The sequence below is a fragment of the Glycine soja genome, chromosome 9 (genome assembly GCF_004193775.1).
Source record: "Glycine soja cultivar W05 chromosome 9, ASM419377v2, whole genome shotgun sequence".
Taxonomy (NCBI): Eukaryota; Viridiplantae; Streptophyta; class Magnoliopsida; order Fabales; family Fabaceae; genus Glycine; species Glycine soja.
Genome location: NC_041010.1, coordinates 17,121,791 through 17,193,879, shown reverse-complemented (window position 1 = coordinate 17,193,879; position 72,089 = coordinate 17,121,791). Strand labels below are relative to the sequence as shown.

Below are 72,089 nucleotides of genomic sequence, written 5' to 3'. Positions count from 1 at the left end.
GCAGTTGCTCCTCCTGATTCACCAGCTGCAGAAACAGCCGACCCCCCTATTTTCCCAATTGGAGGAATTGCTGATCTTTCTGATTCATCATCTGAAGAAGTTGTTTCTCTCACCGATTCCCCAGTTTAAACACTTTTGACATTGTTGATTCTTAATGTCACTTTTTGCTTTTTTTTGAGTTATTATTGTAATTATGGTTTTCGTACAATATTCCCCATATATTTATATACACTGCTAGTTTTATTTATAAATAGTTGGTTTTTTGCTCATCCTGAAGCATTTTGAATAGTTTGACTTGTTTTTTTGATGACATGGCAGTGAAACACTTTTATCTTTTCTGAAAAATGGATGTATGTTTTTATTTTAAATTGAGTGCATGATTTTGATGGAATTTTTGTTTCTTATCATGAGTTTGAACAAGTGTGTATGTTAGACAAAGAAAGAACAAGAATGTGAACTTGCAATTAGAATTGTTAGTCAATAGATAGATTGATTGAGAAAGAAAAGCTTGAACCAAAATCGGTGAGAGTGTGACCTTACTCTGTGAGTGAACGACTAGCTGTGAGTGATAATGTTTGCATAAATCTCTGAATTTTAGAATGAAATGTATAAATGAGGAAATGATGAAGGCCATGATTGTACTTACACTAGCTCTTTTGACCAAACAACTTAACTTGAATGATAATTGCATCCTTTGCTCCCTTTTTGAGCTGAATGATATTGTCAAAAATTTGAACCCTGAACTTAAATAATTATCTCTTGATACCTTGTTTAGATTTTAGGAGAGCATATGGTTCAAGGAAAATTTACTCTAAATTTGGGGGAGGGAAGTCAATTAGAATGAAAAGAAAAAGGTTAAGCATCAGCACACACAACAAATAAGTTGTATGTTAAAAAAAAAAGAGAAAGAAAAGAATAAATTGTGCTGTTACAATAAGGTCAAAAGCAACTTAAGAGGAAAAAATACCGAGAAAGCTACTTGTATAATACAAGACCATTGGGATAAGTCAAGGATTTGTGCTCTCTTAGAATCTAAGCCTTTGAATCCTAGAAAAACCAATGAATTTTTGTAGCCAAGCCTCACTACAAACCTGAGAAAGTCCTTCAGATTCTATTTATACATTTCTGACTTTATGGCATGAGATGAAATTCAAAGATTGGACCTCTTGCTAGTTGTTATTAATGAATAGCTTAAACACTTGTGCTTGAGTGAAACAGTAGCCATGAGACTGTGGTTTAAGCTACTTTCCTTGATATTTGTCTTATGCCTAACTTCATCTATCTGTTCAGGTTACATTTTATTCTTCTCTTTGGATAACTGCATACCTTATGAAAGACAAGTGATGAGGGTATTTTACTCCATTCTCTTATCATGCAATTAGTCACTTTGTAGCATACACCTTTGTACATAGTCACTGCATGTCATTGTCACTTGAGGACAAGTGAGTAGTTCTCTTTTTGCTTGAGGACAAGCAAAACTATAAATTTGGGGGAGTTGTTAGTCGGTGAAAACGACTAACTTTTGTGTATAAAACTTGTATAAATTGTATCAAACTCTCCCAATTTATGGTTATTTTGTAATGTTATAAGTATTTTCTGTTAAGTATAGGTAATAAATACTTAGTATTTTCACTTTGTGTGTTTAATAATCATTTTCTATCAATTTCAGGTTAATTAGGCAAGCTTTGGAAAAGGCTATTTTCACCTTCTCGCTAAGCCAATTTGTTGGCTTAGCGAGCATCCGCTAAGCACAACACTCCTGGGCTAAGCACGAGGAAGAATCCAGAAGAAGATGAGTTGTACATGTTCGCTAAGTGCACTGCTTTATCTCTCTAAGCGCACCGCTTCAGTTCATCCGCTAAGTGAGAAAGGCGCGCTAAGCCAAAAATCACTAACGTGCGTTAAGCGGTCCATACGTGCGCTAAGCGCACGAGCACGAACAAGGCCACCTATTTAAGCCTGAAATCAAATTTTGTGAAGGGAGTTTGGACTGGGATTCAGAGCTTTGCATGTCTAGGGTTTCTAGAGAGAGAAAGGTCCAAGTTCCAAGGAGTTTTGAGAGATTTTGCTGTGTGAAGATTTGCAGAGACCAGAGCTTGAAGCAAGAGCCGATTTGAGAGCTTGAGATGAGTTTGTGAGTGATTATGAGATCCTAGAGGTGAAGGAGACATCCTCACCACTTGTATTTTTGCAATCTTTCATCTTGTTCTTCTCTTTGTTGTTAAGAAGGCTTCCTGGTATGGAAAGCTAAATCCTCTGTTGGATCTTCCTTGTAGGTACCTGATGTAAATATATTTCTATCTATTTAATGATGTTTTCTGTGTTCTCTGTGCTATATGCTTTTCATTCCACTATGCCTTTACCTTGATCACATAGATGCATGCTTTGTTAGGGTCATTCAATAGTGGAAACTGGTCTGACTCTAAAGTCCTTGATAGTGCAGGGCTGAGTTGTCGTGCTTTCACAAGGAATCGAGGTGCGATAAGTTAGTTGAGTATGTGTGTCTTAATGCAGTCCTGGTTGAGTTTAGTCTTACAAGAGGAATCTGCGAATGATGCTTGATCAGGATTAGGCTAAACTATCATGAGGAATCGAAGTTTGGTATCTGAGGAGACACCATAAGAACACATGAGCATTGTTAGATAGAGAATATCTTTTTAGCATCAGGCACCTATTAGGAAGACCAATGTGTTCTCTACTTGTTTTTACACATCATTTCTCTCGCATGATTTTCTTTCTTTTTGCACAGATAGTTTATACATTTGTTCATATTCACACTTACTTTTACACACTAGACACCTATTTGCTAAAATAGCTTACCAAATAACACAAGTCCCCCGAGTGTTCGATATTCGGTTCTTACCGTTTTATACTACTTGTGCTATCCGGTTCACTTGTTGGAAGCCAAACAATCGACAACTGAGATCTAAATAGAGCCAACCCAAAAGATGATTTCCCATTACCTCATATTGACGTGCCAGTAAATAATACATCACACCATTCTTTCTTTTCCTTCATGGATGGATACTTGAGATACAACCAGATTAAAATGGCTGAAGAGTATAGGGAGAAAACCACATTCATCACACCTTGAGGCACCTTTTGTTATAAGGTCATGTTGTTTGGGTTGAAGAATGTTGGCAAAACATATCAAAGGGCTATGGTGACTTTATTCCATGACATGATGCATAAGGAGGTTGAAGTTTACGTGGATGACATGATCGCAAAGTCAAAAAAGGTGGAAGATCATGTAGTCCATATGTAGAAATTGTTTGAGCGGCTTAGGAAGTTCAAATTGAGGCTTAATCCAGCCAAATGTACTTTTGGCGTCAAATTTGGCAAATTGTTAGGTTTCATCGTCAGCCAAAGAGGAATTGAAGTGGATGTTGGCAAAGCTTATGCAATCTTGGAATTGTTGCCCTCTCACATGGAAAAGGAGATTCGTGGTTTCTTGGGAAGGTTGAATTATATTGCCTGATTTATATCCCAACTAATGGTGACATGCAAACCTATCTTCAAATTGCTGCACAAAAATCATCCTTCGGAGTGGAATAATGATTGTCAGGAAGCATTTTAGAAAATAAAAAAATACTTGCGAAGTCCCCCAATCTTAGTCCCTTGAGTTGTTGGAAGACCCCTCATAATGTATCTGGCAATGCTTGATGGATCTATGGGTTACATATTAAGGCAACAAGATGATTTTGGAAGGAAAGAGCACACTATATACTATTTGAGCAAGAAGTTCACTAGTTTTGAGATCAGATATTCATTTTTAGAGTGAACTTGTTGTGCTTTAGCATGGGCAAGTCATTGCTTAAGGCAGTATATGCTGAGTCACACAAATTGGTTGGTGTCTAAAATGGATCCAATCAAGTATATTTTTTAGAAGCCTGCTCTTACAGGAAGGATTGCTCATTGGCAAGTTCTTTTATCAGAATATGACATTGTATATGTGACACAAAAAGTAGTTAAAGATAGTGCTCTAGTAGATTATCTAGCACACCAACCTGTTGAAGATTATCAGTCAATGCAATGTGAATTCCTCAATGAAGGCATAATGGTGTTGTTTGACAATGAAGATTCGTCAAAAGAAAGAGGATGGATCATGTGGTTTGATGGTGCTTCCAACATCACGGGCCACGGGATAGGAGTTATATTACCCTCCCCAGAGAAAAAGTATATCCCAATCACAGCTAGGCTATGCTTTAATGGTACCAACAATATAGCCAAGTATGAGGCATGCACTTTGGGGTTACAAGTGGCTGTGGAATCAAAAATAAAAAAACTTGAGGTTTATGGTGACTCTGCACTGGTGATCCATTAGTTAAAAGGTAAATAGAAAACTCGAGATGAAAAGCTAATTCCTTACTAAACTGACATCAAGGAATTGGTGAAATAATTTAATGAAATCACGTTCGAGCACTTGCCACTTTATCATCCATGTTCGCATTGAACAAGGATGAGGACATGCCACTTATAAAGATCCAACGTCATGATCAGCTTGCATATTTTCACTTGGTAGAAGAAGAATTTGATGGGAAACCATGGTACTTCGACATCAAAGATTATATCAAGATTCGAGAGTATCATCCAAATGCCTCAAAGAATGACAAAAGAACATTGAGAAGACTAGAAATGAGATTTTTCCTAAACGTGGAAGTGTTGTATAAGAAAAATCATGATATGGTGTTGCTCAGATGCGTAGATGTCATTGAAGCGCAAAAGATCATCAGAGAAGTTTGTTGGACAAATGGCCTCAGTTATCTTAAGAAAGGGTGAATTAATTTTCACTAACAAACTTTTAACCCCCTTCTAAATGATAGGCTCAGAATGCAGAAGAAGAAACAATAATCAATTTAATAATGTTCTTTAAACATGCAAGACAAAATTGATTGCAATAATAAATGAGATAAGGGAAGAGAGAAATGCAAACTCGATTTATACTGGTTCAACCACTTCCCGTACCTACATCTAGTCCTCAAGCAACCCACTTGAGATTTTCCACTCTCTTTGTAAAAATCTTTTTACAAAGTCTGAACCACACAGGGACAACCCTTCCCTTGTGTTCAGAAATCCTTACAACTTAAGAAACCCTTAGTTCCTTAATCAATCTCTTTGAATAAGAAGAAGAAGAATTCTCTCTTTAAGAGAAGGATATTACAATTCAAGATCCTAGATGAACTCTTAATAGATTTGCAAGTGTTTGCCCCAGAGTTGTTGAGATAGCATTTGGCAATGAAGTTCTATTGGAATATCTCTCTCTTGCTTTTTGAAATCAGACACACATATATATATAGGCCCTTCGTGCCTTTCCAAAATGGTCTAAAGAGATGTATCTTTTCAAAAAGCTTTTTCTGAATTTTTTCATTGGTAATTGATTACAGGTTTCTGGTAATCGATTACATAGTTATATTTTGAAGGGTCATCACTTTTGAATTTTAATTTCAAGAGTTCCGTTGTTGGTAATCGATTACAAACATCTGGTAATCGATTACAGGATCAAAATTCAAATTTAAAACTGAAATTCTGATACTGGGGACAGATGTCGTACCGGATGTCACGACATCACGCTTCAGAACATGCAGATCGTATGTGTCCGTATGAACAGATTTAAACAAGTAAATAACACAAGAGAATTGTTAACCCAGTTCGGTGCAACCTCACCTACCTCTGGGGGCTACCAAGCCAGGGAGGAAATCCACTAAAATAGTGTTAGTTCAAGGTCTAACAGCCACTGTTTACAACCTTCTCACCTAACCACTACCCGTGCAATCTCTACCTAAGAGCCACTCTTAGATATGAGAACCCCGCTCACTCCCTCTCAATCACACTCCCGTGTTTACAAATAAATCAAAGACACACCAGAGATCAACTCTGAACAAAAGGGATCAACCCTACACACTAGAGATCAACTCTACACACAAGAGATCAACTCTACACACTCAGGTCCAACACTTGATGTTAGGGTACCATCAAGGTGGCTCACAAAACACTCAAGTCCCAAAACTCACAAAATAACTCTTCAATCCCGGACTTGGTACAGAACTCGTGCAGCCTCCATGATTATATAGCAATGTGCGTTTCTGGGCTGCAACTGCTTGTGCTGGATGAGATCTATCATTTTCCTGAAAATCTGCACTTAAAGATCTAAAAGATACAGTTTGATCTTTTAGTTTTTATCTTTAATCTTTAATCCCTGAACGAACTCTTCTACTTTGAAATTCGAACTTTAATTATCTTTTAATTCGTTCCTAAAGATAGATCATCTAATCTCTTGCTAACTGCACAATAATCTGTTAAAGATATAACAGATTTATGTGTCCAGTATTTTCGGGCAAGATGTCAGGACATCGTATCCGACATCGTGGATCCTGCAGCTTCAATGCTTCATTTGACATTTTATCTTGACTTATGCATTGTGCAGCAACTCCAGTATTTTCGGGCAGGATGTCAGGACATTGTATCCGACATCGTGGATCCTGCAACTTCAATTCTTCATTTGACATTTTATCTTGCCTTGTGCATTGTGCAGCCCGATCTTATTCCTTGACATAACGTTGGACATCATGTGCAGCAACTCCAGCTTTCCTTCATTGTCTAAGTGCTTATGTTTTAACAAAATCTTAGCCAATCTTTTAAAACTCCGTAGAGCTAAGCACTAACAATCTCCCCCTTTGGCAAATTTTGTCTAAAACATACTTAGACACTTCCTGAGTAGGTACGAGCAGTTATGCAAGTGGGATCAGCAACTTTCATTATCAGAGTAATCAAGCACAGCGGAAATTCTTCAAGTTGCAAATCTACAAGTCTTCTCCAGGATGTCAAGACATCTCACGTGACATCAGCTTTCTGCTTCTGCTCCCCCTGTCTCCATGCTTACTGCAGCATCTTCTATCAGCTACTAGTCTTTCCAGGATGTCAAGACATCTCTTGTGACATCAGCTTTCTGCTCCCCCTGTCTTCATGCTCTTACTGCAGCATTCATGCTCTTACTGCAGCATCTTCTATCAGCTTCTAGTAGCTTACATCAGTCATCCTAAGCAGCAGCAGTCTCCCCCTCAAGATCATATTCATACAACTCCCCCTCAAAATCATGAATCATGCATACATCGTTTCCTACTGCCATACATCGTATCAATCATGCATAATACGACTATTGCATACATAGTATCCTACTGCTCAAAATCATGCATAATACGACTATTGCATACATAGTATCCTACTGCTCAAAATCATGCATAATAGCAAGCATAATACTATTACTCCCCCTTTTTAGACAGAATTTGTCAAAAGTAGAATGCATGAACTTAAGGTGCAAATATTACAGACCAATAGTAATCAATTGTTCAAAGGGACATGCCCCTATAGCTAGTAAAAAGCAAAAAATATAAAGGTCTGATGATCATGGGGTGGCTTCAGAATCATCATCATCGGATTCTGTATCCTCTGCTGCATCTTCGTCATCGGTTTCTTCTTCTTCTTCCTCAGCTTCTTCTTCTTCTTGCTCAGCTGCTTCTTCTTCCTCGGCTGCTTCACCATCATCAATGCCACTTTCTGAGAGCCTTTTGATCAGCCGTTCTAGCTCCATCTTCTTCTCTGTGGTGGCTTTGATGGTTGCTTCCAGCACCTTGCATGTGTCCTTGAGTTCAGCTATCAAGGCATCCTTGGACACAGCACCTGAAGCAGCAGCTTTCCCTGATGTCGAGACAATGTCTGGGACATGTGTCCCCTCAAACAGTTTGTAGTGCAGGGATAGAGGAGATTCTCTCTTCATCACAGAGTCAATGTAGTTTAAAATATTGGGGTGTTGACTCAACATAATGCCACACAATACAGTAGGGAAGGCAATGGGTAATTTGACAGCAAAAGATTCTGAATGCTTAATAGTTTGATCAAAAATATAGTTTCCAAAATTAAATTTGGACTTGGTTCCAACAGCATACAGAAATTTACCCAAACCTGTGGCAACAGTGGAAGTATGATTGGTGGGTACCCAGTTTGCAGCGCCAATCCTATGCAGAATTGCATACTTCACACTCAGCTTCCCTGCAGAAAGCTTCCCTTTCTTTGGCCAATGCTGGACTCGTTTGGCAGTGATTTCCTTGGCAATCTGATGCTCAGAAACATCAATATCCACCACTCCTTCAGTAGGTCTGCCCAGGTATTTGTTGATCACCGCAGGGGAGAATCTAACACACTTTCCTCTGACAAACACTCTTTGATAATCATCACTTTTTCTGTTTGTTATGTCAGAGGGAATGTTGACAATAAATTCCCTGACTAGGCTTTCATAACAGTCTCCCAACTTGGTGACTGTTTTCAGTAGTCCAGCAGCCTTGATGAGTTCCATGGTCTCCTTGCAATCCAAGGCATTTCTTCCCAGTTCTCTTTCCAAGGCAAGTCTGCGTTGATACACGTATTTCCACCTTTCAGCATTGCCAATGGAGTGGAATGAGATGTTGTCCAATGGTGCATCAGGGACATTTTCAGGCACCTTTTTCCCAGATTTCTTGGTCCTCTTTGATGTTGAGACATCTAGTTCGACATCATCATCAGAATCAGATGAGGAAATTTCTTTCCTCTTCTTGGAAGGGATTGCAACTTTGCTCCGTCTGGATGTGGTAGGAGTGATCGGAGTGCCCTTCTTCTGTGCCATAGTTTTGATTCGTCCAGACCTCTTAATGGGGGTTTTTCCTTTTCTGCTTTGTAACCTTTCTGCAATGCCAGGTGCCAACCTGTTGGCAATGGGTTCCTCATCAGATTCAACTTCTTCTAGGTCAATGAGGTCACCTGGAGCAGGTTCTTGTGCCCTTGGTGCAGGGGTCTCCTCTGTGGCTTGATCATCTTCCTCTGTTGATCTCTCTTTGCTGGGGAAAGAGAGTACTTCAGCATTTGGGCCGGAAGATGTTGGAACATCTTTCTCAGCATCAGGCACAGAAACATTCGGGGTGGAAGATGTTGGGACATCTTCATCAGCTTCAGGGACAGCAACATCTGGGGTGGAGGATGTTGGAACATCTTTCTCAGCATCAGGAACAGAGGCGTCTTTCAAAATGCTACTCACAATACTGCGGATTTTCTTGTCCATCTCCGTGTCTACTTCCCTAGGACTTGTTGCAAGGCTAGGGTTTTCAGCAATCTTCACTCCCTGTTGTCTTCTGGGAACCAGTTTCTCAGGGACAGAAGCTTGACCAGGAATTATTTGTATGGGTTGGATGTTGAATTCTGGTTGTTCCTGGTGCGGAGATGATGGTACAGAGGGTGAACCAGGAGCTGAAGTTTCTTTTGGTGAGTTAGCCATGAAAAAGCAGAGCGTTTGGAATGATTTCGTAAATTTCTGAGAGCTGTTGGGGAATGCAGAAAACGAGATTAACACGAAAATATAAGTTTGAGTGAGGAATGTAGAGGGACGTGTGAAGCAACGGTCGAATTTGCTTTGGTTCAGTAGTGAACGTGCTATTAATGTTAAGTGATTCGTTTGGGCACGTTCAGATTGCAGTAGCTGCTATAATTCCTCTAGCAGACAAATGCCCAGCTTGCCCCTCAGTTTTTCAAACTGATTTGCATCCAATGCCTTTGTGAAAATATCTGCTATTTGTTCCTCAGTGTCAACATGCTCCAGTGTGATAACTTTATCATCAACAAGCTCTCTGATATAGTGGTGTCTAATGTCAATGTGCTTGGTTCTGCTGTGTTGCACAGGATTTTTAGAAATATTAATAGCACTCAAGTTGTCACAGTATAATGTCATGACATCTTGTTCGACATTGTACTCCTTGAGCATCTGCTTCATCCAAACTAGTTGTGAACAGCTGCTTCCTGCTGCAATATACTCGGCTTCTGCAGTAGATAGGGACACACAGTTCTGCTTCTTGCTGAACCATGAAATAAGATTGTTGCCCAGATAGAAGCATCCACCAGAAGTGCTTTTTCTGTCATCTGCACTTCCAGCCCAATCAGCATCACAATACCCAACCAGCATTGAATCTGAACAATGACAGTACATAATCCCATAGTCACTGGTGCCATTTACATATTTCAGAATTCTCTTTACTTGAGTCAAGTGACTTATCTTAGGATTGGCTTGATATCTTGCACAAACACCTACTGCATAGGTGATGTCGGGTCTGCTAGCTGTTAAATATAGTAAGCTCCCAATCATGCTTCGGTACAGACTTTGATCAACACTGGTGCCAGCTTCATCTTTTGACAGCTTCAAGTGAGTAGGTGCAGGTGTTCTTTTATGGCTGGCATTCTCCATCCCAAACTTCTTGACAATGTTCTTTGTATACTTGCTTTGTGAGAGGAATATGGAGTCTTCCATCTGCTTCACTTGAAGTCCCAGAAAATAAGTCAGCTCTCCAACAAGACTCATCTCAAATTCAGATTGCATCTGTTGAACAAAATGTCGAAGCATCTCATTCGACATCCCTCCAAACACAATGTCATCAACATATATCTGTGCTATCATCAAGTTTTCAGCATCTTGCTTGACAAAGAGAGTCTTGTCAATTCCTCCCTTCCTATACCCTTGTTGAGTTAGGAACTCTGTTAGCCTTTCATACCAAGCTCTTGGAGCTTGCTTCAATCCATAGAGAGCCTTCTTGAGCCTGTATACATGATCTGGATGAGCTGGATCTACAAATCCCTTTGGCTGCTCCACATAGGCTTCTTCATTCAGGTATCCATTCAGAAACGCGCTCTTCACATCCATCTGGTACAGCTTGAATTTGAGGATGCAAGCTACACCAAGTAACAATCTGATGGACTCAAGCCTAGCAACTGGGGCAAAAGTTTCATCAAAGTCTACACCTTCAATCTGAGTGTAGCCTTGAGCAACAAGTCTGGCCTTGTTTCTGGTTATAACACCTTCTTCATTGGTTTTGTTCTTGAAGATCCACTTGGTGCCAATCACATTAGTTCCCTCGGGTCTCGGAACTAGCTCCCAGACTTCATTCCTTTTGAATTGCTCCAATTCTTCTTGCATAGCATTGATCCAGAACTCATCAGTCAGTGCCTCTTTCACATTCTTGGGCTCAATTTTGGAGACAAAACATGAGTTGGAGACAATCTCAATCTCCCTTGATCTTGTAGTGACTCCTCTGTTTGGATCTCCTATAATCAGCTCCTTGGGGTGCATCTTCTGGATTCTAATGGAGGGTCTCTTGTCAGGTTGGTTGATGTTTGATTCATCTGTAGCAGAATCAGAGTTTTCTGCATTTTCTCCACTTTTAGCTGCATCTGCTACATTGTCTCCCGATGTTCTGACATCTTCTTCGACATCCTTCTTTCTTGCTGGAGATAGATCATCAACAACCACATTGATGGATTCCATCACAGTTCTGGTTCTGGAATTGAATACTCTATATGCTCTGCTGTTTGTAGAGTATCCCAGGAATATTCCTGCATCACTCTTGGGATCCATCTTTCTCCTTTGCTCTCTATCTGCCAAAATGTAACATGGACTTCCAAAGATGTGGAAGTGCTTGACAGTTGGCTTCCTCCCTTTCCAGATTTCATACAGTGTGGTTGGAGTCCCTCTTCTAAGTGTGACTCTGTTGTGGATGTAGCATGCTGTGTTCATGGCTTCAGCCCAGAGATTATAGGGAAGTTCTTTGGCATGGAGCATGACCCTAGCAGCCTCTTGCAAAGTCCTGTTTTTCCTCTCAACTATGCCATTCTGTTGTGGTGTAATGGCTGCAGAGAACTCATGAGTGATGCCTTCAGATGTGCAGAATTCAGTAAACCTGCTGTTTTCAAACTCTCTGCCATGGTCACTCCTGATTCTCTTGATGACACAGTCTTTTTCTCTTTGAAGTCTTAGACTCAACTCCTTGAATACTTCAAAGGTGTCTGATTTTTCTCTGATAAAGTTGACCCAGGTAAATCTAGAGAAATCATCCACAACCACATAGGCATACCTTTTTCCTCCAAGGCTTTCAACTTGCATAGGCCCCATCAAGTCCATGTGAAGTAGTTCCAGCACCCTGGAAGTGGTCTGATGTTGAAGCTTCTGGTGGGACATCTTGACTTGCTTTCCAATCTGACATTCACCACAGATTCTGCCTTCTTCTATTTTCAGATTGGGAATGCCTCTAACAGCACCTTTGTCAATGATTTTCTTCATGCCTCTTAAGTGCAGATGTCCAAATCTTTGATGCCATATTCTGACTTCATCTTCTTTGGAGGATAGACATGTGGAGGAGTAACTGGTTTCTTGAGGTGTCCATAGGTAGCAGTTGTCCTTTGATCTGCTGCCCTTCATTAGAACTTCACTCTTCTCATTTGTCACCAAGCATTCTGACTTTGTGAAGTTTACATTGAATCCTTCATCACACAACTGACTAATGCTGATCAAGTTTGCAGTCAGTCCCTTCACCAGCAGTACTTTGTCCAGACTAGGAAGTCCATCATGGACTAGCTTTCCCATTCCAGTGATCTTTCCTTTAGAACCATCTCCAAATGTCACATAGCTAGTGGAGCAAGGTTCAATGTTCACCAGGAATTCTTTGACTCCTGTCATGTGTCTGGAACAGCCGCTATCTAGGTACCAATCTTCCTTAGCTGATGCTCTAAGTGAAGTATGAACAACAAGACTAACAGTCTTGTGTTTTGGAACCCACATCATCTTCCTTCCACTGCTGCTCCCTTGAGTTCCATGATGTGGATGGCCATGCAAATGATAGCAAAAGGGCTTTATGTGACCATACCTGCCACAGTAGTGACACCTCCACTTCTTTCTTTTGCTCCTTTTTTGCTGCGTTCCATGATGTCGAGACCGATGTTGTGACATCGTGGCTCCAGTGCTGTTTTTGGCAGGAATCCTGTCATGGTTGTTCTGCCAGCAGACTTATGATTAAATCCAGGTCCTCTCTGGTTTCCAACATTCTTCCCAAGCTGTAGCACCTCATCAAGCACATCTGAGCCTTTATTCAGCATCTTTATTGACTTTGTCATATTTTCCAGTTTAGAATTCAGAAAGCCAATTTCTCCTTTAAGTTCAGAGATTTCCTCTTCATGTGCCTCCTTCTCAGCCTCCAGATTTGCAATGACCTTCTTCAGTTGTGCTTCTTGCTGAAGAATCTTCTCACTTTTGATGCATAGTTTTCTATAGGATGTAGCAAGCTCATCAAAAGTGATTTCACTGTCTGTATCACTTGAATCTTCAGCAGATTCAAATCTCCCAGTGAGTGCATTCACATCTCTGTCAGAGTCACTTTCTTGTTCACTCTCTGTATCATCTGACCGACTTACAGAAAGACCTTTCCTCTGCTTCTTGAGATGAGTGGGACATTCAGCTTTGATGTGTCCAAAGCCTTCACACCCACGACATTGAATTCCTTTGCTGTGACTGGGCTTTTCATCTGAACTTTTCTGGTATTCACTACCTTTCCTGATGTCGAAAGGGATGTTCTGGACATGTGGTTTCTGCCTCCTGTCCATTCTGTTCATCACTTTGTTGAACTGTTTTCCAAGGAGCACAACTGCATTAGTCAGACCTTCATCAGTATCCAGGTCACACTCATCTTCTTCTTCTTCATCATTGGACACGAAAGCCAGATTCTTGCTCTTCTTTTCAGCCCTATCCGAGAGTCCTAGCTCAAAGGTTTGAAGGGAACCAATGAGTTCATCTACTCTCATGTTGCAAATGTCTTGGGCCTCCTCTATTGCAGTGACTTTCATGTCAAATCTCTTAGGCAAGGACCTGAGGATCTTTCTCACCAGCTTTTCATCTGTCATCCTCTCTCCCAAGGCAGTGCAAGCATTGGCAATTTCAAGAATGTTCATGTGGAAGTCATGAATACACTCTTCCTCCTTCATCTTCAGATTTTCGAATTTTGTAGCCAATAGTTGCAATCTGGACATCTTCACTTTGGAGGTTCCTTCATGAGAGGTTTTCAGGATCTCCCAAGCATCCTTGGCCACTGTACATGTGTTGATCAGTCTGAAGATATTCTTGTCAACTCCATTGAATAGAGCATTCAAAGCTTTGGAGTTTCCAAGTGCCAATTCGTCTTCTTCTTTAGTCCAGTCTTCTTCTGGCTTCAATTCATCAGTGGGCTTTCCTTCTGTGTCCAGCATCTTGGGATGTTCCCAGCCTTTGACGACAGCTTTCCAGGTTCTGCTATCCAGTGATTTGAGAAAGGCCACCATCCTTGCTTTCCAGTATTCATAGTTGGTCCCATCCAGAATTGGTGGTCTGTTCACTGGTCCGCCTTCTTTCTCCATGTTCATCAGAATTTATCTCCCTAGATCTCACTCAGTGATTTCGAGTGCCTGCTCTGATACCAATTGAAATTCTGATACTGGGGACAGATGTCGTACCGGATGTCACGACATCACGCTTCAGAACATGCAGATCGTATGTGTCCGTATGAACAGATTTAAACAAGTAAATAACACAAGAGAATTGTTAACCCAGTTCGGTGCAACCTCACCTACCTCTGGGGGCTACCAAGCCAGGGAGGAAATCCACTAAAATAGTGTTAGTTCAAGGTCTAACAGCCACTGTTTACAACCTTCTCACCTAACCACTACCCGTACAATCTCTACCTAAGAGCCACTCTTAGATATGAGAACCCCGCTCACTCCCTCTCAATCACACTCCCGTGTTTACAAATAAATCAAAGACACACCAGAGATCAACTCTGAACAAAAGGGATCAACCCTACACACTAGAGATCAACTCTACACACAAGAGATCAACTCTACACACTCAGGTCCAACACTTGATGTTAGGGTACCATCAAGGTGGCTCACAAAACACTCAAGTCCCAAAACTCACAAAATAACTCTTCAATCCCGGACTTGGTACAGAACTCGTGCAGCCTCCATGATTATATAGCAATGTGCGTTTCTGGGCTGCAACTGCTTGTGCTGGATGAGATCTATCATTTTCCTGAAAATCTGCACTTAAAGATCTAAAAGATACAGTTTGATCTTTTAGTTTTTATCTTTAATCTTTAATCCCTGAACGAACTCTTCTACTTTGAAATTCGAACTTTAATTATCTTTTAATTCGTTCCTAAAGATAGATCATCTAATCTCTTGCTAACTGCACAATAATCTGTTAAAGATATAACAGATTTATGTGTCCAGTATTTTCGGGCAAGATGTCAGGACATCGTATCCGACATCGTGGATCCTGCAGCTTCAATGCTTCATTTGACATTTTATCTTGACTTATGCATTGTGCAGCAACTCCAGTATTTTCGGGCAGGATGTCAGGACATTGTATCCGACATCGTGGATCCTGCAACTTCAATTCTTCATTTGACATTTTATCTTGCCTTGTGCATTGTGCAGCCCGATCTTATTCCTTGACATAACGTTGGACATCATGTGCAGCAACTCCAGCTTTCCTTCATTGTCTAAGTGCTTATGTTTTAACAAAATCTTAGCCAATCTTTTAAAACTCCGTAGAGCTAAGCACTAACAAAAACCCTTTTTAACAGCTATTTTTCAAACTTGTCTACTGGTAATCGATTACACTGCCTAGTAATCGATTACCATAGCCTTGCATGTCTTAGAAACACTTTGTTTTGAGGCAAGGCTTGATCTTAAAGTAATCTTGAAGCAAGGCTTTGTTTGTTGAAGCAATCTTGTATTCGTCTTGAAGCAATGCTTATCCTTTGTAGCAGCCTTGTTTGATTCTTCTTTGACATCATCAAAATTCATGTATGCATAAAGTTCATGAAGGGTCCTTTGGCACTCATACCAATGGGCACACCATGGCAAGAAAGATCTTGAGGGTTGGATATTACTAGTTAACCATGGAACAAACTGTTATAATTATGCGAGGAAATGTCACAAGTGCCAAACATATGCTGATAACATCAATGGTCCACCAATGTCGTTGAATGTACTATCATCTCCTTGGTTTTTTTCTATATGGGGAATGGATGTCATTGGGCCTATAGAACCCAAAGCGTCAAATGGACATCGCTTCATTCTAGTAGCAATTGATTATTTCCCTAAATGGGTTGAAGCCGCTTCATATGCCAGCGTAACTCAAAATGTGACAGTGAAATTCATCAAGAAAGAATTGATTTGTCACTATGGCATACTAAGCAAACTCATCACTGACAATGCAACTAATTTAAACAATAAGATGATAACAGAGTTGTGTGTTGACTTCAAGATTCAACATCATAATTCTACTCCATGTTGTCCAAAGATGAATGGGGCAGTTGAAGCGGCCAATAATAGCATAAAAAAGATCATTTAAAAGATGGTGGTGACATACAAAGATTGGCACAGCATGCTCCCATTTTCCTTACATGGATATTATACATCTGTCCGCGCCTCAACTGGTGCAACTCCATTTTCCTTGGTGTATGGGATGGAGGCAATTCTTCCAATTGAGGTTGAAATCCCTTCCTTAAGAGTATTAATGGAGGCTGAGTTACATGGATATCATCATTTTTGCTATCATTTGGTTCCATGTTCATTGTATATACCTTTCTCTTTGTTATGCAATGGCAATCTTTGTAAATACATTCTCTCTTTCTGGAATAAAATTGTCTTTTTTCTTTCTTTGTCTGTTCATCATGCTTTTACTAATGATATACTTGAAGGAAATAATATTTTAAATTCTAAAGCATTACATTTACTTTAATAAGTTTTTGAAAGCTACAATGAGTTTGATGAATCCAGACAATGCGACTACCAAAATAACCTCACTACCGGCTCACAAACTTTAGCAGTAGCTTAAGAACAGCACAAGGAAGTACTCCAATGTTGTTTGACCAAAGGCAAGACGAGTCACCATTCCTCAATCATCCATGAATCTTAGGGCATGTGACATTATAAGGATTAAGGATCCCTTACTTTCTAGCGAAAATCAAAGCAAAAAGGAAAAGTGCAGTCCAATAGTTGGTGTCTCATGATATCTTTGCATCTCATTTGAATTGCATTGCATTTCTTGTGCTTCATTCCCATTTGAACTTCTTAGTTCGTTAATCCTTTAATTTTTTCTTAGACCTTCAAGGGTATAGCATAGGTTCCTTTAGTTACAAAGTTACCTAGCCCCTTGCCCTTCTCTTCAATCCAATACTTACCTGGCACCATTTAAGCCGAATACTTACTTGGTAGAAGTTACAGTGTTTTTCTTGAAGCCTAGTACCACCTGGCACAACTTACGATCATTTCAGTTTCACTGACCAAGTAGTCTAACATCAATATTCCATCTTCAAAGCCCAGAATCGACCCAACACCAACAACCAAGCTCGAAATCGACCCGACACCAATAGTCAAAGCCCATAATTGACCCAGCACCAGCAGTCAAAGCCTAGAACATACCCAACACCAACATCAAAGCCCAGAATCGACCCGGCAGCAGCAGCCCAAGCCTAGAATCAATCTGGCGTCAATAGTCAAGCCCAAATCCGACCCTGCACCAATAATCGAGTCCAACACCATTAGGTGAGGGCGGAGTCGACTCGACACCAACATTCAATCCTGAAAATAGCCCAACACCAACATTCAATCCCAAAATCGACCTGACACTTGCTACAAGCCCAAAGTCTACCTGGAAAATGTATTCAACACCTGAACTCAAGCCTAACATCTGCTCGATGACTCTAAAGAGCCTCTACTTGCTCATCACCACATATTGGGTTCCCAGATAAAATTCATTCACTTCTTTACTTGTCTCTTACCATAATAATCTAAAAAACATCATTATTTAGATTATTTGATAGGACACTAGTAAAGAGGGGCAACTATGAATAACCAATTTTATCCGAAAGAATATTTTAATCTTTTTAAAATATTAAATAAATATAAAAATAAGAGGTGGTTACAAGAGAAGGTTAGATCATCAAAAAATATCTTTGGTTACAAAAAGAAGATTTTTTAGAAGATAATGGTTAATTAAATAAAAGAAGACTTAGTCAAAAGAGATAATTTGATTGCATAACTAGCAGATAGTGGATGGTGGAGAGAAATAGGTGGATGAGTGGAATTAAGTGGTTACAAAAAAAATCTAGAAGAGGTCTATAAAAACCACACTTATATAACAAAAAAAGAGAAAAGACTCTGACAAGCAGAGCAAAAATTTCTTTTTGTGCAGCTACACATTGGAAAAATTCCATACGCTCTAGACAAGTGAAAAGTCATCTTTGGAGGTTTTGCATCATTTCATTTATTATATCATTTTTATTTTGTAATACATAGAAATAGAAATGTGTATGACATTTTTTGATGAATGCAAGATGCACAACCACTCTCTCTCTCTTTGTGTTTTCCTTATTTTTATCAAGTCTGCATTTCCATAATCGAAGTTTTTTGTCCAACATTTTTTTTTTCTTTTCAATTCATTTTTTTTTCTTATATGTAACGTGATGTGGGTCAATGGGTATAATGTGGCACTACTTGTTTGTGTACCTAGGAGTAGCAAATAGGATATTAGGAAGGCTAGTTTTGGTTTTAAGTTTTTTTTCTCTTTTATTCTTTTTTTAATATTTGTTTCATTTTATGCTTTGATAAGTGCATGACGTGTTGCTTATCCAGGACCTCAATGTTTAGGAGTTCTGCTTTGGTTTGTAGCTTGTTTATTTATGAAATAATAAAAAAAGATCAAAATTATACATTGTTTTTATACCTTCTCTATGTGTAATAGACTCCCAAACTCATTTTTGGTTACAAAGAATTTTTTAAGGTTTTTCTAATGTTTTCCCTCAATTTAAAATGTTAGTGGCGACTCCATTTTAAATAAAAATTGTATGCTGTCCCCTCATGATCCCGGTTGCGACAATGAGTGGATTTAAAAAAAAAGGTATATTTAAAAGAAAATTACCAAAATTGGTAAATCGTGTTTTAAAACACAATTTTTCTTTTTGAAAATTTTTATTTATTTTTTAAACAATTTGTGGGGAATAAAAGTCGTTGCCAATAACTTCTTAGCTGCTGCAAATTGCTTTGCTAAGGAAAAAACAAACATCAAAATATTTTAATTTTTGATGAGATGTGATATGGTTATATTGATAAAACATCAAAATATTTTATTTTATCTCAACTAAGAAGAAAATTATTTAAAATAATAAAAAAAATTATGGAAGGCAAAATCATGTTTTAAAACAAAATTTATTTTTGATCTAAATTATTGGGGAAAATAAAAAAATAAAACATCAAAATATTTTAATTTTTTATGAGATGTGATATGGTTATATTTGTATTTAATTGAAAATAATAATAATGATAATAATAATAATAATAATTTAAGTACTTTATTTGTTACTTCAATTTATGAATTCATTACCTTATATGTATAAATTTTACATTTTTAGTGTTGGGTTAGTTGTGAATTTGGAAAGGGGGGGGGGAGGTGAATAGATTCTTTCGAAATCTTTATCAATTTGTTCTTTAATCCAATTAAAATGATCTTTTTTTATTAATCAAAGTTTTCTCATAAAAAAGATCAGCGCAATCAAGAAAACTTTTGATAACTAGATCATGTGAAAAACAAAGTTTTTATGGCCCTTTAAAATCAATTCCAATACCAAGATGAATTACAAGACTAAGGGTTTGAGAGAAAGAGAATCTCAAAAGAGTTTAATACTGGTTCAGTCCATACATGACCTACATCTAGTTGTTTAAAGACCTCTTAGAACTTTCACTATTAGAGAATCAAGTACAAATACTATGCACACACAATTCCAAATTTCTTTTATTTTAATTTCTTTCATTTTTCAATCAATTATCTAGAAAGCCAATCAAGAACCTCTTTCATTTTAATTCCTTGGATTCTATAACACAAATACTATGCACACAGGGTCAATCAATTATCTAGAAAGCCAATCAATTATCCTAAGTTGTAGATCCTTCCTTCTTCTAAAACTGACTTTGGCACTTGATTAGCAAGCTAGGCAATCGATTAATTCGATGGTTCTAGCGATATTTCAAGTAGAAGTAAATCCTATTGCTTTTACTTAGGAAACTTAGAGAAAAAGAATACTTCAATCACTTCACATTTGATCACTACTAAGCATGAAAGAAACTTAGACTATATCACACATATGCCTGGTCTAAAAACATTAATTACAAAAGCCACATCTATTAAACATGTTTGGCATTGCAAAATTATCAAACCAAACCAAAAACTAAGGGCTTCAAGCTTTGATCCAACGATCTCCCCCTTTTTGGTTTTGATAATGCCAAATCCATATGGTTTGTATTGACGTTTCTTCTCATAGTACCTGTTCTACAACATGCTTCACAAACATGTTAGTAACATGTCTTCAATACAAGTTATTTGGTACAATCTATTTAATTTCAATCAATAATCAAAAGCATCAATCTTTCTCCCCCTTTTGGCATCACAAAGCCAAAAAGAGTATGTATCACAAAGAAATAAACCAAATAATAACACATGATAGAGAATAGAAAGAAAAATATCAAATATCATTTATTAATAAAAATGAAATTACAACTGATTAAGAACATATCACCAAATGTTTAAAAGCAATATAAAGAAACAAAACATAGAATATAAGTCAAGCCTAGACTATATGTTTATGATATGTGAGGCTAACTATCATGGGTTCTAAAGGGATCCTAGAAGGATAACTAAGGATTAGATATCATCCACATATGGTGCTCCTATAACATCCAACCTTCCATAGATAGTTTCAAAGCACTCCTTAAGCTCAATATAGTCCTCCTTATGCATCCTCAAGAGCTTGTCCCTCTTGGCTAGCATCATCTGCTCCAAGGGGCTCATAGGCTTCTCCTCTAGATCTTGTTGTGTTGTTTGATCCTCTTTGTTTTTCTCAATTTATCCAACTCCAGATGCTTTAGATTGATTACCCCATCTGCTTCAAAACTTTGGACTTCACCTTAAATTCAACTTCAACAAAAGCAAAGACTTCTTCTTGGGTATCAACTCCGAAGTAATCAAGGATTCTTGAGATCAACATTGCATAGGGACACATAAAAGACCTAATCATCTTGGTCTTCATCATGTTATCAATAATAATGTTGACCCAATTAATCTTCAATTTCCCGTGCATGAGACAACTAAGGAGAAGATCCTCCTCTATCAATTGAGCATGATTGCTCCCCTTGAGAGTGATAATCCAAGCAACCACATAGCCCAAAAGCTTGTGCTCCAACATCAAATGTCCAATACCAAAGCACTCACTTCCCTTTGCTTTTGTAACAACAACAATATAGGTAGAAGAATTCTTCATCAAAGACTTGTACATGTCAACCTTGTTGAATGTGATTCCAACTTCCTTGAGACCTAACTGGTAAACCATTAACCTTTGAAAAGAAAGTTCAGTTATCCACACCTCTGAAGCCTTAACTCTTTAACCAAGTCGGATTGATGTGCTTTGGTTGAATCATCTCTTTCTTGGCATAAATGTACTTGTATGACGCCTCACATTGTTCCTTAGAAAATAAAGGATTTGCCTTAGGAGTAGAAGGTGGTGAGGGAGAATGTGAACTCATTTTCCTCTGTTGGAAGGACCATTCTTTGTTGGTTCCTTCTCCTTCTTCATCCTTGGGGCAATTGGTTTGTGCCAAATGCTTTTCATCCTCTTGTTCTTGTTCTTGTTCTCTGCCATTGATGAAGGTTGAGGGTTGTCGCAACCTACCTGTAGACAGAAGGGCGAGGCGAAAAGCAAAGGAGCATCCTCAAAAGAGAAAAATGCGTGGGAGTCGCCACCAACGTTTATTTCAGGAAAATGTTACAAAAACAAAAAAGAAGAAGGTCTACGTATTTTGAAAATAAGGGTTCGGGAGTTGTTTATGCATAGGGAAGGTATTAGCACCCCAAGCGCCTGTCACAATGGATGACAACCTTTAATCGAGCGTGCGCAACGTGACTTTAAAATCATTTATTTTCCCTTATTTTATTTTTGCTTTTTGGGGTCGACAAGGGGACAACCCTTGCTCCTACGTATCCTCAGGTGCGATGAGGAATTCAGATCTACGCAGTTCTTTTAAAGTGTTAAGGCGTTGGGCCTTGGAATGATCTCAAGTGACTTTTGATTGAGAGGAATTCAGTTATGAGTTGGTTTTACTTTGGTTTTGCTTATTAACTTTTAATCTCTCTAAAGATAACTTTATGACACTAGTGATCGGTTAGGATTAAACTTTACAAAAAAATGAGATTACCGATGATAGATGGAGCAAATGAATATGCACAAAACAACAAGGGGGGACTCCTAAGGGTGCATAGATCACATTCAAATCTTAAAAACAAAACTAACCGATGGTCGCATGAAGAATGTCGAACAAGGAACGATGTAGGGATTGATCACAGTCGCGATTCGGCAGTGCCTTGGCTTCGTTTCCTTTTCTTTCTTCTTATTCTCTCTTAATTCTCTCAATTTCCTCCACTACTGAATGCTGGAACCCCTTCTCAGCCCCCCTAGCATGCCTATTTATAGGAAAAAGGTCACTTTGGGGCACTTGCAGCTCGCCCAAGCGAGCTAAGCCTTAGTCCTAAAGTAATGAGCTCGCCCAGGCGAGCTGGTTGCTTAGCCAGGAGGGTAATTCCATGGCCCAGGCGAGCCAGATGCTAGCCTAGGCGATAATGCAATCCTATCACCCAAGGGCATTGGATAAAAGACTCCAAGAAGATTGGGCCAGAGATGCAAGTGAAGGCCCTAGGGTTCTCATGAGCCTTAGGGTATATTTTGGGCCCATGGGCTAAGTATGAGCCCACTTATCTTTGTACACATTAGATTAAGGTTTCATTATTCTTGGGCCTTGTATTCAGGAATCCATAATGAAGGTAAGGTACCCTAGAAATGTAGGATTTTTCAGCCCTTGTATTTTAGGGCACCTAGATTAGTTTTTGTATTAGGGGTAGTGTTGTAATTTCACATGAATTAAGTGAATATTTGATGTGTGTGTTGGGAAATAAATTTAATTGAATCGGGAAAAGCCCAATCCAATTAAATTTTAGAGGGGGAGGTAAGCATTTGCATGCCACACCCCATTGCCACATCATATAGTCACATTTTGTGCATGCCCTTCATGCTTTACATGCCTTATGACACCTAATCACACTTAGTGGAGAATCTTGGACTTTATCTTGGATTAGTAGGCTGAACCATAGCTAAAATTCACTAATCATAATTAGTGAAATTTTGGCTCCACAAATTCAAGTGAAATTTGAATAGAAATTCAAATTTCCCTCCAATTTTGTGTGACACTTAGGCTATAAATAGAGGTCATGTGTGTGTATTTTTTTCAACTTTGATCATTTGTGAATTACACTTCAAAGGTCAGACCTCATTTGAGGCACAAAATTTCATGCTTCTTCTCTCCCTCTACCTCCACTCATCTTCTCCTACCTTCAAGCTCTTATCCATGGCTTCCTATGGTGGTGAGCTTCTTCTTGACTCATCTTCTACTTAAAGGGGTGTCTCTAATCATCTTTATTCCTTCTCCATTCTGTTGACATTCCTCTTTAAGAAGCAAATGACTCCATTGATGAAGAAGATCCAAGGCCTACAACCTCCACATGGAGCTACATCGTGTGGTATCAAGAGCATCTTCGTCTAGATGATGTTCTTTTGCTTCCTCTATCTTTTTGCTCAGTCAATTCACTTTAATGCCTTGTTCTTTATCTTATTCTCCATGTACATGCTCCATTGTCTTGTGTTTTGGTGCTGCTTAGGGTAGATTAAAAAAAATAAACCGATTAAATCTTAGATCTACACTTGTTCTTGCATTTCTATGGTTCAAATTTTATAGATCTACTCTTGAATCATGTTTTTGTGTTGATTTTAGGTTCTATCATTTTTAAGTCATAATATTCTTGTGCTGAACCTTTAGATCTAAACTTTATTCCAAAATAATGATTAGAAAAAAAAATACAAAAATCTTAGTGTAAATCACTTATTCCTTGTTGCCTTAGAGTCCTGTTTAGTCATAATAATTGTCACATTATGTTCTAAGTTTATGTTGAATTTTTATTTTTTTTATTGAATTCTAGATACATTTTTTCATGTATTCTTGTCATTCTTAGCCTATCTTTTGAATTTTGAGTCTAATTCATGCATTTTATTTAGTTAATAACATGTTCTAAATCAATTCCTAGTAGTCTTGTTATTGAACTTTATTTTGTTTGCTAAGTTTCCTATATGATGCCTATGAAGAACTTGAGTTGTGGTGTTGAGTTATGGTTGGATTTGTGAATCAAAATAAGTCTTAAGCTCTTTTGAATTGTGTTATTCAAGACATTTGAGCTTAAGCAACCACAAATTGTAATTATTCAAGCCTTAAGCAACATAAACACTACTGTTGATTTCTAGGTTGAAATCGCTGGTGCTGGCAGCTTAAACAAACGTACTTGTAAAAATTACTGGGAATTGGTCACTGCGAATTTTGATCCTGAAATAGATAGAACCTTTCATAGATTAGTTAGGCATAGTGTGCATCCTGATCATTCCGTGCATTCTGAGCATTCTGTTGCTGGTGATTTTGAACATTTTGATTTTGAGCATTCGGTTGCTAATTTTCATATTGAGAACATGGCTCAATCTCCACCTTGTGAGAGGACTCTTTGGGAGATGGCTGCACCTGACTTCACTTATGAAAGCTTGTGGATTCAATATCCCGATGAGGATGTTCCATATGTTCTCAAGACTGGACTAATACATTTGTTGCCTAAGTTTCATGGTCTTGCAGGTGAAGATCCTCATAAGCATCTTAAGGAGTTCCATATTGTCTGTTCCGCCATGAAACCCCCTGATGTCCAGGAAGATCATATCTTTCTAAAAGATTTTCCTTATTCTCTGGAGGAAGTGGCGAAAGATTGGTTGTACTACCTTGCTCACAGGTCCATTACCAGCTAGGATGACCTTAAGAGGGTGTTATTGGAGAAATTCTTCCTTGCATCTAGGACCATTGCCATCAGAAAAGACATTTCAGGCATCAGGCAACTTAGTGGAGAGAGCTTGTATGAGTACTGGGAAAGATTCAAGAAATTGTGTGCTAGCTGTCCTCACCACCAGATTTCTGAGCCACTCCTTCTGCAATATTTCTATGAGGGACTTAGCAACATGGAGAGGAGTATGATTGATGCTTCCAGTGGTGGAGCTCTTGGTGATATGACTCCTGCAGAGGCTAGGAATCTGATTGAGAAGATGGCTTCCAAATCCCAACAATTCAGTGCAAGAAATGATTCTATTGTCCTTAGAGGAGTCCATGATGTGGCCATGGATTCATCTTCATCTGCTGAAAATAAGAAGCTTGAGGGAAAACTTGATGCCTTGGTCAACCTAGTAACTCAGCTTGCCATAAATCAGAAATCTGCATCTGCACCTGTTACTGTTGCAAGAGTTTGTGGTCTATATTCTTCTGCTGATCACCATACAGATCTCTATCCTTCTTTGTAGCAATCTGGAGTCAATGAGCAACCTGAAGCCTATGCTGCAAACATTTATAATGAACCCCCTCAACAGCAAAACCAACAACAGCAAAATAACTATGATCTTTCAAGCAACAGATGTAATCCAGGTTGGAGGAATCATCCAAATCTGAGATGGGCAAATCCTCCACAACAACAACAGCAGCAACAACAGCCTGTCCCTCCCTTCCAGAATGTTGTTGGTCCAAGCAGGCCATATGTTCCTCCTCCAATGCAGCAACAACAACAAAGACAACAAGCAACTGAGGCCCTTTTCTCAACCTTCCTTAGAGGAGTTAGTGAGGCAAATGACTATCCAGAATATGCAATTTCAGAAAGAGACAAGAGCCTCTATTTAGAGTCTGATAAATCAGATGGGGCAGATGGCTACTCAGTTGAACCAAGCTCAGTCCCAAAATTCTGACAAATTGCCTTCACAAATGGTGCAAAATCCGAAGAATGTGAGTGCCATCACCTTGAGGTCTGGCAAGCAAATTGAAGTCCCTCCACCAGTAGCAGCACCCGCACCTGAACCTGTCAAGCTTCATTCTACACCTGAAAAAGAGGATGAGCTAGTTGCACAAAGGAGAAAGCTTTCTGATCATGAAGGAGCTAACAAAAATTTTCATGCAGGTGGACCTTCTTCTAGTAGTTCTAACTTGCAGCAGCCTCCTATCCCTCTTCCATTTCCACCTAGAGCAATTCCAAACAAAAAGATGGAAGAATTGGATAAGGAGATCTTGGAGACCTTCAGGAAAGTAGAGGTGAGCATACCTATGCTAGATGCCATCAAGCAAATTCCAAGATATGCCAAGTTTCTAAAGGAGCCGTGCACCCAAAAAAGGAGGCTCAAAGGCAATGAAAGGATTAGCATGGGCAGAAATGTGTCTACCTTGATAGGTAAATTTGTTCCTCACATTCCTGAGAAATGTAAGGACCCAGGTACTTTCAGTATACCTTGCATTATTGGGAACAACAAATTTGAGAATGCCATGCTAGATCTAGGAGCTTCAGTTAGTGTCATGCCTCTGTCCATTTTCAATTCTTTATCTCTTGGACCTTTGTAACCTACGGGTGTGGTGATTCAATTGGCAAATAGAAGTGTTGCTCACCCCACAGGTCTCATAGAGGATGTGCTGGTTTGGGTTGGTGAACTTATTTTTCCTATTGATTTTTATATTCTTGATATGGAAGAGGGATTTTCCCGTGGTTCAGTTCCAAACCAAGATAGATGTTTATGTTGGCACATTGTCTATGGAATTTGGTGATATTGTTGTTCATTTTAACATTCTTGATGCCATGAAACATCCATCTGAGGATCATTATGTTTTTCGTGCTGAGATACTTGATCAGATTGTTGATGATTATATGTTTGATTTTGATTCTCTTCATGGTAGGAAACATCAATTTTCATCTAATATGCATACTTGTCATTCCTCATGCATTCAATCTGAATCTGAGTTTGAATTTGATCTTGTATCTGATTTTTATGCTGAAAGTAAATTTGAATTTTAGTCTGGTTCTGATTTTCTGGGTGTTGTACCTCTTGATGTTGATTTTTTAGAGTCAGAATGCATTAACCATGTTGCAGGAGGTACATATACTTCTGACTTACTTTATGAGGTACAAGCTGAGGAACCCTCCTCTTCTTCTCCTACCCAGGTTCCTCCTACTGTTCAGCCACCACCCACACCAGAGTTGAAGCCCTTACCAGCAAACCTCAAGTATGCTTACTTGGAGGACAAGGAAAATTTTCTAGTGATCATCTCTGCCTCCCTTGCTGCTGAGCAAGAGGAGAAGTTGTTGCTAGTGCTCAAGAAGCATAAGAAAGCCATTGGATGGACTTTAGCAGACATTCCTGTTATTAGCCCATCTATCTGCATGCATAGGATACTTTTAGAGGATGGAGCCAAGCCAGTGAGGCAACCACAACGGCGACTCAACCCCATCATTCTAGATGTGGTGAAAAAGGAGGTGACCAAGCTCTTGCAAGCTGGAATCATCTACCCCATTTCTGACAGCCAGTGGGTGAGTCCAGTCCAAGTGGTTCCTAAGAAGACAGGCCTCACAGTGATCAAGAATGAGAGGGATGAGCTTATCCCCACAAGAGTGCAGAACAGCTGGCGAGTCTGCATTGATTATAGGAGGCTGAACCAGGCAACCAGAAAAGATCTTTTTCCCCTGCCATTCATTGATCAAATGCTTGAGCGCTTGGCGGGTAAGTCTCATTACTGTTTTCTTGAAGGTTTTTCTGGTTATTTACAAATTCATATTGCTCCTGAGGATCAAGAAAAGACCACATTCATCTGTCCCTTTGGCACTTTTGCCTATAGGAGGATGCCCTTTGGCCTATGCAGCACCCTTGGTACCTTCCAGCGGTGTATGCTTAGCATTTTCAGTGACTTTTTAGAGAGTTGCATAGAGGTGTTTATGGATGATTTTACTGTTTATCGATCCTTTTTTTATGCATGTTTGGATAGTTTGGATAGAGTTCTTAATAGATGCATTGAAACTAACCTTGTGCTGAATTTTGAAAAATACCACTTCATGGTAGAACAAGGTGTAGTTTTAGGGCATATCATTTCCAGTAGGGGCACAGAGGTAGACCCTGCAAAGATAGCTGTTATTTCTCAATTGCCTTACCCCTCTTGTGTGCGAGAGGTTCGTTCTTTTCTTGGCCATGCAGGGTTTTATAGGCACTTTATCAAGGACTTTAGCAAAGTGGCCCTTCCACTATCCAATCTGCTACAAAAGGAGGTGGAGTTTGATTTTGATGACCGGTGCAAAGAGGCTTTTGATTGCCTCAAGCGTGCGTTGACTACCACCCCTATCATTCATGCACCTGATTGGACAGCCCCATTTGAGCTGATGTGCGCTGCATCCAATTATGCATTAGGGGTTGTCCTTGCTCAAAAGATTGACAAGCTACCTCGGGTGATCTACTACACTTCCAGAACTTTGGATGCTGCCCAAGCAAATTACACTACCACAGAGAAGGAGCTATTAGCGATAGTTTTTGCTTTTGAGAAATTTCGTTCATATTTGCTTGGTACTCATGTTATTGTTTATACTAACCATGCAGCTCTGAAGTACCTGTTGAAGAAGGCTGAATCAAAGCCTAGATTGATCAAGTGGATGTTTTGGCTCCAAGAGTTTGATTTGGAGATCCGTGATCGGAGCGGTGCACAGAACCTCGTGGCTGACCACTTGAGTAGGATTGAGCGTGCGTCTGAGGACTCACCCATTCGGGATGATTTTCTAGATGATCATTTGTACATTTTGTATAATATTTCTGATTCTTTCCCCACTCCTTGGTTTACTAATATTGTGAATTATTTGGTTGCTTCTATTTTTCCTCCCTTAGCATCTAAAGCTCAAACTGATAAAATTAAGAGTGATGCTAAGCATTATATTTGGGATGAACCCTATTTGTGGAAATTGTGCAATGACCAGGTTATTAGGAGATGTATTCTAGACCATGAGATTGACTCGGTCCTGTAATTCTGTCATTCTTCCGCACTAGGTGGCCATCTTGCCATATAGAGGACAACTCGCAAGGTGCTTGACTACGGTTTCTATTGACCCACCATCTTCAAGGATGTGTGGAGAATCTGTAGCACTTGTGATCCTTGTTAGAGAGCAGGCGGCTCACTTTCATGGAGACAACAAATGCCTCAACAACCCATGTTGTTCTGTGAGGTGTTGATGTCTGGGGTATAGACTTTATGGGGCCTTTCCCTGTCTCTTTTGGTTTTGTTTATATTCTCCTTGTTGTTGATTATGTTTCAAAATGGGTGGAAGCCAAAGCCACCAGAACTAACAATGCTAAGGTTGTTGTGGATTTTGTTAGATCTAATCTGTTTTGCAGGTTTGGAGTCCCTAGAGCCATCGTTAGTGATCAAGGCACCCATTTTTGTAACAGATCCATGTATGCCTTGCTTAAAAAGTATGGGGTCGTGCAAAAAATTTCCACACCTTACCACCCCCAAACTAATGGGCAGGCTAAGATTTCAAACAGTGAGATAAAAAGGATCTTGGAGAAGATTGTGGAACCAAACAGAAAGGATTGGAGCACCAGGCTGGATGATGCTCTTTGGGCGCATAGGACTGCCTACGAAGCACCCATAGGAATGTCTCCTTATCAGGTTGTCTTTGGCAAGGCATGTCATCTTCCTGTAGAGATAGAGCATAGAGCCTACTGGGCTGTAAAGACTTGCAACTTCTTTATTGATCAGGCTGGAGAGGAAAGGAAGTTGCAACTAAGTGAGCTAGATGAGATCCGTTTAGAAGCCTATGAGAATTCCAAATTCTACAAGGAGAAGACCAAGAAGTTCCATGACAGCTTGATAGCTAAGAAGGACTTCGTGGTTGGACAGAAAGTTTTATTGTATAACTCTAGGCTCGGACTCATGAGTGGTAAGTTGAGGTCAAAGTAGATTGGTCCTTTTGTGGTGACTAATGTTTTTCCTTATGGTACAGTAGAGATCAAAAGTGAATCCACAGATAAGAGCTTCAAGGTCAATGGACACCAGCTGAAACCATTCCTCACAAATCCTTCCTTGGTGGATGTAGTGGTGGAGGAGACCTCCTTACTTCACCCTACTTCTCTTCCGCCATGACTTAGGGAGTTTTCTTTTTCTGTCTCCTTCTTTACTTTTATTGCACTTGTCCAAATTTATTGATTGTTTTGATTGCTCTTGATCTTATGATTGTGCTCTTGATCTTATGTTTTGTGTACAACATTGCATGTTTCTCTTTGAATTCTAGGTTATGTACAGGTAATGGGTAATTTTTTTTTTGAAATAGGAGTTTCTTGGCATTTTGTGAATTGAAATCTTAGTTTTTCTCTACATGTCAAGTTAGTTTTGAAAGGTTGAATTGAAAGTGATAGATTTACCCTTGGTGAGATTTTGAGCCATCATCATCTATTTTATTATATGTGTTTTGCCCCATTGATTGCTTGCACAATAGCCTTGGCTTGACTCTTGTTGATACTTCTTGGTTCACATGCATGTTGGGAGATGATTTAGGCATTTTGTTCTTATAAGCCTTTAGCCAAATGAGCATACCTTGAATTAATTCCTTTGATAGCCCCTTTGAGCCTATGTTCCCCTTTCTTTGTTTTGAAGCTCATTACAAGCCTCAAGTGAAAAACCATGATCTTACCCTACCCTTATGGAATTTTGGAGCTTTGGTATTGTTTTGGGAATAAGTGTGTGTGTGTGTGGGGGGTATGTTTCATTGGATGATATGTTTTTTTGGCCATGCTTGATGATGTATTTTTTTCATGCTTGATGTATATACATATATTGCATAATTGTTGCTTTATTTTTCAAATATTCAAAATGCTTTCAAATGCTATTGTTCAATAAAAAAACAAAAAAATAAAATAAAATAAAATAAAAAGAGAAAAACAGAAAAATAATGAAGTTGAATAAATGAGGTTTTGTTTTGAGGACTTGGATTGGTTTGAGGACTTGGTTGATTTTGTTGATATTGGAGGTTTTGGGTTTACTTTTTATGCTTACTTTTTAATTTTGGTTTTGGGTTTACTACTTTTGCTTAATTTTCACTTATTCCCCATTGCTCCTTTATTCCTTTGGGTTTTAGCTACTTATCCCATACTTTCCTCTACCTTGTCCCTGGCCCCATTACAACCTTAAAATACCTTTTGATCCTCATGTGCATGTGTTTGTGGTGTTTGGTTGTCAATTTTAGAGTCTTGCCAAGTCTATGCGGTGTTTGTTTTCATGGGTGCTTTGAGAGTAAACATTAGCCTAGACACTTGAGAGATAGAGTGCATATCTTGTGAGGCTTTATCACTTTTCATTCAATTCTTGAGCTAATTGACTACCTTGCCATGTTTGAGGTGCTTGGATGATTTTCATGATTGTCTTGATTCTTTAACTCTTTACGTGTTGGATGTTGCCCAATCCTTTAATTCCTTGAGATTCATTGAGAAATATGTAAATGTTTTTGTGTTTGTTTATCTCTCTTTAATGTCTCTGGATTTGTACCTTGCTCTGCTTTTTGATTTTTCCCAGGAGTGCAAAAGGCTAAGTGTGGGGAAATTTGATGTGTCATTATTTTCTCCTATTTCTTACCCCTTTCTGTCACCATTTTAATTACTGATTAGCCTTAATTGTCAAATTAATTATGCAATTTTATCATTTGGGCCTACTTGACTAATTTTGTGTTTTCATTTAATTTCAGGAGAATTTTAAGCAATTGGGCTTGGATCCGGAATTGGGCTGAACCGGCTTGGACTTGAAGAGAGCAGACAATTTTATTTGTCGTCCAGTTTTATTTTATTTCATTTTTGGGCTGTATTTTTGTAATTGGGCCACCAGACCTTATTGGGCCCGATAATCAGATTTGTAAGCTTTGGGGCCTAGTGACCTTTAGTGAGCCCAGCTGCTAGAGTTTTAAGGGTGGTCTGGTTACTGTTCAAGGAGATTGTAGGGTTTCATTTTCAGTTTTTGGTTCATGTTATTGTTCACGCGCATGGTACTTGATCGAGGCCGTACCCGAATCAAATAAACATTAAAATGTAGTAACTAGGAAGTGATCCTAGGTCGTTTCCCAACGAGCAGTGACAAGCCAAATGTTCATAATATACTTGCAGTAACAGTAACAGTAACGATAGGGGGGGTTGTTTGCTTTTGTAAATTAAACAGCGAATATATGTGAATTAGAAAATATCAGAATTAAAACACGTTGCTTCCCCTTGATTCACAAGCAAGTCTCTTATCCTAGGTTACGAGAGTTTATCCTTTATCAGTTTAACCACTTAATCCAACCCTAAATTAAATTACTAAGCGAAATTCAACATAAGGCATTCATTATGTGATTAAGCATCACATACACCAATTACTCATAAACGATCATTAAGCATGAACGTAAATTAAGCGTAGAGACAATTAATCAAGCACTAAGCATGCATGAATTAAAAGCAACAAATTCAAAGTAATTAGTGAAGAGGAAAGACTAAACAGAATTTAACAGTAATGATAGAACCTCAAAGAGAACTGTGCTTGATCCTCAAGGGAAAACAACGCTGCGGACTTAGCCTTCCATTAATCAAATAGAGAATGAAATTTTATTGATAAAACTAAAAGTCTGAACTGGAATTGTAAAAAAAAAACGAAAATAAAAGAGAAAGAGAAGAGAGACTAAAACTAAAAACGAAAAATAGAAGAGAGAGAGGAGAGAGAGAGAGTCTCCCGTGAGGGAGAGAGGGAGCTCCCTAAACTAGAACCTTGGTGCTGTTATATAGTTTTTTTTCAGCCCCAAAGCTTACAAATATGTTTTAAATCCAAGCCCATAAGTAAAATCAAATCAAATCTAGATAAGATAAGATAAGATCTAGATGAAATAATATCTAGATGAGATCAAATCTAAATAATATCTAGATAAGATAAGATCTAATTTTATAGAATAAATTAGTCTGCCCTCTTCAAGTCCAAGCCCATTTCTAGATTCAAGCCCAATGCTTCATTAATTCCTGAAATTAGATTAAAAACATCAAATTAGCTGAATGGGCCCAAATAATAAAACTGCCTAATTAATTGACAATTAAGACCAATCAATAATTAAAATGGTGCAAAAAGGGTTTAGAAAATAGAAGAAAATGATGGCACATCAAAACTGTTCATGAAGCAATTTCCAATTTCGTTTTTTGCTTCAAATTTCAATTCGTTTTCTGCCTTTGATTTCCTTTTCGTTTCTGCTATTAATGGAAGGCCGAATCTCTAGTGTTGTTTTCTCTTGAGGATTAAGCATAGCTCTCTGAGGTTTTGTTATTAATATTAAATTCTGATAAGTTTTTCCCCTTCACCAATTATTCTGTATTTGTTGCTGATATTAATCCATGCATGCTTAATGCTTGATTAATTGTCTCTGTGCTTAATTAACGTTCATGCTTAATGGACATGTGAGAGGGATTAATTGGTGTATGGTTGCTTAATCACATAATGACAGCCTTGTGTTAATTTTCACTTAGAAAATTAATTTCGGGTTGGATTAAGTGGTTGAACTGATTAGGGATAAATTCTCTTAACCTAGAATAAGAGACTTGCTTTTGAATCAAGGGGAAACAACATATTTTAGTTCTATTATTTTTTTAATTCAAGTTTCCTTGCTCTTTAAATTAAAAAAACAAACAACCCCCCCCCCCCATTTCGTTACTGTTTTATTATTATATGTTATGAACATTTGTTTGATCATTGCTCACTGGGAGATGACCTAGGATCACTTCCTAGATATTGTATTTTAATGTTTATTTGATTCGGATACGGCTCTGATCACTAAGTGTGTCCATGTAACACTTTCACTCGAGAAAACTAGGTAGCAAGTGTCAAGGTTATCCTGTCGCGCATAGGCAACTTCCCTCCATGGTGATCAGCCTGAGTCTAAAGGAAGCTTCAAACCGAGTGACATGCCCCCAAGTACCAATATTTTTTCCTCATGAAAAACACCAGGTACTTACCAAAAAAGTTTATATCATTTCCATGCAATTATGAAGTATGAAACATAGGCACCATCAATGCAATGACCGTGGATAGTTAAAATTCTAAGCGATCCCCTTCCCTCTCCAGGGATATCCAATAGGTCACTGCACCCCCCATGTACATACACAACATACATCCACCATGATGACATAATCAACATCAACATCATCTCATCTCAATGTCATCATCAACATCAACATTATCTCATCTCAAATCAATATCATCTCATCTCAATATCATCAACATCACAAGCAATCGCATTCCACATACATACATATATATAAATTCATGCCTAGGATTGACATTCCCCAGGTCTTCAGACAACACAAATCTCATACAACAACAATCCATAATATCACGAGATTGATATTTTAGGGAAAATTCTAAATTAAAGAGGAGAACTATGGTATACAAAAAAAAACTCTTACACCTATTTAAAATTTAATAAAGAAGTAAATAGAAGAACAAATATAAAATTTTAGGCAGAAAATCCTCTATAATTAAGACTTTTTCCAAAATTTTCAATCATTACAACAACAACATCATTCATTAATAACAAATATATCACATCCCATTAGTTAAAACACAGTTTTTCTTGAAAACCAACATGCACACGGACAGACATACATTCCCATAATTGGATTCCCTGGCCCTAACTTTGGTATCAAAAGCTGTAAACAAACAATAAATTCCCCTCTTCTATCTATATCTCCCTGTTAGTTTCTCGCGGCATTGTTTTGAGATCTCTTATAGAGCTCTATATACCAAATCAAAGACGATTTAGTATAGATTTCAAAGACAAGGTTAATATCAACTTTTGGGGTCAAATACCCATTCAATTTAAAAAGGGACTAAATGAGTGTTTTGAAATCCACATCAAAGAGACGTCATTTTGAAATTCCGATCACGCCACTACGATCAGGGTTCAGCGCAAGTTACAAAAACAAAGTCTATTTTATAAAAAGGCAACTCTTACAACATCTCATATTTAAGGGTTTTCAAACAAAGTGTAAAAACATCCAATAACGGTACCCAAGTCACAAGAGATGAAAAGAATGATTCAAACTAACTAGGAAAAGGCATAGAAATCACAGTTACCTCGAAGAAACTGCGAAGGGAGGATTCGAGGCTCCATTCTCTATTGAATCCTTGAGTTGAGTTTTGAAGATTTTGCTCTGGCTAAAGTTTTCCTCTCCATGTGGTGGTCCAGCGACAAGCCGCGACGGCTCGTGGCGGTCACCGGTGGTCATGGGTTGTGGAGGAGGGGTTTCTAGGGTTTGGGTGAAGTTATAGAGAGAGAAAGGGGTGAAAATCATGTTTTTTATGTTGAAGAACATATTTATAAATTGCAAATCTCGCTTAGTGTGCTGATCTTGTTGAGCAAATTATCTCCTATGTGTGGAATTGTGCTTAGCACACTTGTCTCGCTAAGAGAGATGTCTAAAGGTGTCACAACGGCCAAAACATGCAAGTGTGGGTCACAAACCTATAGTACAAATTTGAACACGATCCAACGGTTAACAAGTCCGAGATCATGATTTTACCGAAACAAGTTTTGGGTCAGTCTCGAAATCACACAGTTCCAACGCAAATCAATCAAACTCTACCTAACCTAACATCCACACCAAGTAATCACACAAAGATAATTCACACAACATTTCAACTAATCCAAAATAATCAAATAACATAAGAAATACATCAAACATCTATTTTCAGTTATCGAAATTTCAGGTCGTCTAGTGTTTAATACTCTATGGTCGAAATAATCGATTACCACAACTTGTAAATGCATAACAAGGGGTATATAAATGAAATAATCAATTATGGAGGTTATAACTGTTTTTATTATAAATACTCATCTTGTTATTTCCTTAGTGTGACTCTTTGGTGAGAGAAAAATTACACATCAGATAGAAAGAGTCTCATAGAGGATTTACAAGGCATTTCTTCAAAGAAGATCATCTACCCAAGATTTGGCATTCAACGTCATAAGATGAATACCATGGTCCATGGATTGAGCTTGAAGATTTTCAATCTACACAACAAGGCGTATTCATTCCATCTTACTTTTATCATCATATATTTTGATCTTGGTTAGGGTTACCAAGAAGGTTGTTGAACTATAGGGTTCAACTCAAAGGTTTTCTCTTGTAAGGTTCAAGGGAATGTTAGAGATAGGGGGAGCAACATGAAGACTAAGCCTTGGAACTAGAAGAAGCTTGAAGAAGTTTTGTCTTTTACATGCCCAACCCTTTGAGTGTCATTTGAATTGATTGTTGTATTGATTGTTGCATATTAGTGTCTATATTTTCATGTGTGCATCATGCATCATCATGTAGAAGTAAGAATTTTGTTTCTAAAAGTTAAAAACTTCTTTAGTGCATAAAACTCTACATTTTAATTGATTACAAGGCTGATCATAATCGATTAAACAAGTGTTTGTAGCTTGCAGAGAGATTCTCGTATCAGTTTAATCAATTACAAGCTAACCATAATCGATCACACAATTCAGTTGAGACAATCATTGGTTTTTCATGAGTCTCTGCTTTAATCGATTACTAGATAATCATAATCGATTACTTCTCTGTTAAAAGTGTTCCCATAAGTGATAAAGAACACTTTAATCGATTACATCAAAAATTTAATTGATTACATTGTTTTTGGAAGTTTTCCAGATATAGGAAGAACACTTTAATTTATTGAAATGATAATATAATCGATTACATTCAATATTTAATCAATTACAAGTAGTTATAATTGTTTTCTTTATAAATAACTAGCTTGTTTTCTCACTTCTGAGTACGAGTGTTTGCAAAATGAAATAAGTGAAAGGATGAGAGAAGATTAAGTGCTTAGAAAAAGTGTGCGACTCACAACTTCTAAACTTCCTTTTTAAAGATCTCATGGTAAAAAGTAAGTTGTGAATTTCTCTTGGGTTCAAGAAGACACTTATTCACTCAAGCAAGGTTCTTGAGTATGATTGATCAGGCTGAATCTCTTCTTGATTTAGTTTTTTGTCTGTTTTACATATTGTTAGCATATGCATGAATTTCTAAAGGCATGCTAGAATAGGTTTTCTAATTTGGGCTAAGGGTAGGTTTCTCTTAGGCTCTTATTCACAATGAACCCTAGGATTGGATACCTTAGTCTCTTTTTCTGGGGTAGGAACTGAGATTGATTATGATTTTTTGTAATAATTCTATATGTATAGTGAAAATATAATTCGGGTTGGATTAGATAAATGGATTAGCTTCTCTAGAGATAGAGAGTGAACCAGTATAAAAATTGGAGTTCATCATCTCTTGATCTTATCTTTCTTTCTCATTCTTGTCTTGATCAATTTACGGAAGGTTAAAGAAAATATCTTTTTGAGAAAGAATTGTAAGAAAGATTTTGTGTTAAGGGTGACTGATAAAATATTTGTTTATTAAAAGTTTCTGATATGATCCTTAAAAAGGAATTTTTTTTTAAACTAGTTTTTTAAGTTGGATTTGATTTAGAAACCAATTCACCCCCCCCCCCCCTCTTGGTTTGTGAGTTCCATCATTTTTTTCAATTGGTATCAGAGCTACATCTTGAAAGTTTCTCAAGATCACAGTTTTTCTAAAATGGGCTCTAAACAAATCACTTTCAATCAATCTCCACTATTTGAGGGAGAACATTTTCATTTTGGCAAACAAGAATGGAAATCTTTATTCAGTCAATTGATCTCAGTGCATGGAATGATATTGTTAAAGGTCCATTTATACCAACTAAGTAAATGTGAATTGGTACCTAAAGAATGGGATGAGATGAAAGATGATGAGAAAAGAAAAGTGCAAGATGATCAAAAAGCTAAAAACATTTTAACTTCTGGTTTATCTTTAGATGAATTCTTTCATACTGCAAGGTGCAAAAGTGCAAAGGAAATATAGAAAATGCTTGAAGGAATTGCGGATGTAAGAAGAGCAAGAAAGCACACTCTTGTATCCGAATATGAAGCTTTCCGAATGAAGAATGGAGAAACCATTTCAGAACTTCAAACAAGATTCACCCATATTGTGAATCACATTCTTGGTCTTGGAAAAACATTTGAAGATAATGAGCTAAACATCAAAATCCTCAAATGTCTTACAAGAACTTGTGAACCAAAGATCACAGCAGTTAAGGAATCCAAGGACTTAGCATCAATGTCGATGGAAGCTCTCTTCGGAAAATTTATTGCATATGAACATGAGTTGATTCAACAATCTCATGCAGAAGAAATAGAAAAGGAATTGCACTCAAGGTTAATTCTTTAAAGGAATACTACAAAGAAAGCTCTAGTGATGACAAAGATGCAGAGAATTTAAGCTTGATTGTGAAGAAGTTTGGAAAAATTCTCAAAAGATCCAAAGACTGAAAATTCTCTAAACCTCCAAAGAAGATAGAGAGCAACAACAACACCTTCACATGCTTCAAATGTGGAAAGTAAGGTCACATCAAATCTGAATGTCCTATCTACCTTAAAAAAAATTTGCTGAAAAGAAAGGACAGAAGGACAAAAAACAAAAAAAGGCCTACATAGCTTGGGAACATCCTCTTCCTCCAACTTGATGGTAGATTCAATGAATGACTCCTTAGCCATTGAAGAAACTAAGGTAAATTCTGAATTTGAAGAATTTTTGGAAGCATTTAATGAAATGCATGATGAGGTGTAAAGTTCCAAAATGATCACTATGTAGAATGTATGAAGTTGCAAACTGAACTTTCCTATCTTAAAGATCTGTTTAGAAATATGAACAAAGGAAGGAATGATCTTAGTCACTTGGTCATTGTGCAAAAGCATGTTACCGATAAGACCGATTTGGGGTATAACAAGCAAACTACCTTTTCTAAGAATACCAAGTTTGCATCCTCCAAAAAGGTGAACCTAAACAAAGTCTCCAAAAAGAAAAGCATAGTGCATTCTAAGCCTAAAGCAAAAAGTTGTCATTATTGCATGAAAAGAGGACACACATCTTATAAATTCTATGTTAGGAGATTTGACATTCCTAGATGTAAATGTTTCTGGATTCCTAAAGATTTAATTGTGAAAATTAACCCCATTAGACCTAACCTCAATTGGGTACCACCTCTCTCTAATTGATTTTGTCTTATAGGTGTGCCTAAAAGCAAGGGACTCATTATGGTACTTGGATAATGGCTGCTCTAGGCACATGACGAGTGAGAAGTCCTAATTTATTGACTTTGTGTCAAAGGAAGGAGGATATGTCACTTTTGGAGACAACAATAAGGGGAAAATTATAGGAGAAGGAAACATTGGAAATCTGCACAAGACACAAATAAAAAATGTCCTATATGTTAATGGACTTAAGCATAATCTTTTAAGCATTAGTCAACTATGTTGCAAAGGCTACAAAATTGAATTCAACAAGAATTGATGTCTCATTTGCTAAGCTATATCTGGTGAGGTTGCTCACATAGGTAAAAGAATAGGTAATATCTACATGTTGAATATTGAACATGCATCATTTCATGAACTTACTTGCTTGGTAAGTAAGATTGATGATTTTGGTTATGGCATCATAGGGCTGCACATATAAACATGCATCATCTTAATCATCTAGTTAAAAAGGACTTAGTAATTGGTATTCCGAAACTCAAGTTCAAGAAAAATAAATTGTGTGAAGCATGTAAAAAAGGAAAACAAGTTAAAAACTCTTTTCAAAGTAAAAACGTTGTTTCCACTTCAAAACCCCTTGAACTACTTCACATAGACTTATTTGGTCCTTCAAGAACTATGAGTTTAGGTGACAACTACTATGGCTTAGTAATTGTAGATATTCAAGGTTCATTGGGACTTTCTTTTTGAAAACCAAAAATGAAGCTTTTGATGTTTTTCGTAAACTTTCCAAGGTTATTCAAAATGGAAAAGGTCTTGACATTGTTTCAATTAGAAGTGATAATGAAGGTGAATTTCAAAATGAGTATTTTGAAAAGTTTTGTGAAGAAAATAGAATTCACCATAACTTTTGTGCCCCAAGAACACCTTAACAAAATGGTGTTGTGGAGAGGAAAAAATAGATCCCTTGGAGAAGGAGCTAAAACTCTTCTAAATGAAACAAAGCTACCAGAGTACTTTTGGGCTAATGCTGTGAGTACTATTTGATATACTTTAAACAGGGTACTTATAAGACCTATTCTAAAGAAAACCCCTTATGAACTTTATAGAGGAAGAAAACCAAATATATCTCATATAAGGGTCTTTGGTTGTAAATGTTTTGTCTTAAATAATGGCAAAGAATCTCTAGGAAAATTTGATGCAAAAGTTGATGAGGCTATTTTTCTTGGTTACTCATTGGAAAGTAAAGCATATAGAGTGTTCAATAGGAGAACTTTATGTGTGAAAGAATCTATTCATGTTGTGTGTGATGAAACTAATTATATTGTTCAAGAAAAATCTTTGGAAGATGAAATGCAGGTTTTTAGGATAAAGATTATGCTCTTGAAAATGAAACCAGAGTTGAAGTGCTTGAACAAAGCAAAGAAATCACTGCCATGCCTCCTAAAGACCTCCCTAGAGAATGGAGAACTCAAAAAGACCTCTCCTTGGACAACATTATTGGAGAAATATCAAAGGGAGTTTCTACTCACTCTAGACTCAGGATTTTATGCAATAACATGGTTTTTGTTTCTTAGATTGAACCAAGAAACACAGATGAAGCCTTGTATGATGAACATTGGTTGATGGCTATGAATGAAGAGCAAAATTAGTTTAAGAGAAATGAAGTGTGGGACTTAGTTCCTAAACCTACCTCTCACAAGTCAATCGAAACCAAATTGGTTTTTTGAATCAAACATGATGAATTGGGCATCATAGTAAGAAATAAGGCCAGATTGGTTGCAAAAGGATACAACTAAGAGGAAGGCATTGACTATGATGAAACTTATGCACCCGTTGCAAGGTTAGAAGCCAATAGGTTGTTGCTTGCTTTTGCATGTATTATGGATTTCAAATTATTCCAAATGGATGTGAAGAGTGTTTTTTTCAATGGATTCATTGAAGAAGAGATTTATGTAGATCAGCCTCTAGGTTTCGTGGACTTCAAACATCCTAATCATGTTTATAAGCTGAAAAAGGTTTATATGGTTTGAAACAAGCACCTAGATCTTGGTATGAGAGATTGAGAAATTTCTTAATTGAGCAATCTTTTGTAAGAGGTCTAGTTGTCAAAACATTAACAATGAGTTATTAGTTATGCAAATCTATGTTGATGATATAATTTTTGGTGCTACTAATGAAACTTTGTGTAAGGAATTTTCCAGTTCTATGCAGAAAGAATTTGAGATGTCTATGATGGGAGAGTTGAACTTCTTCCTTGGACTTCAAGTCAAGCAGATGAAACATGGATTTGAGATGCATATGATTAGTGCACTGCATACATACATTCATATATAACTCCAACTAATGATGATGATGATGATGATATGAATTGACACATTTCTCTTAGTGTTAAGAAACTTTTAGGTTTTCCAAGAAAAGTCTCTACTCTCAAGACTCTCCAAATGCACTCAAATGGAAATTCAAGTTTGGCATCATCAAAGCCAAAAAGGGAGAGATTGTTAGAGATAGGGGGAGCAACATGAAGACTATGCCTTGGAACTTGAAGAAGCTTGAAGAAGTTTTGTCTTTTACATGCCCAACTCTTTGAGTGATATTTGTATTGATTGTTGCATTTTAGTGTCTATATTTTCATATGTGCATCATTCATCATCATGTAGAAGTAAGAAGTTTGTTTCTAAATATGGGAAGAATCTAATCGATTACATTTGTAGAAGCAAGCTTAATGATGATGAATCAAGTATGAATCAAGTAGTTTTGATGATGACAAAAAGCCCAAAAGAATGATTTCAAGATTGAGTCAACAAGTTTAAGATCAAGATTAATTTCAAGATTCAAGAGAAGAAATCAAGAAGCCATAAGTCAAGACTTCACAAGGGAAGTATTGAAAAGGATTTTTCAAAAACCAAACATAGCACAGTTTTGTTTTACAAAAGAGTTTTCTCAAACTTTTCTAAGTTACTACAGTATTTACTCTCTGGTAATCGATTACCTGTTTCCTGTAATCGATTACTAGTGATAAAATTTGATTTCAAAAAGGTTTTAACTGAATTTGCAACATTCCAAATGATTTTTAAATGGTGTAATCGATTACAATATATTGGTAATCGATTACTAGTGTATCTAAACATTGAAATTCAAATTTAATTGTGAAGAGTCACATCTTTTTATAAAATGCATTGTGTAATCGATTACGTGATTATGGTAATAGATTACAAGTGACAAGTTTTGAATAAAAGGTCAAGAGATGTAACTCTTGACATGATTTTCTCAAGGTTATAACTCTTCCAATGGTTTTCTTGACCAAACATGAAGAGTCTATAAAAGCAAGACCTTGACTTGCATTCATAACAACTTCTTGAACAACTTTTGAGAAACCTTTAAACCTTTACAACCTTTATGATTCTTTAAGAATTCTTTCCTACTCATCTTTCTTCTTCTTCCTTTGCCAAAAAGTTTTCTAAGTTTTCTGTTTTCCAAACCTTGTTCTTCTGCAAGTGAAAATTCTGAAAAAAAAACAAAAGTGTGCTATATCTTTTCATTCTCTTCTCCCTTTGCCAAAAAGAATTCAACAAGGACTAATCGCCTGAATTCTTTTTGTGTCTCTCTTCTTCCTTTTCCAAAAGAATAGAGGGACTAATCGCCTAAATTCTTTAGTGTATCCATTCTCCCTTTCCAAGAGAATTCAAAGGACTAACCACCTGAGAATTCTTTTGATTCTTCCCTTTCCCTTAAACAAAAGATTTCAAAGGACTAACCGCCTAAGATATCTTTTGTTTCCCCTTACAAAGATTCAAAGGACTAACCGCCTGAGAATTCTTTGTCTTAACACATTGGAGGGTACATCCTTTGTTTTACAAGTAGAGGGTACATCTACTTGGGTTGTTGTAACTGAGAACAAGAGAGGGTACATCTCTTGTGGATCAGTTCAAGTGGAGGGTACATCCACTTGGTTGTTCAAAGAGAACAAGGGAGGGTACATCCCTTGTGGATCATTGCTTCTAAAGGATTTTACAAGGTTGAAAGAAATCTCAAGAACCGGTGGTTGCTTGGGGACTGGATGTAGGCACGGGTTGTTGCCGAACCCGTATAAAATTCTTGTGTTTGTCTTCTTCTTCCCTACACTTTTTAATTTTCGTTGTGTACTTTACTTTTACACTTTACTTTTGTTTAAGTTACATAATTTAGTAGTAAAGCCTAATTGAATCTAGTAACATTAGGAAGGATAGATTTTTAATTAGTCAAGGTACATTAATAATTAATTCAACCCCCCCTTTCTTAATTATTCCGAGGCCATTTGATCCAACAACATTATTCTTGGAAGTTTTCCAGATATGGGAAGAACACTTAAATCGATTGAAATGATAATATAATCGATTACTTCTTTGAAATAATCAATTACATTGAATATTTAATTGATTACAGGCGGTAATAATTGTTTTCTCTATAAATAACCAGCTTGTGTTCTCACTTCTGAGTATGAGTGTGTGCGAAATGAAATAAGTGAAAGGAAGAGAGAAGATTAAGTGCATAGAAAAAGTATGCAACTCACAACTTCTAAACTTCGTTTTTGAAGATCTCATGGTAAAAAATGAGTTGTGAAATTCTCTTGAGTTCAAGAAGATACTTATTCATTCAAGTAAGGTTCTTGCGTATGATTGATCAGGTTGTGTCTCTTCTTGATTCAGTTTTTTGTGTGTTTTACATATTGTTAGCATATGCATGAATTTCTAAAGGCATGCTAGAATAGGTTTTTCTAGTTTGGGCTAAGGGTAGGTTTCTCTTAGGCTCTTATTAACAAAGGACCCTAGGGTTAGGTATCTTAGTCTCTTTTTCTGGGGTAGGAACTGAGAATGATTGTGATTGCATGTATGAATTCTATATGCATAGTGAAAATCTAATTCGGGTTGGATTAGATAACTGGATTAGTTTCTCTACAGATAGAGAGCGAATCAGTATAAAACTTGGTGTACATCTTCTCTTGATCTTATCTTTTTTCTCATTGTAGTCTTGATCAATTTATTGAAGGTTAAAGAAAATATCTTTTTGAGAAATAATTGCAACAAAGATTTTGTGGTAAGGGTGATTAATTAAATATTTTTTTATTAAAGTTTGTGATGCGATCCTCGGAAAAGAAGCTTTTTTTTAACTCTAGTTTTTTTAAGTTGGATTTGATTTAGAAACCAATTCACCCTCCTCCTGGTTTATGAGCTCTATAATCTTTTTCAGGGAATAATGCTTGTGATAGAGATTTGCTTCTGCATAGTATTTGTAAAGTGATTTCTTTATAGTGATTGTTCTAAGGGTTCTTAGAGAAAATTGATGTAAGTTCTCTTGAGAATTGAACCAATATAAACCCTTGTCTTGATTTTCTTTATCCCTTATCTTTTTATTGAGTAGATCTTGATATTGGATTGTATTGGTATTTTTCTTATCTATAGCTTGCAGGTTTGAAAAAGTAGGATTAAAATAAAAATAAAAAAGATCCAGAAGATATCAATAAGGAAGATTTTTTGCATCAAGCCCAAATCCATTCCAGCGGCTATAAAAAAGGAGTCAAGCCAAAGAGGAAGGGGACGAACTCTCCGAACCCACACATTGGGTCTATCCCTTAGGGGAAACCTTCTTTCTTTATTCATCCATCATCTTCTTCCATCCACCTTAACCTCCTTTAAAAGTCTCTCATGACAATGAGAGGCTAAACCCCTCTTAGTTAAGGTCTGGCAGGCCTAAAAAGCCAACGTATGTATTGTAATGTTTCATATCTATCAATGCAATCAGGTATTTTCTTTCTTATTATCCTTTCTTATTTTAATTTCATGTATCATTCATTCTTGCATCATCTTTAGGGGTTAGACGCTTGAGAGACGATAATCCTTAATAGAAGTACAAGGAAGGTCTTACATGCATTAGTTGTAGGGGTTAGTCGCTTGGGAGATGGTAATCCTTAATAGAATTAGGAAAGGGTATCTCAACATTGTATTTCTAGGGATAGAGTGACTTTGTTGTGTCTCTGCATACATCTTTATACTTAATGTTGTTTATGATTCCATCTTTGCAAAGGGATTTGGGAGAGAGAATACATAAATTAGGCTCTTTATCGTGAGGGATCCGGGTTGAGCATATTAGTAGACGTGGGTAGGAAAAATTCACCAAATTGATAGACAAAAATTTAAAATAATGCATCTTAGGCAAATAAGGCAGGTTAGGTCCCAACATTATCACATTCTGAGAATTTATCTTATCTTTTATTCATCTTATTTTTTACTTTTTCTTATCTTATCTTTCTTTATCTTCTATCTTCTTCTATCTTTATCATCTTTTAATTCAAATATTTTATCTTTTCTATCTTTGATTTTTATCTTTAAATATTTATCTTTTCTTCTAAATCTTTATCTTATCTCCTATCTTTCTTTATCTATTATTTTATTTCTTCTTTTCATTGCTTAATAATTGGGTTTGCATCACTTAAGTACAACCAAAATCCTTGTGGATTCGACACTTGGACTTCCGAGTACTTTACTACTTATGATAAAATTGGTACACTTGCCAATCAATTAACATGGTTCAGTCCTCAAGAGGACCTACATCCAGTTCTTTTAAGACCCTTTAGAACTTCCACTGATAGAAAATTAACTGCAAACATTATACACATGCAATTCCCTAGGTTCTACTCTTCACTTGAACAATACAAGAGAAAGACACAGGAAATCAAAACCTATCAACTCACAAAACACTTGGTAACCCTAACCAAGATCAGAAACAAGAAAGAAATGAATACACCTTGATGTGTAGATCACAACATCTTCATGCTCTTCCAAGAATTATCAAATCATGATGAACATGAATAAATCTTGATCAGCTTGATTATCTAGAAGAAATGCAATGAAATTCCCTTAGTTGACTTTCTTGAAAAGTTTACTCAAGTATAAAATCGTATCAAGAGTCACTAATGAAAAGAACATAAAAGGGTATTTATAATTTTGTCAGACAAAAATGATTTAATCAATTATCAAATATGGTAATCGATTAATTTGTCAACAATCCTTTTTGTTATGCATTTCTAGAAACTTGATAATCGATTACAGAATGTGGTAATCGATTATCACATTTAAACAGAGAGTTTCTCATGCTTTCGTGCTTTCAGGAATAATTGATTATCAATTGTGGTAATCGAATATTTCAACACATAGAGAGCTCCTTAAGTTTCCAGATCTAATCAATTACAATACATGGTAATCGATTGTCCCAACAAAGCCTTCCTTCTTTTGAAACTGACTTCTGTAATCGATTACAGAAACTAGTAATCAATTAATTCAATGCTCCTTGCCAAATTTCAAGTAGAAGTGAGTTTTGTTGCTTATTCTAACACTTTGTAATTGCTTACAAAACCTTGTAATCAATTCCATTGTGTTGAACTTATTTCTAAGAAAATTAGAGATCAATAATCCATTTTTCTAAAATATTTGATTCACACTAAGCATAGATAAAAGAAAACTTAAACTATATCAATCACCATGCCTAGTCTAAAAACATTCATTACAAATATCACATCAGTAAAACTTGTTTGACATTGTAAAATTATCAAACCAAAACTAAAACCTAAAAACTAATATTCAAATCTTCAATCTTTGATCCAATAGGCATGATATGGAATCATATGTTTAAGCTAGAGTGAAAAAAAATGGTATGATTTTATACTTAGAAATGGTACTTCATAATACTTGTGTTCATATAGATTTCAATAATTATGCTCAACGTAATTTTAATGGAACTACGAAAATACAACATTAACATATGATCAAAGGGGATCTATTATGCCAAGGAATTGGGTGAAACTGATTGTAATGAAATCTGAACTTCTAATTCATATTTGGACTATTTTGAATTAAGTGATATACAAAGGATAAACACAAAAGGATTTGAAACCCCAATTACTTTTACCATCAATTAGAAACCCTAAAAAATTTATAAACATAACAGTAATTTATTTTCTTGAATTTTTTTTATTATTTTATGTTTATGAAAACATATTTTCCTTCCCATTATAACACGTGTGAGAATTGAGCCCATTTATCTCCATTCCTGAGAAGAACGATACGCTATTTATCGAGTTTATTACTTATTTGCATAGTGCATTTTTGTTTTTGCAAAAGTTTTAATTAATTCAAGTTTTATAGCTAAGTTGAGGTTCAATACGTGTTATATATATATATATATAGATTGTGAATAGTCAAAGTAAAGATTGCAACTATCTTTTCTATTTTATGCTTGTCATGATTGTGAAGCATTTTTTTCTATATGCAAGCTCAAAACTAAATTTGCCAATACATTTGTTTAAAAACAAAAATATATTCATATTTTAGCATAACCAACATTCCAAACTCCAAGTATCAAGTACATAATTTAATAAAAATTAGAAAGAAGATAATTTTTTATCTAGCATTTAAAAGTGAGATAGATACTTCATTGAATGAAGATGTCTGCCTATTAGAAGATTGTTCTCCTTCGTTTGAAACTCTTCTAATTAAAAAACCAGGTTCCTTAGGTTCGTGTAAAGCATTTTCACTGGTCAACATCACAACAACTGATGTCATGTTTGGCCTATCATCTGGATGATGTTGTAGACACAGAAGACTAATTTGAATGCACCGTATGACTTCAGATATATTACATGAGTTTGCCAAATGTGCATCAGTCAATCGCTCTGGAGTACCCTCTTTCCACAGTCTCCATGCCTACAATAATTTAATACATTTGTTATGTATACTATTTTATAATAGGAAAATCATTTTCTATTTTGTGTTACTCACATGATCAATAAGATTATGATCGTTGTCTTGGTAGGTAAATGCTCTGTTTTTCTTTCCACTAATAATTTCTAGCAATAAAACTCCAAAGCTGAACACATCTGATTTTGTAGAGAATAATCCATCAATGGCATATTCAGGTGCCATGTAACCGCTTAAAGGAACCATACAAAAATTAATTTCATATTTTAGTAATCATTGTAAACTTTAACATCAATCTTTTAAGATACTTACTGTGTCCCAACTATGATGCTTGTACTCCCTTCAACTTGATCACTTCCACACATTCTTGCAAGGCCAAAATCTGAAATTTTTGGATTCATATTATTGTCTAATAAAATATTACTTGCCTTTAGATCTCTGTGTATGATCCTTAATCTAGAATCCTGATGGAGATAAAGAAGTCCCCGAGCAATCGCATTCAAAATGTTAAAGCGCACTGGCCAATTTAAGAATTTACTTTGCTCCGAATCTGATAAGATTGTCCAATAAATTTATTAGTCTTTTCCTTCCATAACAACTTTTGAAACAAATAAATCTTTTATAATATTATATTATAAAAACTTTTAGAAAATACTTACCAAAAAGAAATAAATCGAGACTTTTGTTGGGCATGTATTCATAAAGTAACATTTTCTCCTCTCCTTGAATGCAATAGCCCAAAACCTTGACAAGATTTCGGTGTTGTAATTTGGCACACAATATAACTTCATTTCTAAATTCTTTCAATCCTTGTCCTGAACTTCGTGAAAGCCTTTTGATTGCAATTTCTTGTCCATTTACTAATGTACCCTAAGTATTATAGTTGAGGAAAAAAAAATCGACTGTGATAAGATTTATGAGTTTTCTTTTACCTTATTGATAGAAAGGTTGCAAATTTACCTTGTATACAGGACCAAAACCACCTTCACCTAGCTTATTTTCGATTGAAAAATTATTAGTGGCATTAACTATTGTAGCAAGATCAAAGAAAGGAAGCTCCAAATCTTCTTGTCTGCCTTCGTCTTTATCCTCTCTTGACATTCTTGTTTTTGTTTTCCCTTTAATTTATTAAATGAAATCAATATCCTTTCTTCAAACCAGAATACAAACTGTGACTAAAAGTTATAATAATACGAATCTCCACTCAAATCCTTGCACTTGATGATCTTAAATAAATAAAAAACTCGCAGAAAAAATTTTAGGCACATATTTTTGTGGGTTTATGTAGAACACTCACATGATGATATACAAAATATTAATTATGTATACAATTAGCTAGCTATAGACACAAAATAGAGATGAAGCTTCCAATTCAAAATGGGAAAAAATTACATATATTTTCCTTTTACTATATGGATTGGTGGGTAATGAATAACATTTTTAATATAAATATTTTTATATTATTATAATATGATAATAAATTTGTGACAGTTTATGATTGGATGATAATTTTAATTTTCTTACATGAAATGCATTCTAATTAAATTTAAAATTAATTAATATTGAAATTAAGAGTATCATTTCAATATAATTAATATAAATTTTAAATAGAAAATACGGCTAATGTAAAAAATATTTTGCTGTCAACAAAAACGAATTGCTACGTACACGTAATGATTACTTTGATAATTTCTAATTTATTAACAATATAATTAATTTTCTTATATAATATATCAAAATTTATTTCTTAATGATATTATGGATGTAATACATAATATATCTTACGGTTAGAGCAAAGGCACTTCTAAGGTGAAATTATTCATTTGATTGTTATAGTTTCATCATTTTTATTTTTTTAGTTTTTATAGTTTGAAAGTGGATTTTTTAATCTTATAATTTACATTTTAATTCTCTTTTAGTCGCTGTAATTTAAAAGTGATTTTTTTAGTCCATATATTTTATATTTTTATTTTCTTTTAGTCTTTACTATCAAAATATAAGTAATATTATCAATTATAATTAATTACAAAAATATTAATAAGTAATTCGTAATTAATTTATCGCAAGATAATTTGTAATAAAAAAATTAGTTGATAATTTATAACTAATTTGTAGTTAATTATTTTATATTTTTTTGTGTAAAGACTAAAAAGTAATTAAAATATAAATTATAGGGTATAAAAATATCATTTTCAAATTATGGGGATTAAAAGAGAATTAAAATACAAACTATAAGAACTAAAAATAACATTTTTAAACTATAGGAACTAAAAAGAATTAAAATATAAACTCTAAGGACTAAAAAATCACTTTCAAACTATAAGAACAAAAAAGATAAAAATGGTGAAACTATAACAAAATAAGTAATTTAACCTAATTCTAAAATAAGGAGAAAACACACCTAATGGATTTAAAAAAGCAAAAACAAAAAAGGAATTGATGAGGTTCACTGTGTCTGTAGATGTTTATAATCTTTGTGAAGTAAAAAGGTGTTTTGGCCAAGAAATTTACCTTTATATATTTTTTTGATCATGTAAATGCAGAATGCTACTAGCATCACAAGCACCAACGATGCTATAGTTGAAACCACCAAGACTACCTTTCTCCGATGCTCGTGTTTACCATCTACAAGAATTGACAGGTTGATAATGAAATAAAACATTATTGATTTCACTCCATAATAAAGTAAAGTTTCACAAATTAATATCATACTAACAATAGAAAGTTAATTAGAAGAATATGATATAGCTCTTACCCATGTCCGAAGTGGCCATTCGAACATACAAATCTTGCCCACTTTCTATAACTCTTAAATCAACTAGGTCACCAACCCAAATGGAACACCCATTACCTCCTCCCCTCGTGTCCAAGTTTGAATAGGCCTTGCACGAACAATTTTCCAAACATTTTGCCCTGCACTCCTCAAGTGTCATACTTTCATTAACCCAAGAAAACGTAGTGTTTGGCAATTTCATGCTAGCAAATCTCCGAAAACCATCTTTATTTTTTACCCCACAACTCCACTCTTCACTGCGCACACACCCTTGCCTCCAATCCATCACGTTCCATTGTTGGGGCGATTTCGGCTCGAACCCATCTAAGCACTGGCAAATTGGAGACCCAGCAATGATGCAATTTCCATTGGGACCACAAGTGTTGTAAACGTCGCAACTATCTCGTGGCAATGATTGGTAAACAGTCCAAGATTTGGCCTCGGGAATCCATGTAAGGCGGTGACGAAGATAAAGTGTTTGGTTCATAACAATCATAGTAATCACCGAACTATTCTTGAGGGTGTATTGGTAATACACTTCGTCTTTGTTATTGACGAACTTGTAATCATAAAGTGGGTTATTCCTGGGCCCATATACTCCACTGAACATGTTCCCAGTATAAGGCCCCGTCCTAAAGTACTCAACGTTACCCTTCCACATCACAATGTCAGGATTGCTTCCTATTTCCACCCCCCAAGTAAAGTCCCCTGAAGATGGATCATCCCAGCTTTTCCAAGAAGTAAGACGCCGGTTAAGCCCAGTTCTCAAGTCCCACCCAAACTTCATTCCTGGCAATAGTGTGTCACAAGGATAGTCAAAGCTTTGCCACAGAAAAACACTCTCTTTGTCATTACCATCTTTAATTACCAAGTTTCCAGTATCCAAGAGCTGCACAATTGGACTCGAACTCGAAACTTCTGATGATGATGCATTTGTTGTCCAAATAAGAGACTCGTTCTGGCTAAGAAGAACGAGGTTTCCGTCTTGGCTTATGACCAACTTGCTTGAGTTGTTTCTGATTGGGTTGTCACGGTTGGCGATCCAAACCACTGTTTTGACCACAATGTTTTTGTACCAAATTCCGACATAGCGGTTATTTGAACTCCCGGGGTTGAAGAAACCCAACTCAAAGGTTCCGTCCTTGGAAAGCAAGGTGTTGCCATCATCAGGGAGTGGCTGACCCTTGGTGATGGTGTCCGTCGTTGCGTAGCAGATTTGAGAGAAGAGTGATAATAGCTTGCAAATAAGTAGGATTACAAGAGGAATGGCCATTTCTCTGCACACGCTACAAAATTGTCCAGAACAAGAACAGAGTGAATATGTGACACTACAGCTGTGTTCATTGAGGGTTGACTTGGTTTCTTTTCTTTTGCGCCACCTGGCATGGCACGCCGCTGGTTATGACCTGTTGTTACTTGTGAGGAGAAAAATGCACGTTCTAATTACTAAACAATTTTATATTTTTCTTCAGTCTTCCGTTGAAAATAGCAATAGTGTGATGACAGCTGCGCAAGACATGACCCACATAGGCCATAGACTAGCAAATTTTGACCAATCTTATATTCTCAGTCTCACTTTGATAATTCTTTTGTCATTTTGTTTTACTTTTAAAAATACTAAAATAGAAAAATAATATCCTTACGTATCAGATACTCACATTTTTAAATACTAAAATAGAAAAATAATATCCTTACGTATCAAATACTCACTTTTTTTAAATACTAAAATAGAAAATAATATCCTCACGTAACCAAAAAGAGATACTCCTACCATTTTTTTCCATGATTTCTTGGTCAAGTTAAACATTTAATTAATCTTAAAAAAATTTTAGAGAAGATATTGAAAATTTAAAAATACGTTTTTTGTGTTTCCAATATATACGGAATAGCATTGGAAACACAACAAAGCAATTAAAAATTGCTTTGGCAAATGCCACATAATTATTTATTTATCGAGTAAAATATATTTGGATTATCTGTAATATTTAAAAATATTAATTTTATTTACATAAAAAATTTCATATTAATTTGATCTTTAAAAATAAAATATTTTTTTTGTCTTCCGTAAAAACTCTGTTAGGATTTCTTGACATGACTAATAGATCTAATTATTATTTTTATCTATCTTCTCATACACCAAAATCTAGTGTTATTTTATCTTCTCCCAATATCTAATGAAAGTGTGAGAAAATTAGAGAGGAAGTATCAAAAAACATGCAATATTTGGGGGTGTTTAGCTATCATAAATTTTAATTCATTTTGACAAGTTTTAACCACCACAAATTGTTTAACTTATTTGTAATCAAGGGTAAAATTAGTACTTTTCAAATTTTACATGGACCCCAACATATTTTACCCTTATTTCTTTTCACTTTTCAAATTTTACATAGCCCACCCTTTTCCTTGCTTTCTCTTTTGCTCTTTTGGGTTTTGATCTCGATACTCTTCTTTCTCTTGCTTTCTATTATGGTGTAGGGCACTGAGCGCGATTTGTTTCATGCATCGTAGAATGGAATGAGAGAGAGAGAGAGAGAGAGAGAGAGAGAGAGAGAGAGAGTGGTGTAGGGCACTGAGCGCGATTTGTTTCATGCATCGTAGAATGGAATGAGAGAGAGAGAGAGAGAGAGAGAGAGAGAGAGAATGAGAACACCAGAGAGAGATCTTTGGAATCCAATGTGTTTGAGTAAAATTGTGATCTTTTACCAAAGGTGATTACACAACACCTATTTATAGTGTTTGCCATCATGGCATTACTAGCCACGTGGCTTATTACTTACAATTGTTTGTGTTGGGAGCCACATTCTGAGGGTTGTCATGAATAAGTCAGTCATTACTAGGACATTTATCATTTTAAGCTATTTTTGAACTTATGATCGACTTATGATCTTTAATTTAGTTGTTTTGCATTTAAGTTGTGTGTCACATGTCCCTAACGTGTAGAATTGATATTTATCCTAAAACAATTGCCCTTGTGTCAATATTGTCTTAGAGAGGCAATGTCGGCTTATCAAGTGTAAAGTCTATATTTACCCCAGAACAGTTGCACCTGAGTTGATATTGTCTCAGAGACACAATGTTGGCTTATGAAGTGTAAAAATCGATATTTACCTCAGAACAGCTGCCCTCTTGTTGATATTGTTTTAGAGAGACAATGTCATCTTATCAAGTGTACATTTGACACCACATGACAATTTTGCACATTCACATCTATTGAGTGTCCCTTCATTAAGTGGGATTTGTCAAGTAATTGTGCCCTAAATGTTCATTTTGATTTTCAAAATCCCATAACTGGGATTTTTGTTTGAATGCCTCTTTATTTGCTTTGCTTTCTTTATTTCATCATAATTGCCACTTTGTTGTGCGTTTGCATAGGTCTTTTGTTCTTCACTGGAAATCGTTGCAAGTGCTATACACATTTTGCTTCTTCCAACCATTATTGCTTTCAAGTGTATATTCTTTGCTTTTATCTTTAACTTTCTAGTTTATCTATTTATGTCTCATCATGTCTCTTATTTTGAGGGTGTTTTGGGTTTGATTGCATTAATGAAGATGTCTTCCCAAAAGTCCAGTTCAAACGGATTATTCGGTCACGACGTCCATGGTAGTTCTGAAAACCGTAGGGATATCAATATTGGTCGTAGAAGTAGTAGTGGATGGACTATTCGGGTCAATGAAGATGCAACTAAGTTGCATCCTCAAAGGCGGTTGGTCCTCCATGAGATAGGGACTATTCCTCTTGTTAATACAAATTCTAGAGTTCGATCGCAGGTCGATGGTGCTGGGATGTATGTTGCATCCTTTGACAATAGAACCTAATGACAACGTCTAATGCATAAAAATTGAGACAAATTTTTCATGCCATGATAGAAAAGACTAGCCGAATTCTCAAGTCTATTGGTTTTGACGGGAGTATAGAAAATTGTATTAAAGTTGTTAGGGCAGAAAGAAAACTTATTGGCCTTGAGGGTGACAAGATTGATTCTATCGACGAATCTAATCCCTTTTTATTTGTGATAGAGATATGATCACCAATTTAGAACTCCACGAGGCACCCAACTCAATGTATTTTGTTACCTTTATGCTCCTTGGCATGGTAAGAAACTCTTCGACTATTCGTGCCTCTCCTTAAAGGGTCATTGAGATATGACAATCCTCAAGGCTTATGAAGAGTCATATAAAACTTTAAGGAAATGTAGTTCTAGCTAACACCTTCTAAGGATTGTTGGGATAATCTCTTTGCCATTGACAAGGGTGAGAGTGGTGAGCGATTTAAGTCTCACTTCGAGCTTTACTCGTCCCCTACTCATTATAATGAATCAGTCAATTATTATGGGAAACAAGAGGAGGAGTTATCCTTGGAAGAGCTCACCACTGTGAATTCTATTGTTAAGTTGGTCAACGAGATCAGGGATGATATTCCTTGTAAATTGATGTTATAAAGTACCAATGAATATTGGAAGTTGGTTTTAGGTGTGTTTTGGTTATTTGTTCTTGAAAAAGATGATGGAATTCACGAACCAAGAGAGGGGGTGAATTGGTTTCTAAATAAAAACACACTTTTAAAACCAGAGTAAAAAGAAAACTTCTTTTGCGTGGATCATATTACAAACTTTGAATAAACTAATATTTAATCAATCACCCTTTACACAAAATTCTTTGTTAAAGTTATTTCTTTCAAAAAAAAAGATTTTTCCTTTAACCTTTAGTAAATTGATCAAGACCAAAATGAGAAAGAAAGGTAAGATCAAGAGAAGAAGTACACCAATTTTTACACTGGTTCACTCTCAATCTCTAGAGAAACTAATCCAGTTATCTAATCCAAACCCGAATTAGATTTTCACTATGCATATAGAATTTTTGCAACCAATCACAATCAACCTCAGCATCTACCCCAGAAAAAAAGACTAAGGTACCCAACCCTAGGGTCTTTTGTGAGTAAGAGCCTAAGAGAAACCTAACCTTAGCCCAAACTAGAAAAACCTATTCTAGCATGCCTTCAGAAATTCATGCATAAACTAACAATATGTAAACTACACAAAAAGTAGAGTCAAAGATAGACAAAACCTGATCAATCCTATGCAAGAACCTTGCTCGAATGAATGAGTGCCTTCTTGAATTCAAGAAAAATTCATAACTCATTTTTCACAAAATGATCTTCATAATCAAAGATTAGAATTTGTTAGTCACACTATATTTCAAAACTTTTTTCTTCTCTTATTTGTTTTACTAATATCAGCTCGTAATTCTAGCTCTTTCAGAAGTTGTTAGAAGTGAGAACACAAGGTGGCTATTTATAGAGAAAACAATTATAACCGTCTATAATCGATTAAATATAAAATGTAATCGATTATTTCAAAGAAGTAATCGATTATATTATCATTTCAATCGATTAAAGTGTTCTTCCCAAAAACTGGAAAACTTTGAAGAACAATGTAATCGATTAGATTCTCAATGTAATCGATTAAAGTGTTCTTGATCACTTCTGAAACACTTTTAAAAGAGAAGTAATCAATAATATCTACCGGTAACCGATTAAAGCAAAGACTCTTGAAAAATCAATCATTGTTTCAAAAAGAACTGTTTAATCGATTACGAAAGGCTTGTAATCAATTAAACTGATATGATAGATTTCTCTGCAAGTTACAAACACTTGTGTAATCGATTACGATCAGCCTGTAATCAATTAAAACAGAGAGTTTTAACTTTAGAAGAATTTTTCTAACTTTAGAAGCTTTTCTTCTTACTTATACATGATGATGCATGATGCACATATGAAATGATAGAGACTAAGATGCAACACACAATATAACACTCAATACTAATGCCACTAAAGAGAGTTGGGCATGTAAAACACAAAACTTCTTCAAGCTTCAAGGTAAGTCTTCATGTTGCTCCCCCTATCTCTAATAGTTCTTTTCTCTTTCTTTTGAGTTTAAGTATGTTAATGACTTTTCCATTGTTGTAGAATCAGCCATAGGGAAATCAATGAAGAAGCCTATGTTGCTTGCCACTCTTTTTGCTGCTAGTGGTGGCGATAAGAAGAAATCTTCGAGAAGGAAGCCTCTCCCATCCAAAAAAGGGAAGAGTTCTACTACTGAGATCTGCTCTAGGGCTTTTCACGACATGCCTTATCCTCCTTTGAAGAGGAAAAAGGTTTTCAATATTGACAACAAGTGGAGTTATCCAATTCTAGCTTGGTTCCTACCAGGATGTTTGGCGGTCCCCTCATATTGATGTCTTTGAGTGAGGAGATTGATCGTCTTATTTTGTTTGAGAATTGGGATATTGTTCTAAAAAACAATCATACCAGCTTAGATTCTACCATATCAATCTTGGTAGGGGTGAAAGAGTATCTCACCCATGTTACCCTAGGATATAAAATGTTTTCTAGAATTGAGGCAGTCCCTAGGTAATATCAACCCATTAAAGCCAATAGAGGAGAAGGATGTTGCCTTGAAGAAGGCATAAGAGCAAGATCATGTGTTAATAGGAGAATGTAACAAGCTGAAAATCCAAGCTAGAGACTCAAAAGCTTTTGCGCAACAAGAGTGAGAAGAGAATGGACAACTTAAGGAGAAGGTGAGTCAATTGACTGAGAAGCTTGTTGAAGCTGAATTAGTTAGGGATGAGTGGCATGAGAATTTCAAAAAACTTGTCAAGGATTCTTTCAATAATTCTTTGAGACAAATCGAGTACATCCATCCTAAGGTTGATATTAAAACATCTCTTTGCAATCCTCGTTGTGAAGTCGTTGATGGGCAATTCTATGTTTGGGTCGATGGTAAACTTTGCTTGAGTCATCTTGGGGGCCTTGGTATTGTGAATGATGATTTTGTAGGACTACAAATTGTCGTTCTAGAGTCCCCTGATGAAGAAATGGCTGATAGGTTTATTAAGACCCTAAAGACCAATGCTGATGATAGAGGTGTGAGAGCTTCTAACATTGAAACTGACCTTGAAGGATCTTAAAGAGTTGGTATGCCTATTTTAAGTGTACTGAGGCATACTTTTCCGCTCTATTTGAACACATGTTGCAACTTTCAAATGTTAGTTTACTTTTGTTGCTTGTGAACAATCATTTCATTCTATATTATATTATTTTCTTCACCAAATCTTAACTTATCTTGCTAATGATGTTTGTTATTATTCTCTGCAAAACTGTCTCCTTGGTCGTAGCTATTATTTATTGATGGCTCTTTAATTTTTTGGTTGTGCGTCTTGGCCTATAAATGGCTATCTTTGTTTCATTATTTACTTGAACTTCCTCTCGATTTTTTTTTCTTCATCATCTATTCAAAATATCTTGAGCATCATTCTAAAGTTTTGTTTTTTTCTTCTTTATGGCTGAAGATGTTCTGTTAGTTGATGAGGCCTTTGAATTGATTTGGGAATATGTTTCTATTGCCCTTGTTTCTCCATTTGTCATCAAGATATTTTGCATAGCTGAAGAGCATAGGCTTTTTTCCTCATGGCTTTGATCCGTTATTGGAACATTGTCCTGAGGTAAGCCCTTTCAAGGCATGAGCCCATTGCATGTTAGGATGGGTTGCGACAATGTGTTGATTTTTGTAGCGTGTGTCCTTCCCTTGTAGTTCAACATGGCTCTTGTCTTTGTTTACATCAGGTTTCCATACCGAGTCACATTTATTTTATCGTCATCGAGACAAAAATCTTCATTCTATTTTATAACCATTGTAACACTCATTCTTTCCAATGTAACAAGTGTGAAGTAAAATGGAGGGATATCCATGTATTACTTGTTTGGTCGTATAATCTAAATTTCTTTTTAATAAGATTATTCGTATCCTTATTTCCAATCTAAACTCTTTACATTGTGTTCATACAAATGGTAACTCTAGTAGAACTTTTTTCATACCTTTACTTTTGACACATCTTTTACCTTTGACCTTTGGTCAGTCGTCGGCTTCTCAAGTCAGTTCTCATGTTGATACATTAATATGATGTATCTTTATTTTGAGCATGTTGGTTTCTTCTTTGCAATTTATTTTTACTTTTGATTGTTTTCTGGCCTAGTCATATTCCTCCGTTAAATGTTGCATAAGAATTTTGTTTTCAATATGCATACCTTTTTTATCTTTTTAAATTACACACCATTTATTGCACTAACGTGTCCTTTAGCTTTTTCCTGTGTTTTCTCTTTGTTTTTGTAACTAGCACAATTCTTTGTGTGAGATTTTTTATTATTTTGACTCTTTGTCTTCCTCATTCGCTTATAAATATGAACCTCTCTTCGTTTTTGCTCATCCCTTTCTTCCTTTGTTTTCTTTTTTTCAGAATTTTCTCTAATCATTATTCTTTCTATTTTATGCTCAGCCTCTTTTTCCTTTCATTAGTCAATCTAGTCATTTTGTCGAGGGTGGCTAATGCAAGGTTGGAGGTTGTTTGTTGCGCTGTTGGTTTTTCTCAAAATGACTCGAGCGACTAAAAGTTAAGACACCAATAGATCTCTTCACCTGGTTTTGGAGTCGGGAAATCATCCCAAGAGCTCTCCTCTAAGGTTAATTTTGTGTCCCTGGCATTGTGTTATGCATTCATTCCACCTAGAATGCAGAAAGGTCCAAGGCATGAAAATAATTTCTTCTTCTGACTCGTTTGAGTGATCTGGATGTTGCTGTAAATATTGTTTTCTTCCCTGAAGAACGACATCAGTGCTTCTATTTTGGCTTTCTCCCATCTAGAAAGCTCTTGTGGGTCATTGACTACTTTTGGGATACTTTTCCTCATTTTTATATTCTCCTTTCCCTTTGTAGTTTATTTTTTGGATTTTTTCTTTGTAGATTTTTCACTTAGGGAGGTGTTTTTCTCATCTTTTTCGTAGATGTATATGATAACGACCGTTGAATTGTTCCAAAACAAATAAAACTAGGAAATTTTGCAGTATAAGATTAACTTAGTTTGTTTTAAGGATTGAATGTGATTAATGTACCCTTAGGGGTCCCCCTTGTTATTTTGTGCACATTCATCTTCTCCATCTATCATCGACAATCTCATTTTTTTTTGTAAAGTTTAATCTTAACCGATCACTAGTGCCGTAAAATTGTCTTTAAAAAGACTAAAAGTTAATAAACAAAACCAAGATGAAACCAACTCATAACAAAACTTCATTTCATCAGATATCACTTGAGATCATTTCAAGGTCCAACGCCTTAATGATTCTCTTCGCTTCTCAAAATTTAAAACATCGTTTCAAGGTCCAACGCCTTAAACGACTCTTTGTTCTCAATTAAAATATATTTTTCAAAAAACGTAAAATCAATTTAACACACAAACATTCAAACTTAAAGAACTATGTAGGTCTGAATTCCTAATCGCACTTGAGGATACATAGGAGCAAGGGCATCCCCTTGTCGACCCCAAAAAAAATAAAAAATAAAAATATAAAAAGGGAAAAATAAATAATTTTAAAGTCACATTGCACACTTGAATAAAGGTTGTCGTCCTTTATGATAGGTGTATGGGGTGCTAATACCTCCCCTATGCGTAAACAACTCCCGAACCCTTATTTTCTAAATTCGCATACCTCTTTTGGTTTTTTTAACGTTTTCCTCAAATAAATGAGAAGTTTTCGATTTTTACTATTACCCAGTATCATTCTTCCCATTTTTTTGCGAGTTTTCCTACCAATGTCGGCTTGGGGGGGGGGGCATTTTCTGAGGTTTCCCTCATCCTAATTCAAATTCAAATTCAGATTTGTGATTCTTAAGGTTGGCTCCCTTATTTCTAGGGGAATGACTGCTTCAGTCCCGTATACCATCCTGAATGGGTTTTCCCTTATGGCGAAGTGTGGGATTGTTCCATACGCCTGTAGGACATGTGGTCGTTGCTTTACCCAGGTTCCTTTAGCCTATTTTACCCTTTTCTTTAGGCCTTGCAGGATAATCCAGTTTACTATCGACTTGACTGTTAGTCTAAGGATGCTCCATAAAAGTTAACATTTTCTTGTTGTTCAAACCTAATAACAATTGGCGGAATTGTATATAGTGAACTGGGTGTTATTATTGGTTATTATGACATCGAGGATCCCAAATCTCAAAATTATTTACCTGAACACAAAGTTCTCAATGTTCTTAGATGTTATGGTAGCAAGTGTTTTTGCCTCTTCCCACTTGGTGAAATAGTTGGCTGCTACCACCAAGTATTTGACTTGTCTTGGAGCCCTTGGAAAAGGGCCTAGTCATTTGCTCGTGCATGTGGTATGTCGACACATCTTTGCACATTGTTGGTTGTATCGGTTTCAATTGTCAACTAGTAATAGCCTGCTCTCAGTATTTTCCTTGCCAAAGTCCTATGTCTAGAATGTTGACCACAACACTCTTCATGTATCGCAACTGTCACATATTCTACCTCAACTGCTCTTAGACATTTCAAGAGTGGTTGAGTGAACCCTTTTTTGTAAAGTTTGTCATCTATTATACAAAATTTGGAATCTCTTTGCAGTTTCCACCTTTCCTTTTCATCTTCCTGCTCGATATCGTTCGTTATGTATTACAAAATTGATGTCATTTAACTCTTTTGGCTTTCTATCATCATGAGGAACCTCGGGGCATGCATTGTTTGGTAGACAAAGTTCTCCATACTTGCATGTCTTTCAATGTAGGATAGTTTTTTTTTATATATATAGTAGATGGGCTCTTGCATTTTCTTGTCTTGTAATGTAGGTGAATTCCAACTTTTTGAACTTTTCTTTGATTACCCCTATTTTGTAGACATACTTTTGTAAGATCGACTCTTTGACTTGGTATTATTCAATTGGTTGACCATTAGCTTGGAGTCACTAAATACTTTCAGCGCTTGGACTTCCATGTCAATTGCTATTTCTGTTCCTAGAACACACACCTTACTAAAAAATCGTCATGGATGTTGTTGGCAGCCTGGTAATGGTATGCACTGAGGAAGTTGTTGCAAAGGTTGAATGAGTGATCCTTGACATTGAACACCTGCGACAACAACGTTTACTGAAAGAGGAAGGGGAAAATGAATTTTGGGTCCCTGTTGATGCCACACATAGTATCATTAGCCAGTCTCAAACAAAGTTAGTAAGTTGGACTAAAAAAAATAGGTTTCAATTTTAGAGGGACGAAATTAATAGGAAAAATTTTATGGGACAAAATTAGTACTTTTTAAATTTTACAGGAACTCCAAACATATTTTACCCTTAATTTTAATATAGTGGCGGCTAAAAAACTACAACTACAATAAAATTAATTATTGTAATTAATTTAAATATATTGGTAATTTTTAACTGTTACAATTTGTTTTCCTTTTTTCTTTTTAAATTACAAATAACTAATCAATGTTCAATTCGTTCAAATATTTGTAACTAAAATTATAGGAACAATGCAAACAATTACTTTCACTTTATATATATAAAAATAGTATTTTCAATTAAATAATTTTATTATTAAAAATTTTGGCAATGTAAAACTAATAGAAATTTTTTATTCTTTCATTGTGTCCATAATTATATTAAAAAAATTTTATAAATAAAACATATTATGTGTGGTATTAGACACATTGAGTAAATCATGTTTACAATCAAGTTAAAATGTAATTTTCATTCTCATATTTTCTCAAATTCGTGATTTTAGTTCCCTTATTTTTTTAATTAAAATATTTCATCCCTCACTTTTAAAAAATTCATCATTTTTAAATTGAGATATTTCATCCTCTACTCACAGTTTTAGTCATTATGGTCAAATGACAAATGTTTTTTTATTAAAAAAAAGAATTAAAAAAAATACATAATCAAGTATGAAATTGACAAAGAGGGACTAAAATTTCATATTTTTTAAAAGTAAGAGACAAATGTCTCAATTAAAAAATACGAAGACTAAACTAAAATCACAAATTTTTTAAAAGTGGGAGACAAAATGTCTCAATTTAAAATAGAAGAACTAAAATTACAAATTTTAAAAAATAGATATTTTAACCTTACAATTATAATATGCTTAAGGGAAATCAAAGTGGGAAACAAATAAATAAATGAAGAATTGAAAATGGGAATTTAGTGTCTTTTAAAAGGAGAACATGCAAAATTAATTTATTTCTATTTACACCCAATAAAACCATTCTAATAAATTTCTTAACAATGATCTGTTACATAGTTTAAATAAACCAATCTATTAGTTACAAAATTTAATATAAGAATAATAAATAAATCAATGTTTTATCTAGCATTTAAAAGTGACATAGTTACTTCATTGATTGAAGAAGATTGTCTATTAGAAGATTGTTCTCTTTCGTTCGAGACCCTTCTAATTAAGAAACCAAGCTCCTTGGGTTCAGGTATAACATTTTCACTCGACAACATTACAACTACTGATGTCATGTTCGGCCTATCGTCTGGATGATGTTGTAAACATAGAAGGCTAATTTGAACGCACCGTGCAACTTCATATATACTACATGAATTTGCCAAACAAGCATCAATCAATTGCTCTGGAGTACCTTCTTTCCACAATCTCCAAGCCTACAAAAATTTAGTACATTTGTTATATAACATTTTATGATGGGAAAATCACATTATATTTTGTGTTACTCACATGACCAATAAGATTATGATCGTGATCTTGGTAGGTGAGTCCTTTGTTTTTCTTTCCACTAACAATTTCTAGCAATAATACTCCAAAGCTGAATACATCCGATTTTATAGAGAATAATCCATCAATGGCATATTCAGGGGCCATGTAACCACTATAAAAGGAATCACAGAAAAATTAATTTCAAATTTCATTAATTATTGCAAGACTTTGGCACTAATATTTTAAGATACTTACTGTGTTCCTGCTATGATGCTTGTACTCCCTTCAACTTGATCACTTCCACACAATCTAGCAAGGCCAAAATCTGATATTTTTGGATTCATATCATTGTCTAATAAAATATTGCTTGCTTTCAGATCTCTGTGTATGATCCTCAATCTAGAATCATGGTGAAGATAAAGAAGCCCCCGAGCAATTGCATTCAAAATGTTGAAACGCATTGGCCAGTCTAAAAATTTACTTTCAACAGAATCTGTCAAGATTATCCAATATAGGTTGATTAGTCTTTCCTTTCTAAAATGACAAGTAAAACAAATCAATTATTTGTTATACTAATTTCAAAACATTTTTATAGAAAATACTTACTAAAAAGAATCAAATCAAGACTTTTGTTGGGCATGTATTCATAGACTAACATTTTCTCTTCTCCTTCAATGCAATAACCAAGAACCTTAACAAGATTTCGGTGTTGAAGTTTAGCACACAATATAACTTCATTCCTAAATTCCTTCAATCCTTGTCCTGAACTTCTTGAAAGCCTCTTGATTGCAATTTCTTGTTCATCTACTAATAAACCCTATGTTTTTTGCGGTTAAGAAAAAATTTGGATATAATAAGATTCATGAGTTTTCTTATACAATATTCATAGGAAGGTTTCAAATTTACCTTGTATACTGGCCCAAAACCACCTTCACCGAGTTTATTGTTAATTGAAAAGTTATTAGTGGCAGTAATTATGGTAGCAAGATCAAAGAAAGGAAGTTCCAAGTCTTCTTGGCCGCCTTGATCTTTCTGCTCTATCGACATCCTTATCTCTGTTTTTCCTTTAGTTTATGAAATGAGATCAATATCATCGCTTATAAAGAAACATCTAAACTTGGATTGCAATGCAATAATCATATGAAGCCTCCATTCAATGCATCGAGGGATTTTATATGAAAATCAATGTTGTTAATGGCGGATGGCAGTTCATGGCGGAAAGTAAAAAATTCACCATAAAAATATGACGGATGGCGTAGCGGAAAATTGCGGACAAAAAAATAATAAAAATATACGTATAAATATAAATAAAAAATTAAAAAAACAATGAATTGCATTCAAATAACAGAAAACAAAAACAAAAAACGGGTGTCAAAAATAAAAAAGGGTGTCAAATAGAAAAAGGAAAAAAAAGCTACCCTCATAAAAAACGGTGTCAAATAGAAAAAAGAAAACGCCCTCAGCCCAGGAAAAAAAAAACAGACAATTCTCAAATGCCTAGATTTTCTTCCTTCTTTGTTTAAGAGGCCAGATTGCCATGGACAAAACAAAAAAAAATAAAACGCACCAGAGCACTGTCGTCGCCGTCGACGTGTGTCGTGCGTCATGCGGCGATCGCATGTCTCGTGCCTTGGTCGTCGGTCTCTCGCGTGCATCGTCTGCTGGTCTGCTGCCATCGCGCTCGAGAACGTCATCTGCGATTGTCGTGTGCGTTGCCGATGCCCGCGCCGTCGTTCGTCGCGCTGGAGACTGTTGCTGGTCGTGCCGCTGAAGAGGAGAAACTCGGGTATGGTTGGGTCGGGTCAGCCCAACCCTTGTCGCGCACGTTTTTTAAAATAAAAAAATCCACTATTCCGCCATGACCGCCATAGCGCTTCCATAAGCAACCCGCAACGCCACCTCTATTTGGTGGCGTTTTTCCAAAATTCTGCTGCGCCATTCCGCCATGGCGTCGCCATGGCCGCTTTTGTAATAACACTGATGAAAACTCGTACAAAATTTGGGAGGCACAAAAGTTTGTGGGTTTATTAATTGGGCACTCAACCATAAAATGTATTAAATTAAGAGTGTATTTGGCAAAACATTTTAGCTACCAAAACACTTGTAAGTCAATAAAATAATTTTTCAGTTTTCAGTTAGTTTTTTCAAATATAACCTAAACATATATACATTTTGACACGAAATAAACATGAAGATTCCAATTTGAAATAGGAAAAAATGACTATCACTATCACTATGTTCACTAAGACATTTCAACTGGTTTCTAGTTTTTCTTATTAGTTAAAAAACTTGTTTGACAGTTCAGTAAACAAGTCTTTTTAGTAACTTTCAGCATTTTTTGAAAGACTACTTGAAGTAGCATTTTTTAAAACGTTAACTTCTAACTTTTAATTTTTTTTATATTTTCTTCCACTGTTATCCTTAATATATTTATTTATTTTCTTTGTTATTTTTTTTAAATAAATCATGATTTTATTATTTTTCTGACACTTTACACTTTTCAACTAATTTAACAACTAGTTTTATCAAACACTTATAATTTAATAAGTTGATTTTTCAATTTTTTAGCTTGTAGCTACCAACTACATTTTCAACTTTCAACTTTAGATTACCTTTTCAGGTAGTTTTACTTAACATAACCTATATATACTTTCCTTTCACAATATATGGTTGGTAATGAATAACATCATTAATTATTAATTTAATAATGTTGTATTTTACACTTATAATACTATTTTTAATTTTTCGATCAGTATTACAATTATACTAGTACAGGGGCACATTTTTACAACTGTGTACATTCTAATTTATCAAGTTCAGTGTACTAAATAAGGACAAAATACTCTTAAAGATCATAAATAAGAAAAACATGAAGAATGAATTTATGAGATTCACAAGTGTGTAAATATTCTATTTATGACATTGTAGGTGTTCTCTTAAATTTTAAAATGTATGTGAAATAAAAAAGATTTCTAGGTAAGAAACTCACCTTTATATTTTTTCTTGATCATGTAAACACAGAATGCTAATAACATCACAAGGACCAGCGAAACAGTGATCGCAACCACCAAGATTACCTTTTTTTGACGCTCATGTTTACCATCTGCATTTATAGGTTAACAAAGAAACGAAGCACTAGTAACTATATAAAAAAAAACAGGAATGATAGATGATATAGACAGCTACCAAGCAAAATGTTGATCTGAAAAACATTGGACCTATTATTATTATTATTTTAAAATTCAGATAAGTTTAGATTAAAAAACTACAAGATCATTTTTTGATTGGCCCAAGCAGGTCAATGGATCAGTCCGGGCCAATAAGAACACAATCCTAAAAGATTTGGATTGTATTGACCCAATTTACTTTTTTACCATTTGATATAATAGATTGACTTATTTGATAATTCTAGTGATATAATGTGACAGGAAATAATGACGTGTTAATTAAATGGTTGGAAAAGTGAGAAATAAAGAAAGTCGCTCCACAAATTAACATCATACTAAAACATGGTAATTAGAAGAATATCATATAGGCCTTACCTGGATCCGAAGTGGCTATTCGAACATATAAATCTTGTCCGCTTTTTACATCTCTCATGTCAACAAGTTCACCAACCCAAATGGAGCACCCACTACCTCCTCCCCTTGTGTCCAAGTTCGAATAAGCTGTGCACGAACAGTTTTCCAAACATTTGGCCCTACACTCCTCAAGTGTTATACTTTCGTTAACCCAAGAAAATGTAGTGTTTGGCAGTTTCATACTAGCAAGTCTTTGAAAACCATCCTTATTTTTTACCCCACAACTCCACTCTTCACTGCGCACACACCCTTGCCTCCAATCCATTGCGTTCCACTGTTGGGGCGATTTCGGCTTGAACCCGTCTAAGCACTGGCAAATTGGCGACCCAGCAATGATGCAATTTCCATTTGGCCCACAAGTGTTATAAACATCACAACTATCTAGTGGCAAGGATTGGTAAACCGTCCAAGTCTTGGTATCGGGAATCCAAGTGAGGCGTTGACGAAGATTAAGGGTTTGGTTCAAAACAATTATAGAAACCACAAAACTATTACTCAAGGTGTATTGGAAATACACTTCATCTTTGTTACTCACAAATTTCCAATTATAAAGTGGGTTATTCCTCGGCGCATATACTCCACTGAACATATTCCCAGTATAAGGCCCAGTCCTAAAGTAGTCAACTTTACTCTTCCACATGACCAATTCAGGATTGTTTCCTATCACTACCTCCCAAACAATGTCTCCCGAAGACGGATCATCCCAGCTTTTCCAAGAAGTAAGACGCCGGTTAAGCCCAGTTCTTAAGTCCCACCCAAGCTTCATTCCCGACAATAGCGTGTCACAAGGATGGTCAAAGCTTTGCCACAGAAAAACACTCTCTTCGTTGATACCATCTTTAATTACCAAGTTTCCAGTGTCCAAGAGTTGCACAATTGGACTCGAACTCGAAGCCTTTTTTGTTACATTTGTAGTCCAAAGAAGAGACTGGTTGTTGTTGCTGAGGAGTACGAGGTTTCCCTCTTGCCTTATGACCAGCTTGCTTGAGTTGTGTCTGACTATTGGGTTGTCACGGTTGGCAACCCAAACTACTGTTTTAATAGAGATTTTTTTGTACCAGATTCCGACATAGCGGTTATTGGAACTCCCGGGATTGAAGAAACCCAACTCAAAGGTTCCGCCGTTAGAAACCAAGGTGCTGCCATCATCCGAAAGTTGCTGATCCTGCGTGATGGTGTCAGTTGCATAACAGATTTGAGAGAAGAGTAACCATAATAGCTTGCAGATAAGTGTAAGAGGAGGAATGGCCATATTAATTTCTCTGAACACTACAAAATTTTCAAGAATAGTTTCATTAATTAGAATGAATATGTCATATCATAGCGTATGTGACGGGCACTATTATTTGGGGGTTGACTTGACTTAGTTTCTGGTCCATTGCAGCAATTGGCAAGGCACGTCGCCTGTCATGCTCATGACTTGATTGTTTCGAAGAAACACACAAACACATCAAATAAATTCTTAATTTCATCATCAAATATTTTCTTTTCAATCAAATGGATTTAATTCAATTAATTGCTCATAATATGAGTGTTATACTTTTATGATTTCATATTCAAATATTACGAATAAAAAAAACAAATATTTTCTAGCTTTTCAAATGGTTGGATCATAAGGAATTCGAACAATTGCTTCAAATACCGGATTAGGAAGTACCACTTGTGGAACCTCAATATCCACAGGCAGCGACCGGTTGCTTCTCGTGGATTTTCATAACCTGTTGTGCAAAATTTGGATATGCATTTGAAATGGGTGCTCAAATTATTATTATTATTATTATTATGAAAATGGATCAAATAATTCCTTTCTTTATACAAGAAAAAGCATTTTTAGCTTGCATGATCTAATCATTGATCTTGAAAATTTCTACAATAACATTAGGTAGGTCACTAAAGGAATGGTTCAAGCTAAAATAAAGAATTAAAATTATTTTTAAAGTATTAAAAATAATGCTAAATTATCTTTCAAGTTAAAAAAACTAATTTAATTAACCCCTGAATATTTATAAAATATATTAACTTAGGCCATGTTTAGATGGGTAGTAGAGGATAAAATAGAGTTATAGTGGAAGGAAAAATTATTCTATTGACTAGTTTCTAATTAAAAATAGGAATGGAATATAATAAAAGAAGATGCAAGACAATCCATTCCATTCCTACTTAATCTCAATTTTTTCCTCCTAAATTTGGGGAATAAAACTTTTAACAAGAGAAGTTGATCATCAAGGTCAAATTTATTTTCTCTCCTACCTTTTTTTTATTCTTTATCACAATTTTGGTGTGGATGTTTGACTAAGCATGGAGATCAAAAGATCTGCAATTTGAAAAAAGTCGCAAATGATCTACAATTTTAGCATCATCTCCATTAGCAAACAATTGCTTAAACCTTGGAATTATCGAAAGATACCAACAAACCTTTGTTGGAGGGGTCTTTCTTTGTGCTTTCATCATTACTACAGTCGTCATCCTTCACTTTGTACCTTGATACCCCACAGTTGGGGCACTTAGACATTTCTACAAACTAATTTCTATACAATATGGAGTCATTAGGGCACACATGCATTTTTTTGGTACTTCATGCTCGCAGGACATAAAATCTACTTTGTCTCATTGTTATTTTTCAGCAATGTGTTTTGCTTTGGAAGCATCTTATCTAACACCACAAGTAGTTCAGTGAAGATTTTATCACTCCATTCAAACCTTGTTTTCAAATTGACCAATGCTAACACCATTGACAACTGTGTGAAGGATGTGCATCCCGGATACAAAAGGTGTATTTTCTTGCTAATATGGCTCTTTTCCAACATCACGGATCATCTCCTCTAATCAATCTCCCATGTCTACATCAGCATTCTCAGTTTGGGACACGATTCACATTTTTGGCAATTCACCATGCCATATCCATGTTGTATACATTTGAAGAATCCCCTCACATATAAGATTTGTCCTTATGTCATTTAGTACATGCAATCTCCCATTCCCACAATTAACACAAGGACACTTATATTTCGCATCCAATGCTTGTGCATTTCATTCAGCAAATTCCAAACACTATTCAACACCATTCTCGTACTCATCACTGATGCATGGTGTTTTCATCTAACTCTGATCCATCTTTATTCTTTTGTGATACTCACAAAGTTATCTCATGCAAGAACATTTCACTTTTTTCCTTAAAGGTGTGGTCCTATCCTATTCAGGAAGATTTTTTCTTATACTTGATTCATATGTGAATGTTAAGTCTCTTTTATTAAATTTGACAAAATTTCGGCAACATTTTGCATTAGTTTCCAAGTACACAACATGAAAGTAGTGACATCAATTTCACCACAATCATGTATGCACCCGGAGAGCAATACGAAATACACTCAACCGAAATTTCATCAAATTTAATAAAAGAGACTAAACCTCTACGTAAGAATCAAATATAAAAAATGACTTTTTCCAAACTGTTCAAATGGACAATTCAAGATTGAATAATTAAAAATTTATCCTTCTTAATGTTACTAGATTCAATTAGGCTTTCCTACTAAGTTATGATGAAGTAAAGAACAAAAACAATAACTTAGACAAAAGTAAAGTGGAAATAAAAGTACACAGGGAAAAAGTAAAGAGTGTAGGGAAGAAGAAGACAAACACAAGATTTATACTGGTTCGGCAACAACTCGTGCCTACATCCAGTCCCCAAGCAACCATCGATTCTTGAGATTTCCAATAACCTTGTAAAATCCTTTACAAGCAAAGATCCACAAGGGATGTACCCTCCCTTGTTCTCTTTGAACAACCAAGTGGATGTACCCTTCACTTGAACTGATCCACAAGAGATGTATCCTCTCTTGTTCTCAGTATTACAACCCAAGTAGATGTACGCTCTACTTGTACCACAAAGGATGTACCCTCCAATGTGTTAAGACAAAGAATTCTTAGGCGGTTAGTCCCTTGAATCTTTGTAAGGGGAAACAAAGGATATCTCAAGTGGTTAGTCCTTTGAAATCTTTTGTATAAAGGGAAGAGGAAGAATCAAAAGAATTCTCAGGCGGTTAGTCCTTTGAATCTTTTGGCAAGAGGGAGAAGGAAGAATCAAAAGAACTCTCAGGCGGTTAGTCCTTTGAATTCTTCTGGCAAGAGAGAGAAGGAATGAAGAAGAAGAATAACACAAGTTTTTTGGACAATGAACTTTTCTTGAATAAAGAAAGTTTTGAACAAAAAAATCTTAGAAGAATGCTTTGAATGAATGAAAAATTTTTGAAAGTTGTTTCTTTTAAAATTCGTGCCATTGTCACATATTTATTGTCATTTGATGACTCAAGTTAAAAGTTTATGACTCTTGGAAATTTATTCAAAACTAGTCACTTTTTATAAGTTGTGACTCTTTTGAAAACTAGTCACTTTAAAAGTTGTGACTCTTTTGAAAACTAGTCACTTTAAAGGTTGTGACTTTTGAAAAATCTTCAGAAACTAGTCACTTTAAGAATTGTGACTTTTGGTAATTTAATTTTCAAAATAAGTCATTGGTAATCGATTACCATTGTATTGTAATCGATTACACATCAACAGATGTGACTCTTCATGTTTAAATTTGAAAACCAATGTTTAAAAACATTGGTAATTGATTACAAGTATTGTGTAATTGATTACACAAGTTTGAAATTATTTGAAAAAGTTTTATCACAAGTTGTGACTCTTGAAATTTGAAATCTAACGTTTTAAAACATTGGTAATTGATTACATGATTATGGTAATCGATTATAGCTTTGTAAATCAGTTTGAAAAGAAAGTTGGCTAATGGTAATCGATTACTGCCTTCAGGTAATCGATTACCAGAGAGTAAAACTCTTGGTAAAAGATTTTTCTTTGAAAAATTCTCTTGAACAAAATTGTGCTATTCAATATTTTGAAAAACTCTTTTAATACTTATCTTAATTGAGTCTTCTCTTTGAATCTTCACTTTAATCTTGAATCTTGATTGAACGACTCTTTGATTCTTGAAACTTGCTTGACTCTTGATTCTTGACTTGAGTCTTTGACATCATCAAAATAATCTTGGAAAGCATTGCTTCCACATAATTGACCCCCCTAGCCCTTTATGCAAAAAATTGTAATCATCCATGTTAAAGGAAGTAGAGATATCATCACAAGCAGTGGCTTTACATCTTGAAACAAGCTTTTCATTTTCTTTCTTTAATTCATTCAACTTACCTTGTGTAGAAGCCAATTTAGTGATATGTACTTTCAGTTTGCTTTTTGGCTTTTTATTTAAAACAACAAGCCTTTGAGCTTCTTCATGCATTTCATTAAATGCTTCTTGAATTTCTTCAAAATCATGATTTACCTCAATTTCTTCATTTGTTGATGGATCATTCATGGACATTGCCATTAAGCATACATTTGCAATTTCTTCATCACTGGAAGAGTCGGAGGTTGTTGACGCACTATCTTCCCATGCTATGTAGGCTTTCTTTTGTTTTATGTCCTTCTTTCCTTTCTTCTCACCATGTT

The 72,089-nt window shown here is 35.8% G+C and overlaps 2 protein-coding genes and 1 non-coding gene across 6 annotated transcripts; all 3 read right to left on the bottom strand.

Moving 5' to 3' along the window:
• Positions 1-24,869: 24,869 nt before the first annotated feature.
• LOC114369020 lies at positions 24,870-24,976 on the bottom strand. The gene has a single exon (XR_003657482.1). It is a non-coding gene; the product is annotated as a small nucleolar RNA R71 (small nucleolar RNA).
• Positions 24,977-47,273: 22,297 nt separating this feature from the next.
• On the bottom strand, positions 47,274-51,859 carry LOC114425866 (G-type lectin S-receptor-like serine/threonine-protein kinase At4g27290). 3 transcript variants are annotated; one of them, XM_028392828.1, is made up of 7 exons: positions 50,450-51,856; positions 50,206-50,319; positions 48,655-48,812; positions 48,354-48,564; positions 48,007-48,244; positions 47,776-47,926; positions 47,278-47,700 (listed from the first exon to the last, which is right to left on the bottom strand). In XM_028392828.1, the coding sequence occupies exons 1-7, from the start codon at positions 51,738-51,740 to the stop codon at positions 47,398-47,400; spliced, it is 2,466 nt and encodes an 821-aa protein (XP_028248629.1). In that variant the 5' UTR covers positions 51,741-51,856; the 3' UTR covers positions 47,278-47,397. The 3 variants fall into 3 exon arrangements, 2 of the variants coding, with proteins under 2 accessions (XP_028248630.1, XP_028248629.1); XR_003669306.1 differs by having other exon boundaries at positions 47,567-47,700; positions 47,776-47,873; positions 50,450-51,858; XM_028392829.1 differs by lacking the exons at positions 48,354-48,564; positions 48,655-48,812 and having other exon boundaries at positions 47,274-47,700; positions 48,007-48,076; positions 50,450-51,859.
• Positions 51,860-62,516: 10,657 nt separating this feature from the next.
• LOC114425858 (G-type lectin S-receptor-like serine/threonine-protein kinase At4g27290) lies at positions 62,517-67,882 on the bottom strand. Of its 2 annotated transcripts, XM_028392820.1 has the most exons (7): positions 66,552-67,881; positions 65,999-66,112; positions 63,916-64,073; positions 63,616-63,826; positions 63,265-63,502; positions 63,031-63,181; positions 62,517-62,957 (listed from the first exon to the last, which is right to left on the bottom strand). In XM_028392820.1, exons 1-7 carry the CDS (start codon positions 67,840-67,842, stop codon positions 62,655-62,657), a joined length of 2,466 nt encoding a protein of 821 aa, XP_028248621.1. In that variant the 5' UTR covers positions 67,843-67,881; the 3' UTR covers positions 62,517-62,654. The 2 variants fall into 2 exon arrangements, with proteins under 2 accessions (XP_028248621.1, XP_028248622.1); XM_028392821.1 differs by lacking the exons at positions 63,616-63,826; positions 63,916-64,073 and having other exon boundaries at positions 66,552-67,882.
• Between the last annotated feature and the right edge of the window lie 4,207 nt (positions 67,883-72,089).

Bases quoted from the DNA above. Each gene is read 5' to 3' on its own strand.
- LOC114425866 (XM_028392828.1), bottom strand. From the start codon at position 51,740: ATGGCCATTCCTCTTGTAATCCTACTTATTTGCAAGCTATTATCACTC. The intron at 48,245-48,353 runs GTAAGTATTTTC...CAATCTTATCAG, and splicing joins TCTCGATTTATTTCTTTTTG to ATTCGGAGCAAAGTAAATTC. The intron at 47,701-47,775 runs GTGAGTAACACA...AAATTATTGTAG, and splicing joins ATCATAATCTTATTGATCAT to GCATGGAGACTGTGGAAAGA.
- LOC114425858 (XM_028392820.1), bottom strand. From the start codon at position 67,842: ATGGCCATTCCTCCTCTTACACTTATCTGCAAGCTATTATGGTTACTC. The intron at 63,827-63,915 runs GTAAATTTGAAA...CAAAAAACATAG, and splicing joins GTTTTGGGCCAGTATACAAG to GGTTTATTAGTAGATGAACA. The intron at 63,182-63,264 runs GTAAGTATCTTA...TTCCTTTTATAG, and splicing joins AGCATCATAGCAGGAACACA to TGGTTACATGGCCCCTGAAT.